General features: G+C 31.9%; 6 protein-coding genes and 1 pseudogene across 10 annotated transcripts in view; 3 read left to right on the plus strand and 4 right to left on the minus strand.

Moving 5' to 3' along the window:
* The first annotated feature begins 549 nt into the window (after window positions 1–549).
* LOC123198799 (UPF0481 protein At3g47200-like) lies at window positions 550–12,736 on the plus strand. Of its 4 annotated transcripts, none has more exons than XM_044613586.1 (3): window positions 550–753; window positions 2,716–2,788; window positions 2,866–4,357. In XM_044613586.1, exon 3 carries the CDS (start codon window positions 2,894–2,896, stop codon window positions 4,181–4,183), a length of 1,290 nt encoding a protein of 429 aa, XP_044469521.1. In that variant the 5' UTR covers window positions 550–753; window positions 2,716–2,788; window positions 2,866–2,893; the 3' UTR covers window positions 4,184–4,357. The 4 variants fall into 4 exon arrangements, 2 of the variants coding, with proteins under 2 accessions (XP_044469521.1, XP_044469514.1); XM_044613579.1 differs by having other exon boundaries at window positions 2,890–4,357; XR_006498157.1 differs by lacking the exons at window positions 2,716–2,788; window positions 2,866–4,357 and adding exons at window positions 11,728–11,800; window positions 12,602–12,736.
* Window positions 12,737–27,996: 15,260 nt separating this feature from the next.
* LOC123209261 lies at window positions 27,997–30,587 on the plus strand (annotated as a pseudogene).
* LOC123209260 (pumilio homolog 12-like) lies at window positions 30,097–36,284 on the minus strand. Of its 2 annotated transcripts, XR_006501007.1 has the most exons (7): window positions 35,975–36,284; window positions 33,501–35,182; window positions 33,182–33,344; window positions 32,587–32,750; window positions 30,899–31,157; window positions 30,510–30,727; window positions 30,097–30,321 (listed from the first exon to the last, which is right to left on the minus strand). XR_006501007.1 is itself a non-coding variant. In XM_044627164.1 (6 exons), the coding sequence occupies exons 2-6, from the start codon at window positions 35,105–35,107 to the stop codon at window positions 30,620–30,622; spliced, it is 2,301 nt and encodes a 766-aa protein (XP_044483099.1). In that variant the 5' UTR covers window positions 35,108–35,182; window positions 35,975–36,283; the 3' UTR covers window positions 30,097–30,619. The 2 variants fall into 2 exon arrangements, 1 of the variants encoding a protein (XP_044483099.1); XM_044627164.1 differs by having other exon boundaries at window positions 30,097–30,727; window positions 35,975–36,283.
* Window positions 36,285–38,502: 2,218 nt separating this feature from the next.
* LOC123209386 (chaperonin 60 subunit beta 3, chloroplastic) lies at window positions 38,503–42,988 on the minus strand. The gene is made up of 15 exons (XM_044627422.1): window positions 42,832–42,988; window positions 42,056–42,305; window positions 41,832–41,957; window positions 41,408–41,545; window positions 41,208–41,303; window positions 40,864–41,106; window positions 40,546–40,780; window positions 40,154–40,323; window positions 39,951–40,028; window positions 39,790–39,861; window positions 39,567–39,671; window positions 39,286–39,378; window positions 39,099–39,191; window positions 38,868–38,994; window positions 38,503–38,749 (listed from the first exon to the last, which is right to left on the minus strand). The coding sequence occupies exons 2-15, from the start codon at window positions 42,290–42,292 to the stop codon at window positions 38,736–38,738; spliced, it is 1,827 nt and encodes a 608-aa protein (XP_044483357.1). The 5' UTR covers window positions 42,293–42,305; window positions 42,832–42,988; the 3' UTR covers window positions 38,503–38,735.
* A 1,707-nt stretch (window positions 42,989–44,695) lies between these two features.
* On the minus strand, window positions 44,696–46,503 carry LOC123209559 (probable WRKY transcription factor 26). Its single transcript, XM_044627658.1, has 4 exons — window positions 46,265–46,503; window positions 46,058–46,105; window positions 45,361–45,480; window positions 44,696–45,098 (listed from the first exon to the last, which is right to left on the minus strand). The coding sequence occupies exons 2-4, from the start codon at window positions 46,090–46,092 to the stop codon at window positions 44,852–44,854; spliced, it is 402 nt and encodes a 133-aa protein (XP_044483593.1). The 5' UTR covers window positions 46,093–46,105; window positions 46,265–46,503; the 3' UTR covers window positions 44,696–44,851.
* A 6,553-nt stretch (window positions 46,504–53,056) lies between these two features.
* On the minus strand, window positions 53,057–55,545 carry LOC123204036 (probable serine/threonine-protein kinase PBL16). Its single transcript, XM_044620575.1, has 6 exons — window positions 55,246–55,545; window positions 54,395–54,684; window positions 54,177–54,312; window positions 53,949–54,085; window positions 53,728–53,851; window positions 53,057–53,652 (listed from the first exon to the last, which is right to left on the minus strand). The coding sequence occupies exons 1-6, from the start codon at window positions 55,307–55,309 to the stop codon at window positions 53,261–53,263; spliced, it is 1,143 nt and encodes a 380-aa protein (XP_044476510.1). The 5' UTR covers window positions 55,310–55,545; the 3' UTR covers window positions 53,057–53,260.
* An 11,545-nt stretch (window positions 55,546–67,090) lies between these two features.
* Window positions 67,091–72,089, plus strand: part of LOC123209759 (subtilisin-like protease SBT3.18) — a 5,089-nt gene continuing 90 nt past the window's right edge. Inside the window, exons 1-10 of the mRNA XM_044627892.1 lie at window positions 67,091–67,174; window positions 67,289–67,380; window positions 67,465–67,562; window positions 67,651–67,815; window positions 67,894–68,564; window positions 68,883–68,950; window positions 69,034–69,279; window positions 69,359–69,473; window positions 70,218–70,431; window positions 71,395–72,089. The exon at window positions 71,395–72,089 is cut by the window's right edge and continues 90 nt beyond it. Coding sequence (XP_044483827.1) covers window positions 67,091–67,174; window positions 67,289–67,380; window positions 67,465–67,562; window positions 67,651–67,815; window positions 67,894–68,564; window positions 68,883–68,950; window positions 69,034–69,279; window positions 69,359–69,473; window positions 70,218–70,431; window positions 71,395–72,005 — 2,364 coding nt within the window. The 3' untranslated portion in view covers window positions 72,006–72,089. The remainder of the gene's footprint in view (window positions 67,175–67,288; window positions 67,381–67,464; window positions 67,563–67,650; window positions 67,816–67,893; window positions 68,565–68,882; window positions 68,951–69,033; window positions 69,280–69,358; window positions 69,474–70,217; window positions 70,432–71,394) is intronic.

Here is a 72,089-nt window from a genome sequence, read left to right on the forward strand (position 1 = left end):
CACCAGAGGAAGAGACAACACCAAAAGGGAGAGAGATTGGCCATCATTCACTAAAAATTCACCAGCAAAATTCAAAAACTCTAGATAGGAGGGAAATATTACTTTTCAAAATATAATTTTGAGAAAAAATTATTAATTTTTTAAATTAAAGGGGTAAAATGATATCAATTTTTATTTTTTAAATATTATTATTAAATAACGATTTTACCTTTAACTTTAAAAAATTTAGTAGATTTTACTTAATTGGTTCATCGATGAGTGTTTGAGTTTTTAAAAGTTGAAAAATAAGAATTTGAGATTTCACTACACCGTGGGTGGGAATAAGTCTTCAAGTTTTTAATTTTGTAATCCACTCTCTTCATCGGAACAGAGTCTTCTAATAGCGTGGAATTTTTCAACTTGACGACGATGAGTAGAAAAATAGATTTTCCTGTTTTTAAGGGCAAGAAGTCATTGCATCGAAGTTTGGGTGGTACATGGTTATTCAGACCCGTTGACCCTAACCAGGAGTAGCAATAGCCCCAAGAAATGAGCGATTCTTACCATTTTGTAATCAAAGTACATACTGGTTCTCGGAGGAAATATGTTGGTTTAGCAGAAACAACTGAAGGGTTTCAGTTGATCCTCTCCAGAGAATTAGATGGTCTTTTAGAACAGTTATTTGGTAGGTTACATTGGTGAAGCTACTAGGAAGCCTACAAACTCAAGAATGGAGAAGAATTTGAAGAAATGACCTTCAATCTCTGACCCCAGGTTAGGCAACTTCAACTTCATTAACTGTTTATGCTATGTGTTCATATTTTTTTTGTTTTGGTTGAAGTTAAAATTTGAGAATCGTAATAATATATGTATCTTTTGAAAGTTGAAACCTTTATGTTGATGAATGAGAGAAAAACTTTCTTTTATTTACCGCATTATATGTATTTTTTGTGAACAAAAAAGATGCTAATTTATATAAGCAGCATAAAATTTTTCTTTGAATATGTAATGCACGACATTTTGTCTATGTAAACTCCTTAAGCACACTGTTTATAGATTTGTGATTTTAGGAAATCTATCTAAACTTCTTCACATGATTGGCAGTTTAAAAGGTCTGAGATTTCTTTGTTAAAACCATAAATGGGCAAATATTGCCTAACAAAGTCTATTTTCAAGGGCTCATTTTGCCTACATGAACTCTAGGATATATATGGATTAATCAGAAATAGCCTTCAATATCACTACTAAAGTGCTTATTCTTGTATTGGTTAATTTGGTATATTTTAATTGATGCTAATGATCTTCATGTATCAGCTGGTAATAGGTAACCATTTGGCTGGAAGTAAGGCTGGACTCGAATCGAGTCCGTTTAAGCTCGAGCTCAGTTTGAACTAGCCCGAAACGAGCCAGCCCGAAATGAGCTCGGTCGAGTTCAAGCTCGAGCTCGAGCTGCTTGCTAAATTTTTCAATTAAAAATTTTGATATAAAACGACGTCGTTTTGACTAAAAGATATTAAAACAACGTTGTTTTAATAATGAAAAACAAGTCGAGCTTAATTTGAACCAAGTTCGAGCTTGGCTTTCATGAGCTCAAACTCGAACTCGAACTCGAACTCAGCTATATATAAACCGAGCCGAACTTAAGCTCGAGCTCGGCTCGACTCTAATCTAGCCCTTGGAAGGTTATTACAGTGCTTATAATTAAGGCCAAAGGACTATTTCCCACCTAAGGTATACTAAAATATCAAGTTTCCACTATTTATCTTTGATAATACTAAACACCCACCCATGAGCAGTTAAAATTAATGGTGGTGAGGGTAAAATCGTTATTTTCTTTTTAATATTAAAAATAAACTAAAATATAATCTAATTTTGTCTCCCTAAACTTTAAAAACTAAAATTTTTTCCTAACCTAAGTTTTCAAAAATGGCAGTTTCACCCTAGGGTTTCATTTTGAAATCTCCGACGACATCTCCGGCTCCATTGCCGACGGCCTCTCCCTCCCGAAATATCCTCTCCTTCCGACGATCTCTTTCCTCCTATTTGGAGACCTGATCGGTGTTGGAGACGCCTTGGGAGACGAAAAATTTCGTCGGGGCTTCATCTTCCCAGATAAAGACAACAACTTTGTCTTCGTCTAGGAAGACAATTGTCTTCCTAGAAGAAGACCTTTGAGAAGAAGACAGTTTCGTCTTCGTTTGGGAAGACGAAGAACTTCGTCGACGAAGTTCTTCGTCTCCTAAGGAGTTTCCAACGTCGATCGGGTTTCCAAATGAGAGGAAAGAGATCGTCGGAAGGAGAGGACGTCGGCAATGAAACCGGAGATGTTGTCGGAGATTTCAAAACGAAACCCTAGGGTGAAATTGCTATTTTTCAAAACCTAGACTGAAGAAAACTTTTAGTTTTTTAAGTTTAGGGGGGTCAAAAAAAGATAAAATTTCAAAGAGTTAGGGTTCCGTTAATTTTAATTGCTCATGGGTGGGTGTTTGATATTATCAAAGATAAATGGTGGACACTTAACATTTCAGCATACCTTGGGTGGGACATAGTCGATTGACCTATAATTAATGAAAAAATGACAGTTGTTTACTACAAAATGTGTCGGTGGATATCAGCTGGCTATATATAATCTCCTTCTTGCAAAGTTGTGTAAATGCTAGTGATGTTCACTAATTTTCCCTGTTTAAAGTAAAAACAATCAACCAAATTTATTATAGTGGGTATATTTTAATGTAGAAAGTAAAAAAGAAGCAGAGGAAGGATACACAGTTTGAGCTAGCTGTGGCATTCGGGTGCGGGAGGAACTCAGGTCAGGACTCTGATAATTAGTCTATACTGTTGTTTTATTTATTTCGACGTATGTATGAAAAATGGTTATCTGTCTAGTGTTGATCTTAACTAATTGATTAGGACAATGAGTTTGGAGATGATAAGTGGTTTGATTAAAGATGAGGATGAGAGACAGTTGCTAATTAACATAAAGCATAAATTAGAGCCTGCTCCTAGCTGTTCCATTTACCGGGTGCCCAGAAGCCTTCGGATATTGAATGCAAAAGCTTACACTCCCCAGATAATTTCAATTGGCCCTCTTCATTATGGGAAAGAAGAGTTAGTTGACATGGAGAAACAAAAGAACCGATACATGGAAAGTTTTTTAAATCGGATAACTATTGAGCAATGGGACCAAATATTAACCTTTGTTAAAGACAATGAACAACATATTCGCAATTGCTATGAAGAGACCTTTAATCTGGGGAGTACTGAATTTGTAGGAATGATTCTATATGATGCTGTCTTCATTATGGAGCTTTTCTGGAGATATTACAGGCGTGATCTTTATTTTGAAAGTGATTTTTTGCTTAATAGAATGGCATCATATTGTAGTTTAGGCATGGATTTGCTACTGCTCGAAAATCAACTTCCATACTTCGTTCTTGAGAAATTATATAACTTAGCTTTTGTAAACCCTCATTATCCCACCTTCATGGATCTTTCTTCCATTTATTTCAGCAAGTTAATGTTTGATGTCCACACGCCTCAAGAGGTGGTAGTTATACATTTCACTGATTTGATAAGAACTTCTCTATTAAATAACTACCCGAAGGTGGAGTATGCAAGGGGCATTGTGGGTTTACCTTGTGCAGTGAAGTTGCAAGAGTCAGGAATAAAGTTTAAGGGGATTGAAAGAGAATGCTTACTTGACATAAGATTGGAAAAGCGAAAGCAGAGAAATATTCCATTCTTCCAAGTACATGAGTTGCAAATACCAATGTTGATAGTAAATGAACATACAGAGACTTTTTTTAGGAATATAATGGCTTTGGAGCAGTGCCACTACTCAAGGGATACTCGGATATGCAATTACATTCATCTAATGGATACTTTTATTGATACTGAGAAAGATGTGGATTTGCTTGTTGGAAAGAGAATTATTAACAATTGTTTTGGCGACAGTGCTTCAGTAACAAATATGTTTAACAAACTTGGTTTACAAATTAGTATGCCTGGCACTTGTTACTATGAGCTTGGTGAGGAGCTAAAAGCACATTTTAATAATCCTTTGAACCATGCCAAGGCCACCTTGAAAAGGGTGTATTTCAGTAATCCTTGGAAAGGCACAGCAACTGTTGCAGCAGTTACACTCCTCTTGCTCACCGTGATACAAACCATATGTTCTATGAGGCAAGCCAATTGGATAGTGTAATTTTGAACTTCAAAGTTTTCCATTATATCTGATAATGTGTACTAATCATGGATGGGGAATTGGGATAATTTGTTTTGTTTGAAGTTATAATTTGTGAATATCATAGTATTCCATCTCTTGAATTCTTTATGTTGGTGAATAATGTACCAAGACTGTGGGTAGTTCGGTGACCGAGTTGGGTTTTCATGATTTTGTTTATATGATCTCTTTGCATACATAGTCATTCTCTTATGCAGACATCTTGATTGTTTCTGCACTTGAAAATGTTCATTTACATGCGTATACGCTTCATATTCAACCCCATCTATTGCTGCTCTAGGACTGTGTCTATTGTTGCTCTAGGACCCTGTCAAATTTCCATAAACATGTGCTAGCATGAAGCAATTTTTTACCATTCTCCAGTAATTATTAATCCATACATTCTTAAATATCAGTCATTTTGGCTGTGACAAAGTTTAGACTTTTCACGGTCATTAAAAAAAAAAAAAGGTTTAGACTTCTCATAGCAACAGATTATTTAAGAATAATCTCTCTAAGAACTTTTCCCACACCGATAATATTGAAGTATCAAAGATCCTATATAACCCGTGCTTACCTTTGCTGAAGGTCTCCAGGGTTGAGCAAAGGAACCGAGTAAAACCAGAATTGTTGGGTACTCGACGTTTTGGTTCCTGCATGAAATTGGCTTTAGCAGGTTGATTCCAATATCAAATTTTATGGATCTGGCACGATATATGGAAGGTTCTAATTTCAACCTTTTTAAGGAATCAGAACTGCCTGATAATTGGATTCAAAATCAAATTTCGGGCATCCAATGGGTTATTATTATTTTACTTCTATAAAAAAAAGACTTGTTTTGTTGAAGAACAGAGTGAGGTGGTTTTGTTAATAAACGAGAAAAATAAAAACCCTAACATTCACGCTAAATTGGATTCCTTAGCTTTACTGAATCAAATACTACTTTCCAATCATACACTCGATTTCTCCCCCTAAACCGTCGTTTTTGGCAATCAGTGAGTGAAAATTAAACCAACGCCTAAATTTAGTAGCACTGTTTCAATTTTCAATGAGGTTATTGGTATAGTTATCAATATTTTATGATACGTATTTTATAATATGATATAAGTAAAAAATAATAGATATTATAAGGTATATCAAATTAATATGATACAATAAATATATTATACAGTGCAACATAATTTTTACAATATAATATATAATACTAATACAAATTGATATATTTTAAAAGAAAATAATAATATAATAAAGGAAAATTATATTAAATATCTATTTTACCCCTTTATTAAGCAAAAATCCTTATTTCTCCTATTCTTAAGCAAAAATGCCCTAATTTTTTTTAAAATACCAAAATTACCCTTCATCACATTTATATAAACCCTCTTACTCTCACTCATTATATACACTTCTTATATCACTTAAACACTCACTCTCACTCTCATTTTTACTTAATATCATTACTACGGGTTCGTTCGAAAGGAAGAAATTCGTATTTCTGAATTCGAATAAAAAAATCAATTCGTGAAAATTACATTGAAAATAACATGTTAAGAATGAATAGATATATTAAAATACCCTAGAATGTCAATAATAAAAAAATCACTAGAAAATCTAAAAAAACAGATCTAAATTTCGAAAATTACACGTTCAAATAGCTTATAAACGAGAAAACCAAAAAATCGATCTAAAATTTCGTAATAACATCATAAAACATGTCTAAAAAAGCATCATAATTATAAATATCAAATTTAAAAACTATATATAAAAAAGTCTAGCTTAGTTACAAACAAGCTCAAAATCATAAAAACCAAAAATCATAAATTTGATAAAACAAAAAAACTACTTAATAGACACTAAAATAGTTTCATTTTGGCCTCCAAATTTGGCACAACTAGCAAAACTGGTTGTCGTTATAGAGCTCAAAATGAGCTTCGCGTTGATATATTACAGGCCCCGTAACTCCTCCTGGATCAAAAGTTATGGTCATTCAAAATTGTCCTCATATAGGCCCTATAGTTTTAAAAAAGTTAATTTCCACCCAATGGTTTAGTGTAAAATTTCCCACGGACCCCCATGAATCTCCCCTTTTCCCCCCTCCCCCTAAAATTTTGCAAAAGTTAATTTTCCCCTACCCCATGGGCCCCCGTGAGGGGTTACTGCAGCATCGACAGATCTAACCCATTTTTTAACCAAAAATTGTCATTTCAGCCTCTAATTTCAATACAAATTAAATCTACACATCCAATAACACAAAACCCCTCAAGAAATTCAAGCAAAACAACCAAGAATCAAAACATTTATGTATTATTCAAAATTGAAATCCTAAACATTCAAACCTCAAAATCTCCCTCAAATCTTAATAATCCTAACAATAAATTGATTCAAACAAGAAGTGGGATGATGTACTATCTTTATTTGTCATTTTCGGTTGTCGAAAAACATGAAAAGTCATCAAAAAAGATGAAAATCCGTTGCGCCCGTGGAAGACCCATGGGAGATTTGAATTTTCTTTGATTTTAAACAGTAAATCCATGGGAAATGTGAGGTTTATATATAAAGGCAGTTTGGTTATTTCCCAAATTGAGGACATTTTTGCTTAAATCTTAGAGTTTTAGGTAATTTCACTTAACACCCTCTAATTTTGGATATTTATTATAATTTCCCCATAATAAAAGTATATATGAAACTCTTAAATTTTTAAGATGTTTGTGATATTTTCTAAAATGATAATATATCAATTATATATATTTTTTTTAAAAAGTTGTATCATATAATATAATATAATATATTTTGAAACATAATATAAAAATTAAAATTTTAATACATAATATAATACACAATTCGATTACTTGTCTGTCAGCGGTTCCTGCGTGAACTTTGGTGGCTTCGTGATTTTTTATTGTATATTTATGGTATGCACGTCAGCAATGTACACAATTACCTTTAAGGAGCCCAAATTTTAAAGATTTGAATATTTTATATGTGAGTTTGCAAATACCAAAAATCTCATATAAGAAGAAAAAAAAAAGGCCAAACGACTATTGCCCACCCAAACTATGTTGAAATATCAAAGTTCCCCCCCATTAACTATGGAAATACCATTTACCCACCCATGAGCAATTAAAATTAATGGTTGTAAGGGTAAAATCATAATTTTATATTTAATATTAAAAATAAACTTAAATATGATTTCATATCCTCTCGTAAATTTAAAAAACTAACTTTTATTCCCTAAACCAAGTTTGAAAAGATCACATTTCCCCCCTAGGATTTATTTCCAAACCCATTCACTTTCTTCGGTGCCATCATTGGTCGTCGCTCCCTCTCGACAGTTTCTCTTCCACCGACGGCCCATCTCAACCCTGTCCCAACCCATCCGACATTGAGAAACGTCGTTTGGGAAGAAAAATTGTCTTCCCAAACGATAAAGATGAGATAATCTCGTTTTTGTGGTCTAGGAAGATGATCGTCTTCTCAGACAAAGACGAGATGACTCGTCATCCTCTGGGAAGATGATCGTCTTCTCAGACATTATATGGAAAATCCTAATTTCAACCTTTTTAAGGAATCAAAACTGCATGAGAATTGGATTCAAAATGAAATTTTGGGCATCCAATGGATTATTATATTATTATTATTATTTTTCTTCTATAAAAAATAAACTTGTTTTGTTGAAGAACAGAGTGCGGTGGATTTGTTAATAAACGAGAAAAATAAAAACCCTAACATTCACCCTAAATTGGATTTCTTAGCTTTACTGAATCAAATACTATTTTCCAATCATACACTCGATTTCTCCCCCTAAACCGTCGTTTTTCGCAATCAGTGAGTGAAAATCAAACCAGCCCCTAAATTTAGTAGCATTGTTTCAATTTTCAATGTTGTTGACATAGTTAACAATATCTTATTATATGTTTTTTATAATACGATATAAATAAAAAATATATATAATATTTTTACTTATATGATATAATATAATTTTTATAATATGATATATAATATCGATATAAATTGATACACTTTTAAAGAAAATAATAATATAATAAAAGTATATATAAAAAATCATAAATTTTTTAAAATATTTCTGATATTTTTTAAAATAATTTTATATTAATTATATTTTATTGTTTTAAAAACTGTATCATATAATATAATAAAACATTTGATATATAATATAAAAATTAAATTTTTAATACATAATATAACACACAATTTGATTACTGTCAACAATTCCTGCGTGAACTTTGGTGGCTTCGTGATTTTATATTGTATATTTGTACACAATTGCCTTTAAAGAACCCAAATTTTGAAGATTGAATTTTTTATAAGTGAGTTTGTAAATACCAAAAATCTCATATAGGAAGAAAAAAAAAAAAAGTCGAATGAAGGCTAGACAAATATTAGATTCTGGCTCAAATACAATATTTAAACAAAGCTAATGAAATTTTCTACAAAACACACAAAATCTTAAGTTGCAAAGTTAGAAAGTTTATCTCCTGCTCCGTTATAGCCTTTCAAAAAAAATTCAGAAGAAGTCGGAAACTTCCAGGTGGGTTTGATTGGAAGTATAAAAGAATTTTTTTTTATTAACTTATGTTTAATTATTTATATTATTTTATTTGATTAATAAATTGTAAAACATTCTAATTAAATCAAGTTTGAATATAAGTTAACTCAAATTCGATTTAAATAATTTTAAAGATAATTTAAATTCAATTTAAATTCGTTAAAATATTCAGAGTGATGGTTCATAATATAAATTTATTATTCAAATTCATAACTTGAATTTCACCGCTCAATTTTTTAGCCTGAATTTGTCAGAAACATATATTTATAATCTATCGATCATAGCCACACTAAAGTTCAAAGAAAAAAAGATAAAGTGGTGGGAGAGATATGAAGAGAAAATGATTCTCTCATACTCTCTGTCGACTGGATTCTTTTCTCAGAAGCTCTCTTTCTCTTTTGTTCGTAAACAAAAGTTTAGTGAAATATTTTTTATTTCTGTTGTCCCTTGTTTGTGTAAAAGAAAGAGGCAAAAAGTATGAGAGAAAGTGAGGTTAAAGAATGAAGAAAATGGTGAAGAGAGAAAGTGATAAAGAGGAAGGGACAAAAACGGTGGAGGAGAGAGTGAGAAATTTTATTTGGGTAGAGAGAGATTCTGTTTTAAAGTTGAGTGAGGGTGTAGGAAGAAGAAAAATTAGACATTAAGATATTAATTCAAAATAACTTTTTTTTTTGGTCTTTTATACATATATATTTTTTTATTACACAAATATAATATCTTTTAATTTAATTTTATCTTTAAAAAATTTAAAATTTAAGATTAAACGGATAGATTTATCAGATGAATTGGTGGATCGATCATGATCGACCAACTAAACACCTAACCAACTAATTTTTAAAAATAAGTTGATTGGTTAAGTGTTTGGTCGGTTAGCCAATCACCTGATCAATTAATTTTTTAAAAATAATTTGGTTAGTTAGATGTCTGAGCGTTGGGCAATCTTTCCACCGTCAAAGTTGTCAAAAAATTTTATATTTTTATCTCATATTTCAACTTTGGCTTGGTGATTTTACACTTGGTTGAGTAAGTCTCAGATTGAATAAATATAAAATCTAAGAGTATTTTAAATATTTTATATTTTTAATTTTATATATATATATATATATATATATATATATATATATATATATATATATATATATATATATATAAACTAACTAAGCTATAACTGAATCGGCTCATATGTGCAATAAATATACAGCATCCCAAAAATCAAAAGACTAATAAATGTCCTGCAACTACAATTATACAAAACCAAACCGATTCAGTTAATATTCAGGCCTATTGATAAGTAATAATCTGATAATTGTTATAAACAGTTTGAACGATATTGTTCGCTTTAGGTTTTAGGCCTGTATGACTTTAAAATACGTCATATAAGTTACGGGTTTCTGACCCTTGCTTATATATACGTTCGATGAATTACACAGGAGTGATGTAGAACTTCAGATCACAACAATAATTTTATTATTACTTATATATTATATGTTAAAAAGTTATCAATTTGGTTATCGTTAACTAAAATTTTTTTTACAAAATTCAAAATCTTTAACTTTTTAAAATTTAATTTTGAAAAAAAAAATTAATTTTTTAAATTAAAAAGATAAAATAATATCAATTTTTATTTTTTAAATATTATTATTAAGTAATGATTTTACTCTAAATTATACAAAATTTAACAAATTTTAGTTTATCTAAAGTTATTTAGATTTTTTAAAATTAGAAAAATGAGGATTTTAGATTCCACTATCCCTTAGTGGGAACAAGCCTTCCAGTTTTTAATTTTGTAATCCACTCTCTTCGTCGGAGCAGAGTCTTCTAATAGCGTGGAATTTTTCAACTTGACGACGATGAGTAGAAAAATAGATTTTCGTGTTTTTAAGGGCAAGAATTAGTGCATCGAAGTTTGGGTGGCATGGTAATTCAGCCCCGTTGACGTTGACCGTAACCAGGACTAGCAATAGCCCCAAGAATTGAGCGATTCTTACCTTTTTGTAATCAAAGTACATACTGGTTCTCGGAGGAAATATGTTGGTTTAGCAGAAACAACTGAAGGGTTTCAATTGATCCTCTCCAGAGAATTAGATGGTCTTTTAGAACAGTTATTTGGAAGGTTACATTGGTGAAGGTACTAGGAAGCCTACAAACTTAAGAAGGGAGAAGAATTTGAAGAAATGACCTTCAATCTCTGACCCCAGGTTAGGCAACTTCAACTTCATTAACTGTTTATGCTATGTGTTCATATTTTTTTTGTTTTGGTTGAAGTTAAAATTTGAGAATCGTAATAATATATGTATCTTTTGAAAGTTGAAACCTTTATGTTGATGAATGATAGAAAAACTTTCTTTTATTTACCGCATTATATGTATTTTTTGTGAACAAAAAAGATGCTAATTTATATAAGCAGCATAAAATTTTTCTTTGAATATGTAATGCACGACATTTTGTCTATGCAAACTCCTTAAGCACACTGTTTATAGTTTGTGATTTTAGGAAATCTATCTAAACTTCTCCACAAGATTGGCAGTTTAAAAGGTCTGAGATTTCTTTGTTAAAACCACAAATGGGCAAATACTGCCTAACGAAGTCTACTTTCAAGGGCTCATTTTGCCTACATGAACTCTAGGATATATATGGATTAATCAGAAAAATAGCCTTCAATAACACTATTAAAGTGCTTATTCTTGTATTGGTTAATTTGGTATATTTTAATTGATGCTAATGATCTTCATGTGTCAGATGGTAATAGGCAACCGTTTGGCTTGATGGTTATTACAGTGCTTATAATTAATGAAAAAATGACAGTTGTTTACTACAAAATGAGTAGGTGGATATCAGCTGGCTATATATAATCTCCTTCTTGGAAGGTTGTGTAAATGCTAGTGATGTTCACTAATTTTCCCTGTTTAAAGTAAAAACAATCAACCAAATTTATTATAGTGGGTATATTTTAATGTAGAAAGTAAAAAAGAAGCAGAGGAAGGATACACGGTTTGAGCTAGCTGTGGCATTCGGGTGCACGAGGAACTCAGGTCAGGACTCTGATAATTAGTCTATACTGTTGTTTTATTTATTTCGACATATGTATGAAAAATGGTTATCTGTCTAGTGTTGATCTTAACTAATTGATTAGGACAATGAGTTTGGAGATGATAAATGGTTTGATTAAAGATGAGGATGAGAGACAGTTGCTAATTAACATAAAGCATAAATTAGAGCCTGCTCCTAGCTGTTCCATTTACCGGGTGCCCAGAAGCCTTCGGATATTGAATGCAAAAGCTTACACTCCCGAGATAATTTCAATTGGCCCTCTTCATTATGGGAAAGAAGAGTTAGTTGACATGGAGAAACAAAAAAAACGATACATGGATAGATTTCTAAATCGGATAACCATTGAGCAATGGGACCAAATATTAACCTTTATTAAAGACAATGAACAGCATATTCGCAATTGCTATGAAGAGACCTTTAATTTGGGGAGTATTGAATTTGTAGTGATGATTCTATATGATGTTGTCTTCATTATGGAGCTTTTCTGGAGATGTTACATTCGTGATCATTATTTTAAAAGTGATTTTTTGCTTAATAGAATGGCATCATATTTTAGTTTACGCAAGGATTTGCTACTGCTCGAAAATCAACTTCCATATTTCGTACTTGAGAAATTATATAACTTAGCTTTTGTAAACCCTCATTATCCCACCTTCATGGATCTTTCTTCCATTTATTTCAGCAAGTTAATGTCTGGTGTCCACATGCCTCAAGAGGTGGTAGTTATACATTTCACTGATTTGATAAGAACTGCTCTATTAAATAACTACCCGATGGTGCAGGATGCAAGGGGCGTTGTGGGTTTACCTTGTGCAGTGAAGTTGCAAGAGTCAGGAATAAAGTTTAAGGGGATTAAAAGAGAATGCTTACTTGACATAAGACTTGAAAAGCGAAGGCAGAGAAATATTCCATTCTTCCAAGTACATGAGTTGCAAATACCAGTGTTGATTGTAAATGAACATACAGAAACATTTTTTAGGAATATAATGGCTTTGGAGCAGTGTCACTACTCACGGGATCCTCGGATATGCAGTTACGTTCTTCTAATGGATGCTTTAATTGATACAAATAAAGATGTGGATTTGCTCATTGGAAAGGGAATTATTAGGAATTGTTTTGGCGACAGTGCTTCGATAACAAATATGTTTAACAAACTTGGTTTACAAATTATTATGCCTGGCACTTGTTACTATGGGCTTGGTGAGGAGCTAAAAGCACAGTTTAATAATCCTTTGAACCATGCCAAGGCCACCTTGAAAAGGGTGTATTTCAGTAATCCTTGGAAAGGCACAGCAACTGTTGCTGCAATTACACTCCTCTTGCTCACTGTGATACAAACCATATGTTCTATGAGGCAAGCCAATTGGATAGTGTAATTTTGAAGTTTTCCATTATATCTGATAATGTGTACTAATCATGGATGGGGAATTGGGATCTTTTGTTTTGTTTGAAGTAATAATTTTTGAATATTATAGTATTCTATCTCTTGAATTCTTTATGTTGGTGAATAATGTACCAAGACTGTGGGTAGTTCGGTGACCGAGTTGGGTTGTTACGATTGTGTTTATATGATCTCTTTGCATACATAGTCATTCTCTTATGCAGACATCTTGATTGTTTCTGCACTTGAAAATGTTCATTTACATGCATATACGCTGCATTATGTTTTATGAACAAGTGATGCTCAATAAAAATATCATTAAACCTCCATAAGTTTAAAGCTTCATGATGCATCCCCATCTATTGCTGCTCCGGGACTGTGTCTATTGTTGCTCTAGGAGCCTGTCAAATTTCCATAAACATGTGCTAGCATGAAGCAATTTTTTACCATTCTCCAGTAATTATTAATCCATGCATTCTTAAATATCAGTCATTTTGGCTGTGACAAAGTTTAGACTTTTCACGGTCATTAAAAAAAAAAAATGGGTTTAGACTTCTCATAGCAACAGATTATTTAAGAATAATCTCTCTAAGAACTTTTCCCACACTGATAATATTGAAGTATCAACGATCCTATATAACCCGTGCTTACCTTTGCTGAAAGTCTCTAGGGTTGAGCAAAGGAACCGAGTAGAACCAGAATTGTTGGGTACTCGACGTTTTGGTTCCTGCATGAAATTGGCTTTAGCAGGTTGATTCCAATTTCAAATTTTATGGATCTGGCATACTTTATGGAAAGTTCTAATTTCAACCTTTTTAAGGAATCAGAACTGCCTGAGAATTGGATTCAAAATCAAATTTTGGGCATCCAATGGGTTATTATTATTTTACTTCTATAAAAAATAGACTTGTTCTGTTGAAGAACAGAGTGAGGTGGTTTTGTTAATAAACGAGAAAAATAAAAACCCTAACATTCACCCTAAATTGGATTTCTTAGCTTCACTGAATCAAATACTACTTTCCAATCATACACTCGATTTCTCCGCCTAAACCGACGTTTTTTGCAATCAGCGAGTGAAAATCAAACCAACCCCTAAATTTAGTAGCACTGTTTCAATCTTCAATAAGGGTATTAATATAGTTATTAATACTTTATGATATGTGTTTTATAATATGATATAAGTAAAAAATAATATATATTATAAGGTATATCGAATTAATATGATACAATTAATATATTATATGATACAACATGATTTTTATAATATAATATATAATATTAATACAAATTGATACATTTTAAAAGAAAATAATAATATAATAAAGAAAAATTATATTAAATATCTATTTTATCCTTTTATTAAGGAAAAATGCCCATTTTTTCTATTTCGAACAAAAATGCCCTAATTTTTTTAAAATACCAAAAATACCCTTCATCACATCTATATAAACCCTCTCACTCTTACTCTCACTCTTACTCTCACTCTTATTACATATACTTCTTATATCATTTAAACACTCACTATCGCTCTCATTTTTACTTAATATCATTATTACGGGTTCGTTCAGAATGAAGAAATTTGTAATGCTGAATTCAAATTAAAAAAATCAATTCATAAAAACTATATTGAAAATAACATGTTAAGAATGAATAGATATATTGAAATACCCTAGAATGTCAATAATAAAAAAATTACTCGAAAATCTAAAAAAACATATTTAAATTTCGAAAACTACACGTTCAAATAGCTTATGAACGAGAAAACCGAAAAATCAATCTAAAATTTGATAATTACATTGTAAAACATGTCTAAAAAAGCACATTGTAATTATAAATGTCAAATTTGAAAACTACATATAAAAAAAGTCTAGCCCGGTCACAAATAAGCTTAAAATCATAAAAACCGAAAATCTTAAATTTGATAAAATAAAAAAATTGCATAATACACACTAAAACAGTTCCATTTTGGCCTCCGAATTTGGTGCAACCAACAAAGCTTTTGTCGTTATAGAGCTTGAAATGAGTTTCGCGTTGATATATTACAAGCCCCGTAACTCTTTCTAGATCAAAAGTTATGGTCGTTCAAAATTTTTCTCATATAGACCCTATAGTTTTAAAAAAGTTAATTTCCACCCAACCCACGGTTTTCTTGGACTGCCCAACAGTTTACTATAAAATTTCCCATGGACCCCCATGGATCTCCCCCTCTTCCCTCTCCCCCTAAAATTTTTAAAAAGCTAAATTTCCCCCTACCCCACGGGCCCCCGTGGGAGGTTACTGCAACGCCAGTAGATTTAACCCATTTTTCGACCAAAAATTGTCATTTCAGCCTCTAATTTCAATACAAATCAAATCTACAAATTCAATAATACAAAACTTCTCAAGAAATTCAAGCAAAACAACCAAGAATCAAAACATTTTATGCATTGTTCAAAATTGAAACCCTAAACATTCAAACCTCAAAATCTCCCTCAAATTTTAATAATCGTAACAACAAATTGATTCAAATAAGAAGTGAGATGATGTACTATCCTTATTTATCATTTTCGGTTACCGAAAAACACAAAAAGTTGACAAAAAAGACGAAAATTTGTTACACCCGTGGGAGACCCATGAGAGATTTGAATTTTCTCTGATTTTAAACAGTAAATCTATGGGAAATGTAGGGTTTATATATAACAGCAATTTGGTTATTTCTCAAATTGAGGACATTTTTGCTTAAAACTTAGAGTTTTAGACAATTTTCTTAACATCTTCTAGTTTTGGACATTTATTATAATTTCCTTATAATAAAAGTATATATGAAAACTCTTAAATTTTTAAGATGTTTGTGATTTTTTCTAAAATAATATTATATCAATTATATTTTATTTTTTTAAAATTGTATCATATAATATAATATAATATTATTTGAAACTTAATATAAAAATTAAAATTTTAATACATAATATAATACATGATTCGATTACTTGTCTGTCAAATGTTCCTGCATGAACTTTGGTGGCTTCATGATTTTATATGGTATATTTTATGTATCCACGTTAGCAATGTACATAATTGCCTTTAAGGAGCCCAAATTTTAAAGATTAAATTTTTTTTAAGTGAGTTTGTAAATACCAAAAATCTCATATAGGAAGATTTAAATATTGTATGTGAGCTAGAATCTAATACTTGCCTAGCCTTCATTTGACCTTTTTTTTTTTTGGGAAATTAAAATAATTGCCTCAAAGATTAGGGGGCAAAGCAAAATTACCCCTAAATCTTAAACATTAAATGAAAATGCCCCAAAATTTTGAAGAGACGAAAATGCCCCTCTACTCAAAATCTTCCACAACCACGCGCACCACTGTCGAACACACAAAAATAGAAATTTTGAATACACGTTTTGCATACTCGACAACTCCGATTTCATTCGGCGATTTTTCTGACATTTTAGACAACGATGATAGACAAAAAGGTTAGTAAAACAACCCTTGTCATCTCTTTATGCATTTCGTTTCATGATTTAAGCGATTTGATGTAAAATTTGGGTGTTTAGCATTAGGGTTTAGATTTGAAATTTTGGAAGAAAATGCTTGATTGTTTGCTGAATTATGTTAGAGCTTTTATGTTAGATTAGATGTAGAGTTGATTGTTGTTGAAATGGAGTTTGAAAAACGAAGTTTGGAAGGTGAAATGTGGCCACACGAATTCGGTAGTCACCATGTGAATGGCACAGTGACCACACAAATTCGTGTGGTGAGAATTGTCGAAGACGGGGTGGCGTTTTGCACTTTTCAAAGTTCGTGGACTACACGGTATCGTGTGGTTGGGGGTGAAAATGCGTTTTTTCATCGTATGGTGTGGTAGAGTATAAATTGGAAAAACTCGTTGACACGTGAAATTGTAGTCAACCCACCGAATTCGTGCGGTTGACGCACGAATTCGCATGGTGGGTGCAAAACGTGATTTTCCAAGGTTATCTGCCATTCGATCAGTGTGGTTGGAATCAGGGGGCAAAATGCGACTATATTAAATTTTAGGGCTTTTTTGATATTTTTCATATGGGATCAAATTGAAATTTATCCATCTTAAAGTTTTTTAATGCGTAGAATTCGAATTTGATATCTGTTTTTTCGAATAAGGCCTCTATGTATAGAAATGAATAATTTATTCCCTACAATTTATATAAATTTAATATAGTTGTAATTTAATTTTCATACAGGGAGTTGTACAAAAGAGAAAAAGGGACAAAAGCAGAGATGAACTGCGATTTCCTCTCGAAAAACACTTCAAAACTCAAGTTACTACACGTGGATATAGAGATGTGGGAGTCGTGATCAAAAAATTATTGACAGAGAGGTAATTACAAATGTTTCGACGTACCTGTTTTGGACACTTCCTAGACTTGAAGGATAGTCGATTTAGTGGGGTTCTAATGCATTCCTTCATCCTTCGAGCGATAAATAAGGTGACCTCAGGAGAGGAGTTATGGTTTCGGGTTAATGATGTGGATGTCAATTCAATGCGTATGAGTTTACTATTATGACAGGCCTTCGATTCAGTCATCTGATAGATATCGACCTCTATATTCCATTGAAGGCCACTGATCGGATCCTCTAGACATATTTTCACAGATGTAAATCAATTACATATGTTGATCTGAGTCGTGTTTTCCAGCAGAGACCGTGAGGGGAGGATAACACTGATGTAGTGAAGTTAACACGGTTGTTTTATCTTTATATGGGGTTGTTAGAGAGTGATTTGAGGAAAACAATTTCCCAGAAGATATTACAATTAGCTGATCATCTTAATGGGTTTAATGCATACTCGTGGGGAGTACGAGTGTGACAGATGACATATTACTCTATATGCGATAATATCTCCCGAATTTCTATAGATTTTGACTCGAAAAAGAAAAAAGAAAACCAGCTTAAGTAGTACGAGATCATGAGATTTTCACTAGCATTTCAGGTAATTATGATATTTATTAATTCAAAATAATTTAATTTGTTTTTAAAATTAAATTAGTTTAAGATGATTATAAATATATACAATAACCGATTTATGTTGATATTATAGTTTTGGATATATGAGACGTTGGACTCGTTATATCGATGGGTAGATATGTCACCGATTGTAGAAGTCGCCTGGATGTTGAGATGACACACGAAAGACATTCCGGGATAGAATTCTATCTCAACTATCTTCAATGGAGATACAATAAGTATTAATTTATTAAACATTAACATATACTTTGGATATAACAATAATGAATACTGAAATAAATATTTTGTAGGATGATGTTAATTTTCCATTAGATTTATCTTCGATTGAGAGATATACGGAGTGGTATGAGGATATCGTCCGATATACAGGGGTGTCGGATAGTCGATCTTCTTCGGCGTCAGGAGATGCATTATCGAGTCCTCGTGACATTAGTTCTCTTATCGTTGCTTCTCTTACTATTGATGCTCATATTCAGCCCCCTCCCACATGCCCAATTAGGGACCCTGTCGAGAAGCTTATATCATCGGATCCCGTGCCTAGGCCTTCTACCACTGAGCACATATCACCGGATCCCGTGACTATGCCCCCTACCACTGAGCAGATATCAGATGATCCTTCTGTCACTGTACCAGATTTCTCCATTCATCACTTCGATGCTACATTAGCTCGATGGGAAAATCTTATCTTAGCTCGACTTATTGGGTTAGAAGCTAAGATGGAGGATAGGTTTAGTCACATTGAGGGTAGGATGACTCTTATGAAGGATAAACTGAGTTATATTATGGATACGACGACTCGTACGGAGGCCAGACGATCTCATAACCATACAGATATTGTCGGACAGGTAAAAAGTTAATATTTTACAAGATATTTATTCTGTTTATATACGAAATCATATAAACCTTATAATAATTGTACATGCTATTACAGTCTTCTCGGGACAATGGTGACAGACTATCGATAGGGGCTCTGACATTCCCGTCTCCACCTATTGTCGATGTGAGTGCTAACTGTTTCGAGTATTTTAAGAATGTTACTTTTGAAATAACTTTTAATTTGTTAAAATTATTACAACGTCAGTTATTTGATGAGAGACCATTCCAAGAAGATCAGATATTGACTCTTGATATCGACGATTATATATCATTGCATGAGGTCTTTTCGATGACACCTTCTACGAGGGTTCAGGTAATTGTAACGACCTTTTGAAATAAATGTTATATCCGAATTCTTTGATTGTACATCTATTAATCCCGATAAATATAACTCTTCGATTAATTAATAATATTTGCTATTACTAATACAGGATGTCAGTGATGATGGATCACTTCACATGACTTCTCTGTCGACACCTTCTGTGATTATTCCAGTTAGTATAACATGGATATACAATATTATATCTCATTTACACATTTGATTTTTGGTTTTCTCTAAACCTGTTATTATAGATATTGTGACAGCGGCCTGATGTTTCTGTGGCTGCACCGATTGCCAATCCCATTATGACTTATATTTCGATATTAGAGGTACGTACATTGTATAATGAATACTTTGTTGTTTTTTTGTTAAATAATTTGATTTACTATTATGAAATGTTAATGTTGTCATAGGATATTGCTGATGTTGATTGATCACCACATGCGGATGCTCCAGTATCGCTTTGGGATGAGGTTGAGGTGAAATGTCAGAAATTTCATCTATTAATTGTTACATTTGTTAATTTCAACAGTTGTTTAACCTTTTTATCCTGTTACAATAAGATCTTCGTTTGGTCTATCTCAACACTCCAAGCAAAGGAAAACAGGTGATCGATATTGTTTCTCAGGATGATGAGGTCACTGATGATGTTGTTGAGATCCCTACACACGAGGACTAGGAGCAGATAATTGAATTTTTAAGAAATTTAATAACTACAATTGAAATAATTTATCGTCCCATTTAGTCAATTCGTGCATTTGAATGCAGCCGGTCCCGAAAGAAAATGTATTCAATATAGCTTCACTTGCGAATTCTTCAGCTATTACTCCAACGTTACAGAAGGTATTAAAAAGTTTAGATTTTTAAAAAATTTATTAAGTTCGGATGGAATAATTTATTATTCATTTTACCTAACATATTATCTGTTTTAGTGTAGTATTTTCGTACCATTTGTGGTAGGATTGTCAAGAAGGGACTCCTTATTCGTAGTCTATACACGAATCCTCTTAAACCACGGAGCCAACGGACGAGACTGTCTATACAGTTATCGAGCACTGAGCGTGAGGAAATATTTAAGAAATGGTTTGCAAAGCCGAACCTGTTTGAGAAACGTCATGTGTATGACATAGGTGAGAGGACCAACATTGCATTTAGAGTTTACTAGGAAATAATGTACCAACTTTTGGAGAATCAGTATTGGTCGATGCTTTAGAGTTTCTAGATGTAGATGGTTGATCAGGAAAAGATGGTAGCCAATGAAATGCATCAGTACGAACATTCCCACCAGTAGGATTTGTTTTTGGAAAATAACTTGTACCTCCAATATTGTTATTAACATAGGTCTTCTCTTCAACCTTTGGTTCTTCAATTGGAATATCATGTACAACCTTTCCATTAAATTCACTCCACTCTGGAAAAGTTGTTTCGTCCCCATTAAAAAATTCTTCTGCGCGATACAATGCATAAACATTAACTTAATTTATATATGCAAAATCTTCCTCTAAGAATTCTTGTTTCAGATTGATCTCGATATTTTGAATCTCTTCTACACCAATAGTTTGATTTTTTGGATAACTGCTTGACTCACCACCTTGAAAATCTTCATCTGCTTGTTGATCCTCATAACTATCATCAGTAACTGTAGTTATAACAAAAACTAGAACACATTCTTTGAAGAGGTTAGATAGACCGTTAAGAACCTCAACATCTTCATCATTCGAAATTTCTACCGGAACACTATCGTTAAGATGCCTCGGTTTCATGCTTAACTGAATGTTAAATATCCGTTGATCTATATTATATTTGTCGCTCACTATTTCGATTAATTCTTCGAATGATGTGTGTTCCAAAATTTTAATCAATTTCTTATTACCTCTAACATATTTTATAACATTGTCATCTTTTTCTATCCAATTTCCCCCATATCTAATTGAAACATATCCAACCATTTAGATTAATCCTACAATAAAATATATAATCAACATAAATAATACGACTGAAAATACTATTTACATATATCAATTGCACAATTATACCTATTCTATAATTCAATTATATATTGTGACTACTTAAATATATCATGTTTTGATATTACCCTTTAAAAAATAATAATTTAATTTAAAAGGGTAGTTTTGGTATTTAAGGGGATATTTGGGGTATTTTTGTTTAAACACTTTAATATAAGGGTATTTTTGGTTAAATCCCAAAATTTGGGGGTAAATTTGTATATTGTCCAAATAAAATATATAATCAACATAAATAATACGACTGAAAATACTATTTATAGATGTCTATTACACAATTATACCTATTCCATAATTCAATTTGACAGAATAATATTATTAAACATAGTATACTAATTTTTATTATTTTACTTATTACACACAATTATAATTTATTATATAAAATATCATATATAATTACATTATTAATAAAATAATAACGATTGAAATAATATTATATTATCCTATACTACTATAATATTTAAAATATACCCTATCTAATTTTTATTATTTTACATATTACACACAACTATAATTTATTATATAAAATATATCATATAATTGCATTATTAATAAAATAATAACGATTAAAGTAATATCATGTTATCCTATACTACTATAATATTTAAAACATAACCTATCTAATTTTTATTATTTTACATATTACACACAACTATAATTTATTATATAAAATATCACATATAATTGTATTATTAATAAAATAATAACGATTAAAGTAATGACAGGGATAAATACCTCGAAATGATGAACTTTTCTCTTTACGCCCGAAATCTTGAACACGAACTTATTTTCTTTCTTTAGAAATCTCTTTCAGATATGTTAAAAATGAAGGAAGATATGTGGTTTATATAGAAATAGAGGAAATGTAGTTTTTGTATTATTTTGGGGTATTTTTGTTTAAATGCTTTAGATTAGGGGTATTTTTATTTAAACCCCAATATTAGGGGTAAATTTTTTATTACCCTTAAATAAAATAGTAATTTAAATTACAAGGGTAGTTTTGGTATTTAAGGAGATATTTAGGGTATTTTTGTTTAAATACTTTAATTCAAGGGTATTTTTACTTTAACCCCAAAATTTAGGGTAAATTTTTTATTACCCCAATAAAAAAGACATTTATTTTAATTTCCCTTTAAACAAAGCTAATGAAATTTTCTACAAAACACACAAAATCTTAAGTAGCAAAGAAAATTCAGAAGAAGTCGAAACCTTTCTGATGGGTTGGATTGGAAGTATAAAAGAAATTTTGTAAATTAATCTATATTTTATTATTTATATTATTTTATTTAATTAATAAATTATAAAACATTAAAATTAAATCAAGTTTAAATATAAATTAATTCAAATTCGATTTGAATGATTTTAAAAATAGTTTGAATTCGATTCAAATTCGTTAAACTAATCAGAGTGAAGGTTTATAATATAAATTTATTATTCAAATTCACCTTGAATTTGATATTCGAATTTATAGCACAATTTTTTAGTGTGAATTTGTCAGAAATATATATTTACAATCCATCTATCATAGCCACACTAAAGTTCGAAGAAAAAAAGATAAAGTGGTGGGAGAGATATGGAGATGAAATGATTCTCTCGTACTCTCTGTCGACTGGATTCTTTTCGTTGAAGCTCTCTTTCTCTTTTGTTAGTAAACAAAAGTTTAGTGAACTATTTTTTTTTTCTGTTGTCTCTTGTTTGTGTAAAAGAAAGAGGCAAAAAGTATGAGAGAAAGTGAGAATGAAGAATGAAGAAAATGGTGAAGAGAGAAAGTGATAAAGAGGAAGGGACAAAAACGGTGGAGGAGAGAGTGAGAAATTTTATTTGGGTAGAGAGAGATTCTGTCTTAAAGTTGAGTGAGGGTGTAGAAAGTAGAAAAATAAGAAATTAAGATATTAATTAAAATTAATATTTTTCTTTTGTCTTTTATACATATATATTCATATTTTTTTTACTATACAAATATAATATTTTTTAATTTAATTTTATCTTAAAAAAAAATTTAAGATTTAGGGTTGAATGGATATATTGATAAGATAAGTTGGTGGGTCAACCATGGGTGGCAAGCAAAACACTTGACCAATTAATTTTTAAAAATAAGTTGATTGGTTAGGCATTTGGTCGATTAACTAATCACTCGATCAACCAATTTTTTTAAAATAAACTGGTTGGTTGAATGTTTGGGCATTGGGTCAACCTTTCCACTGTTAAAGTTGTCAAAAAATTTTATATTCTCATCTCATATCTCAACCTTGACTTGGTGACTTTATGCTTGGTTGAGTGAGTCTTAATTGAATAAATATAAAATCTAAGAGTATTTTAAATATTTTATATTTTAGCCTATATATGTAAATAAAAATAATAATTTTATATATATATATATATATATATATATATATATATATATATATATATATATATATATATATATATATATATATATATATACTAACTAAGCTATAACTGCATCTGCTCAGATGTGTAATAACTATGCAACATCCCAAAAATCAAAGGACTAACAAATGTCTTGCAACTACAATTCTATTGAACCAAGCCGATTCAGCTCATATTCAGATTTATTGATAAATAATAAAAGATTTCGATAATATTCTATTATTAATAATAATGTGATAATTTTATTATTATCTACATATTATATATTAAAAAATTATTAAGATAATTTTAATTATATTATAAATATATTTTTAGTTATTAATTTTTTTAAAAGATAATTATATTTTTGTTTAATATAATAAAAAATATAAAAAATATTTTAAAATGATTATACATTAAAACAATAATAATTATTCTTTTATTAGAAATGTTGATATTTATCCATTAAAACAATAATAATTAATAACACAATGAATGTGATATTAGACCCTACTAAAACTTTTGCATGTGACATCAAATTCCATCAAATCTTTAAATTTTAATTGATTCTAAATCTATCGACCCTTAAATCTATGTTTCCTTCTACAAGAAGGCATTGAATAATTAGTTGTGTGGTGATATTTGTCTCTGCTGTCACGACAAAACCAAATGGCTTTTACCAGAGAAACTAGTTTTTTCAATGCCAAGGATGTGTTCATTACGATGATCCTCATCTCTCTTATTGTGATTTGCTGCTAATAATCCTGGGGTTGTTGAAGCTGCTGCGAGGCCTATGCCAATGGATGGCAATGGAATCAAGCATTCATCTCCTACATATTTCCCTCAAGGTCATGACAGGTCGCCGCCATATTCTCCGAACCCCTGCAGCTATATCCCAACCCCACCTGGCGGCCCGGGTAACTGCAAGCTTCGTCACTAAAACTTTCATATTTCTCTGGTATCTTTATCTATTTTAGTAGATAAGATAAATAAATGCTCATGTGTATGTGTTCAAAAAAACAAAATCTGTATTGATCAATGATTAGCCTGATCTTAATGAAGATATTGCTTGTTTATTAGAGGGATGGATGAATGTATACTTTTTTTCATTTGAGTGGAAGAAGAAAATCGATTTTAAGGAATTGAATGAAATAATTTTTGTACACTCTAATAAACATATTAGAGTATTGGATAAAAAGTAACTCTCCTAATCGCTCCAAGTTTATTACATATTCACTGAAGGTAAACTAAAATGAGATTCAACCCAAAAATATAAAGAAATATTACATTTTTGATAAAGTTCTAACACTAACAAATCTTTCTAAAATTAGAAAGTTAAATAAAATTTTTGTCCTTTATCATGTTTTCAAGTCAGAGAACTCAGTCAAAAATTTTATAAATAAATAATGATATATCATAATGTGATTAGATATTATTTTATTTTTAATTTTTAATTATTCAATCATATAATGATACATTATTATTTATATACAATTTTTTTTTTCTTCTTTAATAACCGTTTCCATTCTAATTAATTATCAACATACTTTTTTATTAGCTTTTAGTCATATTAGACGTCAATATCTTAAACAAAAATGAATCGTGTTAATCTAATAAATAAAAGGCAATGTCATTTTCATTTTTTCAAACCGGATGAGGGCGAAAGATTAACGTTAAAAAAGAGACAATTGGACGAAGACGATGCCGGTTTATCTGTGCTTATCATAAATTTGGATCAAATTCAAAACATTAAAATCTATATTTTATTCCATCTCGTATAGATCTCTCTGGTGTGAAAGTTTGACTTTGGTGGTAAGATTAATTAATTCACTATGACTTACGTTGCTATTTAATAATGGGACCATTAATCATTAACCATTAATTTAGTTATGGAAAGGCAAGCATAAATATACTTTCTTTTTAATTTCCTCTCTTAACCTATGCTTTACGTCCTCCAACTTAATCCCGCCATTATTTCTTTTCCCTTTCTTTTTTATATGCCTTCATGCAAACAGATTCCACACAATCAAAGCCTGCAGCTTCTATTGAATTCTAAATCTCTTTCTTTCCTTTACATTTTCATGTGAAGTCACTCGACATTTCCTAAATCTCTTTTACCTTTGATTCATGCATTTTGTTGCTTCTGTACGAAGGCATTGAATAGTCTCAAATACAAACAAACTCATAATTATTTAATTAATTTTCCCAAATAAAGACAACTTTGTACGTGTACATGCTAGCAGGGGACTGTAAATTCAATAAAGCTACAGGAAATTTCTCAAGGCCGTTACTTGCATAGGAATTTTCTACTGAAAATTGCATGCATTTTCCTCTTCAACATACGCGTTTAATAAGCGCCATCTATAAATGTATATAAACAGCATTGAGGGTCTACAAATTCCATATCTTATCATTTTTCTCTTCTCTCATCACATAAAAAATGTCTCTTACCTCAAAAACTAGTTTTTTCAATGTGATTCAAGTCTTTATTATGACCCTCCTTATCTCTTCTATCGTGATGACTGTGGTGGTTCAAGCTGCTGCAAGGCCTATGCCTATGGACGGCAACGGAATCAAGCACTCATCTCCTGTATATTTCCCTCGAGGTCATGACAGGTCCCCGCCATATTCTCCGAATCCCTGCACCCATATCCCAACCCCACCCTCCGGCCACTGCAACCCTCCTCACTGAAACTTTCATTTCTCTGGAATCTTTATCTGTGCCACGAGACATCAAAATTTTTTTATGTATGTACAGAAGATGATATAGTTTTTATCATATTGAATTCACCTGCAATCATATAGAATTCCTCATCCTGACTCGGTTCCTTATGGAGTTTTAGATGTACGACTGGAAGAAGACCCCCGCCATATTGTCCGAATCCCTGCACCTATGTCCCAACCCCACCCTCTGGCCACTGCAACCCTCCTCACTGAAACTTTCATTACTCTGGAATCTTTATCTGTGCCACGAGACATCAAAAAATTTTCATGTATGTACAGAAGATGATATAGTTTTTATCTCGTTGCAGCTTTTGTCTGATTTTTGATGTTTTGGTTGTCCCTCCCATGGAGAGGGTGATCTTAGATTGTTACCAGATCTCCTTTTGAAGGTCTCGTCGTTTCTTGTTAATATTCATACTTAACCCCCAAAAAAAAAAAAAATTTAATGTATAAATGCTTATGTGTATATATTCAAAACAAAATCCATATTGATCAATGATTAGCCTGATCTTAATGAAGATATAACTTCCTAGTTCAAAGGTTTGATCAATTTTTCTACTAAGATCTCGATTGACCGTTTGATATATAATGCTACCTCTTTCTCGCATAAATAAAATAGAGCATAATAAATTACAGTTTAATAACTTTGTGATCAAAGAAATAATTAATCAAGTGAAGTAATAACTTATTAATATAAATTAATAATATTTATTTATTTATCTTTTCTAATTTTCTTATTTATTCAAATTAGCTCTCTCTCTCTCTCTCTCTCTCTCTCTCTATATATATATATATATATATATATATGCTTATTTAAACAATTAATATTCATTGTAGTTACTTAACATAGTAAAATCATGAATGTACTTTCTGTCAACATAGATCAAACGTATGTTCTTCTAATTAATTTCTTATTACATTTTATCACATAAAACCCTTCACTAATTAAGATTTATTATATTTAGTCAACATCAAGTAAACCATTCGTTTTTATTTGAGAGATAAATATGATGGATTATCTTTAGTTTTAACAAAAACAATCAGTGAAGAGATCAAAAGAGAGAAATAAGTCAATAAAAAAAGAGAATGCTATTAATTAAAAAGAAGATGTTCGTTAGAGAGGAGGAAAAAAATTCTAAAAAAATAATCACTTTTTAAACTTAAAAAAAAATTATTAGATTTTTAAATTAAGAAATAAAATATGATAAATTTTAATTTTTTAATAATTTTAATTAAATAATATTTTTATTTATAATTTTAATAATAAATTTTAATAAAATGGTAGATATTTAAACCTTTAAAAGTTTACGTACGAGAATTTATAATTTCACTAAACAGGGGGTGAATATAGTTTTTGGCTGTTGATTTAATATTTAATATATGTATTAAATTTTGTATTATAATAATATTTCCAACCACTCACGAAATTCCACGTGGCATCACATAATATAATCAGGGACAAATAAACCAACGGTTCAGAGCCACTAGTGTGAAGTATCTCTACTGTAATCTGAACCTCTTCGTCTTTCCCTCCCAAAATCTGAACCTCAAATGCCTGCCACACTTCATCTCTGATCTGAAACTCTCACTCAACAAGCTAAAAGAAGCCACTCTTGTATCTATCAGCCATGTCTTTAGCTTCAAGCAGCTATGCTTCTCTTTACTCTTCACCACCTTTGCCAAGAGCCTCCATTCAAGCTTCCAAACAAGACTCTTTACAATTCTCCCAAACCAGGCATTGCTTACCCAAGAAAAACTTTAAGTTGGGCTTCTCAAGCTGTTCCTGCAATACCCTCTGGGCGAAATCCTCTCTTTTGGTGGTTAAAGCTTCAGAAACTGAGGCACAGACATCAAAGACTGAGAGTGGAAATAAGAGTATGAGGTGGAGATAGACCAGCCTTATGGACTCAAGTTCGCCAAGGGAAGAGATGGTGGCACTTACATTGATGCTATTGCTCCTCGTGGCTCAGCTGAAAAGACTGGCAAATTCACTGTTGGAGATAAAGTCCTGGCCACCAGCGCATTGGGCCCTTGCTCATGAAAATGCAAAAGAGATATGGTTGGTTCTTCATCTACTCTTACTTTCACTCTAATAACCTTCAGTTCAAGATCAACTGGAAATAGAACAATGATGAAAAGTTCTTTAGAAATTCAATTTCTTCTCATAATATGAAGCTATGAGTACAATTATATGTTTTGCCGGGAAGTTGGATGAAACAGGTGAATTGACAGAAAAGGAGATCATAAGAGCTGAGAGGAACTCTGGTGTAATCAGTAACAGAGTGAGAGAAATCCAAGTGAGTATCATTTCTTAAGAATGATGGTTACAATGAACCTGAAATTGCATACTATAGTTCTTCATCTCCTTTGCTTTTCATGTAAGAAATTTTTCGAGTTTTTTGTAAGAAAACACCAGTTTGGTCACCACAATTTGACGCTGATTTCAGATGCAAAAGTACTTGACAAAAAAGGAACAGAAAGAACAAAGAGAAAGAGACCTTCGCGAAGGGCTGCAACTTTACAAGTAAGTCCCCGTCAATTGATCCTTTTCTAGTCCTGTTCGATTTGCATTCACATTCTAAGGATAGCCAGTGAGCATCAGTTTCATTTTCATTCACTATTTTGTTACTAGATGTAACATTTTCATGCTTTCTCAGTTTTTCTACTGGCTAATCCTTTTTCACCATGTTCTGTTTGGTTTGGTAAGAGCTGGGAAATCTGAGGAAGCATTGGAGAAATTTGAGTCTGTATTGGGGTCAAAACCAAGTGCAACTGAAGCTGCAGTAGCATGCTACAATGTGGCATGTTGTTATTCTAAGCTTAGTCAGGTATCGTTTGTTTGCAATAACAAAAGACTATTGCATGTATCGTTTGGATTATGACTTGATGCAGATGATGTACTCAAACGTCTTCTATTTGCCTGACCGTGTTAATGAACTTTAATGGTATCATTGAACATTACCAGGTAAAAGCGGGGCTCGCGGCACGTGAAGATGCATTGGAAGCAGGATATGAAGACTTTAAGGTGATCTATCATTTAAAATAAGTACTATGGTTTACTTTCAAATGTCAATTTGTGAGCCTATGAGGCATCTGAAATTGCCATCTTTGTTATCAGAGAATCCGGACAGATCCTGACCTTGCCAATCTCAGGACTTCTGAGGAATTTGATGCTCTTTTGAAAAAGTATGATGAATCATTTATCAATGAGAATGCCATCAATGCCATCAAGTCATTATTTGGTTTCGGAATGAAGCAAAGCCAAGAATTTTTCTGATTGTCGACTGTTCATTGGCATCAGAAACGAGAAAGGTTCGCTTGTTTGATTTTTTTCATAGCATTACTTCAAGATGATAAAAAAAAAGTGCTTATAATGATTTTCAAACTGCGGTTTTTGTTTCCTTTGCATTCCTAACAAGAATATTGCAGAGAATTTTTGCAGGACTATAGCCTATAAAGCAAGATCATTTCACAAAATCTTCTAACTTGCTGATGATGGTTTAACAGCTCATACAGAATTCTGGAGATTACAACACAATGATGGCAAATTAAATTTTTGAACCTGGAGTAATAGAAGCCAAAAACATGTAAGTTAACGTAATTACTGCTGCAATCGTAGCATTTTATAGACATGAAGTGTACACTCAAAAATAGTCTGGAATATATAGACAACGAAGCTTAAAAGGATTTTCTATCTCCAAACAATTTCCAGGCTTTGAGCTTCACTGAAAAAAACTCCTAATACAATTCCCAGAAGCTCAATGAACTTTACATTTTCTTCTCACTGATTTATTGCTATGAAAAAAAATTTGCCGACCTACATACACGTGGATTCCACATTATGCAAAATTTCTTGCAAGTCTAAAATGAAATTTGAATTGGAAAACAAGAAGCTAAAACAGCTTTTTCATCCCAGATGAGCTGTTAAAGCCTCCCTTGACCCACTTTTTCAGGTCTATGCTTTAAAGTCAAGAAAATAGAGCTGAAACTCAGAGCTTTTCTCACCTGCTTATTACAGAAGTCACAGGATCATCTTGAACACTATCCCTAAGGTTTGCACTGCTGAGGAGAATATACAGCATAAAAGAAAATTTTTCTTTGAGAGCACTTGTAGATTATTTCTTCAAGCTATTGCTAGAGAGAACTTTCTTCCCATATGGGCTAGTTCGGAGCACAGGGACGTGAGGTCTTATGGCATCCACCAGCGCAGCATGAAGGGCTCCCTGTTCATGAAAATATAGAAACTTAAAAGGAAAAAAAAAAAAAGAAGGAAAGTCCAAAACCATCTACTAGTTGCCAAGCATTTTCTCAATGCAAATATTGTTTTTGTTAAGAACACCCATGCAGGATTTTGTCATGATAAGAATGGTTTTGCGAAGAATGAATTTGCTCACCTTTGATTGATTCAATGCTGCTTGAATTACATAATTTCCATAAGGATCTAGCATTATTTGATCCAGGTTAGGATTACCTATCAGCTCCTGAATTATACGAGCGCGACGTTCCTCACTTGAATTCTTAAGGCATTTCTCAACCACATTACTACTGTACTTCTGCATAGACAAATCCCCATAGTTACCCTCCAACTGATCAAAAATATCTTTTGTTGCCCATGGAAGTCGAAGCTCAAATACAAATTGCACAACATAGTTCCTGCACAAGTAAGAGTAAAGAGTTTGAATATTAAAATTTAAGTTTTAAATTGCATGAGTAAAGGCTACCTTAGCAAATTTTGGAGAGTTAACCTACCCATGAAAATCCTGAAAATTACCCAAAAAGGGAAAGTATTTTTTTCTCAATAATTTGTTTGTTCCCATCCTCCTTCTCAATGGAATAAACAAACATGAGAAGGAAATAAAAAGCTTGAACAAATGCAACTTTCTAATGCTTAATACAGTATCCAATAACTATCAAGTTCTGATTATGTAAAATCTCAACCATATGTCAAAGTTGGTAGTGGCACCAGGGGTGAGCAAATTATCCAAATGGAACCGAAACTGCTGGGTACCCGACTGTTAGTTCCGGTTCCTACCTGAAACCAGCAAACATCAGGTATGTTTCGGTCCTAAATTAGGGGGAACCAGCAGGTTTCAGGTAAGGTTCCATTTCCTCCCTGTTAGGAACCAGAACCAACCCAAATCTAATATTTGGGCTACCAGGTTGGTTATCATTATACTACAGGATGATACAGAATTCAAGTTTTGACAATAACTTCTTGGACAATTGAGAAACAGATCTGATATTGTTCTTGGCATATTGGTGTAATCAGCTAATGGTGCAGTTCCATCTGCAGAACACTTGATCTTTCAAGGCTTCAACTGCTACAACACTAGCTGTCACAATCCAAGCTTTGCTTGTGGAACCATCTTTAATGCATTTTTCAGATACTCTTGTCTTGTAAACACTATGACGTTTTGATGGCCTGAATGGGACAAGTGTTCTTGTTTACATAGGTAAGGACGCTAGAATAGTATAAAATTAAGTAAAGCCAAATGTTTTGGAAATAAAACCAGTGGCTGTAGCTTTTACCAGAAATTTTAGCAATCACAAAGCCAATGGATTTTTGGGTGAGTGGATGGGAAAGTTCTGCAATATGACTTTAATATCTTTTAGAACCTCTTGGTCAATCTTATTCAACAAGAACATAATGGATGACAAAGATATTTTGGATCAAAGAGTTATCATTATACCACAGAATGATCTTTAAGGCCGGAGAAAGCACCAAGCCAGTGAGATTGCAAACAGAACAATGCGATTCCGGGTCGGAATTGGACCCTGCCCAGAATCAAGGTGATAGTCTCAGGTAGGAACCAACCATATCTGATTCCAATGCGGGTTCCCCATTTTTCAACAGATTACCTGAACCTGCTCACCCTTAAGAGACAGTGCATATCATTCTTTTGTCGCTCACATGTTAATTATTTATAGTTAAAAAATGTACCACCATTTCAACACAATTTTGTTGATAGAAGATGAATCCAAACATCATCAATAAAGAGAAAAGAACAAAAACAATTTTGCAATTACAGACTGTGAAAAATAGGTAAATATACGATCCAGAAAGAGAATATATATACAATACCCAAATGCATCTTGTGAAAGGACTAGAGCATTTGAAGTGATCTCACAGACCAAACGATGTCTTTGCTCATCCTCAGAATGAATAAGGCATTTTTGAAGCACGCAACAGCCATGGCGATCAGTTGCAAGCTCAACACAATTATTAGTTGCAGCTTCAAAGAGGAACTGCAGAAGAAAATGCAATCCCATCAATTGAATCACTTTTCTAGAAATACGAGACATAATTATAATTTCTATATGACTGTACGATTCATAACAAACTGAAGCATCATCAGATGCATCCATGTGTGAAGATATAATTTAACTGAGTGATGTTATGGAAATTCTGCAACTGAAATCATTTTGCTTTACTTTTCATAGCACTTAAGGACATAAACATAGAAGAATTATCATAATACATAAATGAAAATGTACAAAAGGAAAGATATAAGCACACGCAAACTTAAATTCATCATTCCACACATTATATACCAACATTTCAGTTCATGATGAAAATCTTTCTACATGTTACTTATTTAATATTAAACTTGGGAATGTGAATGTCAGTTATTTTGAGGTACATAAGATTTAAGAGGATACAGCGAGCAGGGTGTTACCTTGCTGTGCTCTGGTTGTAAATACAATAAGCAGTGCTGTGCAACATGATTTCCATTCATATTTTTTATAAGTGTCACTATACCAGGTTTCAATGTGGAAACAACCAAGGAAAACTCCTCTGGAGTCTTAAGGGTTTCAATAACCTTCTGAACGGCCCGAGTCCTGTCATAAGACAACAAAATAACTCAATCATAAGCAAAATAAGAAAAATTACCACTTACTACCATAGAACAGACAAACAAATATATACACATACACACACAACCACAATACATGCCTAACAATGCATAAATAGAGAAAAAGGAGAGAGGAATCAACCCATGCATGTCACATGAAATTCTGACAAGATCTCCAGCTTTTCTGGTGATGGCATGAAGTATTTGCATTCTGTGATCCTCATTGCACACCTCAAGCAGCTTCTGGACCAGGTAATTTCCAAAGGGATCTGTCATGAGCTCAACAATGTGATCAATGATCTCAACAAATATCTTTTCAATATCTTCTGAGGTGCCCTCTGATATTTTTCTTTGTAAGAAGCGGCAACCATGTTGGTCCTTCGCCATGAGATATATTCTACCAGTAACTTCATCCACAGAATTATATTTTTGTGGTTGAGGCCTCAAATTAGTACTTCTGAGATCAGCAGGGTCACGGGATAAAGACCACAAGTTTAGACTATCAAGCTCAAAGCATCCAACATTTCGATTAGTTAAGCCAAGACAGACATGACCATTTGACAGAACTTTTCCATTCTGGTTGACATGAGATAGAGATTCATTTCCTGCAAGAGCTCCAAATTTGACAGCTTTAAGAATGTTCAATCCCTGTGATCTTGTTAGGATCTTCTCAGGAAATGTCTGCTTTCCCACTTTTCCCAGAACATGCATAGCATTGTACTCAGGTGAGGAAAAAGCAGGAGTTGGTTGGTTTATACCTCTTGGGACTGCATAAGTATTCCAAAATGGCTCCTGATTAGATTTTTCAGGTCGGTTTGGTATCTCAAAACATGGTTGTTTCAGGTTACGACCAATTAGCTTAGTTGGAATATTTCCATTCAGTTGAATAGGAAGCTGGGTTTCAGTTCGCTGATTCCGAAGCTGCTGCTGCAGATACAAGTACTGCTGATGCATTGTATGATATTGTTCCTGTTCAATATTTCTCCAACTGATGTGAGGCTGGTTTAAATGTTGTGAATGTAGGTAAGGGAATGAGGATTGTGCTTCGGCAAAGTACTGCTGCTGATCAGACATTATCGGAAACTCCACACCAGGAACAGCCAAATTAGATAGGAACTGAAAGCCATGCACCCCATGAGCAAGCGGCAAGGCTGCAGAGAAATTTTCAACCGGCTGACAATAGCTAACCTGCTTCTTCTTCAGTTCTTGAGCGTCAGGATTTACAACATTTGAGCTTTCTTGTCTAACTTTTGAGACACCAAATGCATCAAACCCACAGGGCTTATCATTTGTTGATTGGAACATCATTTGCGGATCAACATTAGAAACAGGTTCCTTTAAGCTGCTTGTATATTGGGAATCCAACAAAACAGTATGATCCGATGAGGATTTTGCCCAAGTACTCCCTGGTTCCTTCAGCATTCCCCCATTAAATCTGAGATCAGCAAATGCAGATGTCAAGGACTGGTCATCAGGAAGATTTGCTTCCTCTTGTCCAATCCCCTTGATTGGGGACTGATGAGGTTTATCCACTGCTATTTTTCCCTTATCTAAACCTCCATTGGTTTTGAGTTTTTCAGTCAAAGGCCCTTTACAGGAATTGACACTGATCGGCAACAAACCATAAATTGAAGAGACCCTCTTGGGTCCAGATTCCACAGAATGTGTATTCCTGGACGTAGCCTTAGGTATCTCCCCAAGGAGCTTTTCAAATTCATCAACCCCTAGTTCAGTTCTTCCATCCTCCATTTTGTGAATAATTTAAGACTCGTTTCTGCCAAACAGATTTTAAACCACTAGGGGATGTAGATGCACAGAAAGACCCTTCAATGCAGCAGCAACTCCATGTTAAAGAGACATCCACAATGTAAACTATCATATTGAAAGAAAAAACGATTTGCACTAATCCAGAAACTCAAAGTGCATAAACCTTATCTCTAATTATCATTTATATATGAAGCACAACCACATTGAGAAAACTACAAAATCGCGGTATCTCCCAGACAAACCGCAATCAAAATTAACACATTAATCAAAACACAGACACTACCACAGGGACAGCTACTTTGGCATCTATTGATTTCATTACCAAAAGAAAAGAAAAGAAAAGAAAAAACCCTGTATCATTCAACAAATGTAGTTACAACCACAATCTCACAGCCCAAAATATAATCAGAAACCGAAAAGAAAATAAACACTTCTATGAAACTAAAAGAGTCATCAAAGAATCAAGAGATTAGTTGAAAATCAAAGATCATAGAGTGGTTTAGAACAAATTATATCATTATCAATTCATCATCAGAGTCGTTAAGCCAATTGAAAGACCAATTTTATTGTTTTAAGCGTACCACTCTGAGAATCAAAAGGAACAGATTTGTATAAACAAATCAAATGCAAACAGAACCCAAAAATCCAATCATGTCATGAGAAGAGCACAAACCCAGAAGAGGCTGATCATCAAAGCCACCATATCAAAATCAAAATTCAATCTTGATAACATAAACAAATCAAAAACCAAAAAACAAACAACCCCAATTCAGCTTGACAAAGACACAGAACAACAATGCAGAAAAGAAGAAAAAGAAACGATTTTGATACGATCAAGGAATCACTCACCAGCCGGAGAAGAGAGCTGGCATTAGAGAGACAATGATGAAACCGCCATGACTAAACAAATTAAAGCACAATAAAAAATAAATAAATAAATAAACACTGATCCTTTGAGAGAGAATTGAGGGGTTTATGATGGTTTAGAGGGAATGAAAAGAGAGAGAAGAGTGAAGAGAAAAGGGTAAAGAGAGAGCGAGGCGGCGTGAAGAAGAAGAAGAAATTTTCAAAGTATGTGTATGTGTAGAAATGAGAGAAGAGTCAGTTACTGAAGATGACCAAACACAGCAACAACACTCACCAACTACATTATGAGATTTGGCAATTACTTCTCTCATTACCTCAACAGCATAACCATGCATGACATTGCCATGTCTCCTCCCACTTTTTGCCTTTTTCTTTCTTTTAGCTCCTTATAATATGCACTTAATATTATATAACAATATATACTTTACAAATATACGTATATGTATACATATATATTATATAGTTTTCTTCTCTATCTTAGGAAATTCACTTCACTTTCTCCTCATGATCTTCACTTTTTCATGAAAGCGCATTAAACATGTATGATATGGTAATGGATACAGATATATACCATACAAAAAACACATGAACTGTATAATTCTGAATGGCATGGCATGCATAAATAGGGGGCTATTTGGATGGTTAGATGAAGAGAGAATTTATTGTTATTCATTGATTGCAGATGACATGAAGATGTTTGAATTTTAAACAAATATATTATGAAAGGAAAGACCAGAAATTTGGAGTGATTTTAATTATATTTACTGAGGGATGAGAATTTTAGAAGAATATTTCAAAGTATAAATAAGAATCCATCTTGTTTTAAACTAAAAGGTTTCATCCTTATCTTAGAATTTACATTTGTTGGTAACCCCAATGACATCATTATTATTATTATTTTTATTTTTGTTTTGTAATATTATAAAAAAAAAATTAGAGGGCAGATCAGCAATGTGTTTTGGATGTTTACCAAGTATTAAAATGTAATTAATTATAAATAACATATCATTATATTGTTAATTAATGTTTGTCTTTTGGGAAAAGACTTTTTCAGATAAAACCAATCTTTCTTTCTTTATTTTTACTAATTATTTATGGGGATTTTTTTTATTAACTTGACATATATGTAATTTAATAGTTTATTTTAAAAAATAAACATTATTATAAATATTAAAAATCATCTTTGGTCAGAAAAATGTAAAAATAAAAAGTCATATTTTACAAGAGTTTCACATTTGCAATTGTACACTAAACTAATAAATGGGAAGTCGTATAACTCCTAACAGAAAAAGCTAAAAATTATTTGAATAATAATGAGACTTATTTAGAACATGACAATTTTTATAATGTTTAAAATGAGAATAATGCAAAAATTGAGTAATAATATGTATATATATTTTGAGTATATAAATAAGTACATACTTATATGTATCATTATATGTTTAAATGTTATTTTATTTTTAATTCAAAATTACTAAATTATATGATAACACATATAAATGTGTATCTATTTATATACTTAAAATAAATACACCTATTCTACAACACAATTAAATTATGTAATTGATTGTACATCTGGTCCTATGTAATGCTAGGAGCCACCTCTCATTAGGATTAGGGTTGCTGATGGCACTGCTACAATTATAAACCTAATTAATCCTATAATTTTATGCATAATTATAATATTAATTTTCTAGTTAACATTTGAAAACTTTCATTTGTAACCCAATGGCTCCCTCATTCATGCACTCATGGATGCCTAACGGCAATGATGATCCAAGTGGTATATGGGATTTTCAACATTTTGAAACTTGGAAATTAATAACCTAATGGTATAGCATGCCCTCCCACCTATCATGACTATAATGAATACAATCCAAATTCAACTTGTGATCATTCATGAGTCTGAAAAGCTTCCGTTTACCCTTTTTTTGTGGTTAGACATATGAGAAAACAATAAAAAATTATTCGGATATATTTTTTATACACAATTTAAATATATTAAATAATATATTATTAAATAATTAAACGATTTTAAATTAAATATTAAATAATACTAAATAATATAATAATATATTATCTATATATATCCAAATTATGTATTAAATATATATATACATAATAATACTCCTAAGAAAAGGAAATCCATAACTCGGGGCCCTAGAACATGATCAACAACCTTGACTAAGATCAACACCTACATCCATACTTGGGATAACATTACCCTCTTGACTAATATCGACACCTGCATCCATACTTGGGGTAACATTACCCTCTTCAGTGGGTAATGGTGGCCTTCGTGGAATAACATGATTCGTATAGACAATAAACACAAATTTATATACAAATGATAACATATTATTATATTTATAAGATGTTTAATTTTTAATTCAAAATCATTTAATCAAATAATGACATATTTGTGTCCAAGTTTATACTCACAATTTTTTTCAGTGAAAAACTGCCTTCAACGCCACAATAATCAATACAATAACAGGAATGAGATCAAATTTGACGAGGAAGGTTAATTTTCTTTCACTCAACAAAGTTTAGTAACATTGCAAGTGTACAATGAATTGCAAGCCGATTCCCTAGCAAGCTATCCTCAAAATCCACGAATTCTAGTGATACCGACTATTAAAATTTAGAAAACAAAAAGGACCTCACAGGCAGTGGCACTTGTTGCTACCATGGAGTATGGAACTTATTTGCTCTCTTCTTTGTATCTCTTGCTTAATTGAACTTAGTAGCCGTATCCTGGAACAACAAAGGATAAACAGAATTTAGTAACCAAATTCATGGGTTCCAGGCAAGTGTGCTTGGAAGAATAAAGCAGAAATGTGTTTGGTAAAGTTCATCTTCACCGACTACAGACCTGAATTGTCCATTGGGTTCCCGGCAGGCACAGCAGTTTCAGGCTCCTTGATCTCCACCACCACACAGTCAGACATCAGGAAGGTTTTTGCAACTGAAGAAGCATGCTCCAGGCAGCACCTAACCACCTGAATCAAGTTAAACATTCTTAGTACTGATGACAATCTTTATGGTGAGATAACACAGGAAATGTGTGTAAGTTCTACAACTTCAATCGCATATAGCCAGAGACCTTCGTTGGATCAATAATTCCTGCAGCCATCAAATCTTCATAATTACCAGTTGCAGCATTGTATCCATATTTGTGGTTGTCACTAGAAAGCACCTGTGAATTGAAACACAAAATTCTCATTAGAAACACAATCAGAAAGAAAGTCAAAACAATAGTAAACCGCATGAGTGGCTGAGAATTTTCATGCCTTCTCGCTGACTACACTCCCATTGACACCAGCATTTTTGGCAATTAATTTCAGAGGGTAACTCAGAGCTCTCTTAACAATATCTGCCCCAACCTGCAATTTATACAATAACATTAATTCAAATCTTTTCAACAAAACCTCAACATATTTGGAACTTTTAAAAACCGCCAAGATGCTTTCAGGAACTTAAGATCAATTCCACCACTAAATCTAAACACAAACTTTAAGTCTAAGTCTTTGTGAAGCTGAAAGTGTTCAAAGATGAAACCAAAAATAGCTACCTTTTCTTCATCATTATCCAGGCTTTCCTTAATAGCATCCACTTTTGATGATAGTCTCAACAGTGTACATCCACCACCAACTACAATACCTTCCTCAACAGCTGCCTGAAAATCATTAGATATTCTATATTTTAACACCCCTCACTTGTAAACACACAACAATCACCAAGGGAATACGTGGTATACAACCAAATTTTGATACAATGTCATAGACATATATTACCTTTGTTGCATTAAGTGCATCTTCAACCCTCAGTTTCTTCTCTTTGAGCTCAGTTTCAGTTTGTGCACCAACCTTAAGAGATCAAGAAGACATCAATACATGATATATACTGAAGATGAATATCATCTCTCAGACTTTTCTTCTAATAGTTGAAATTTTACCTGAATAACAGCAACACCTCCGGATAGTTTTGCAATTCTTTCATTGAGTTTCTCCCTTTCATAGTCTTGCTCAGCATTCTGCATGAAACTTCAATTAGCATTTAAAGTTGACAACATAACATAAAATACTACAAACATAAACCACATAAATAAACACTAAGCCTGTGTGTGGACATCTCCATGGGAAAGACAGAAAATCTCACCTCAATAAGATTTTTAATTTGTGCAACTCGTTTGTTTACTGCTTCCTGGGTGCTTCCATCACCCACAATGGTGGTACTGTCCTTGGTGAGCACAACTTTAGAAGCATTACCCAGGACTTCCTTGCCTACTTTGTCCAAGGCAAGTCCCACCTCATCCCTGATTACAGTTCCTGCAGATCAGTAAGGAAAGCCTCTTAACAACATCAATTAGATAAAGCCGGAGGAATGCTTTTGACTGCATCTATATGCGTGTGTTGTGCGTAAAGTAATTCTCATTTAAAGTCAACAAAGTTCAATACTAGCATAGTATGAATCAGAAACAATAGACAAAAGGGTGAGCTAAAATGATAGTAATAATGATACACAAATGAATAAAAAAAATCCACACTTACCACCGGTCAGAATAGCAATATCATCAAGGTATTGGCTCTTACGCTCACCAAATCCAGGAGCTTTGAGAGCAGCAATCTTCAATGTCCCTCTAAGCTTGTTCACAACAAGTGTTGCTAAAGCTTCCTGTTCAATGTCTTCTGCAAATATCACAATTGGGTATCCACTCCTAATAGCATCTTCCAAAATGTTGATAAGATCTCTTGCATTTGTTATTTTCTTATCAACAAGAAGCAACTGCAATTAAACAATGTAAATGTTAACTTCAGCAGAAAAATAAAATAAAGGATACATCTATAAAGTTGCAGTATGATCTATACCTTGCAGTTCTCATATTCAACTGCCATTTTCTCACTATCAGTAACAAAATAAGGAGAGATATAACCACGATCAAATTGCATTCCCTCAACAACATAGAGAGTGTTCTCAGCACTTTTTCCCTCTTCAAGAGTTACAACACCCTTTCGACCCACTTTACTAAGGGCTTCAGCTATCATATTCCCTACTTCATAGTTGTTACCAGCACTAACTGCTGCTACATCGGCAAGTTCACTGTCTTCAACCTGAAACCCACACAAATAACCTTGAACCTCCATGCTTAAACTTGGTAAAATAATATTTTATACTAATATTTAAAAAAAATGGCAAATTCAGTTGTGATTACCTCTTTTGACATTGACTTGAGCTCCGAAACCAAAGCCTTAGCCGTCTTCTCAATGCCCCTCGTGATTAAAACAGGGTTAGCTCCAGCTGCCACCACCTGCATAATTTAAAGTATTTTAGACAGATATCACAATAATGGCTAAGATTTTAATGCTGCTTATCTGTCCAGCAAAACATTCATAATTATTATGCTATACAAACCTTGACCCCTTCGGCAATAAGACCTTGTGCAAGGACAACAGATGTTGTGGTTCCATCTCCAGCCAAGTCATTGGTCTTGGCAGCCGCTTGTCTCACCAACTTAGCACCAATGTTCTCAACAGGGTCCTCCAACTCAACCTGGGAAGTAATGGAAGAACAACAAAATAATGATTTCAGCCAGGATTAGTTCGTGAACAAGAAGTAGAGAAATAAAGACAGGCATACAATATAATTCAAAAGGATAAACGTTTTGGCAAAACTTAAGAGAATTGACACAAAAAACACCAGTATGAAAAAAGTACCAAAGGAAATAAAACAGTATCATCAGATTTAGAATCAGTAGTAAATTATAGAAACCATTATCAGCTTCTAGATTTATAGTCTCGAAAGATGTATGTTAAAAAGCAGAAGAGCAAAAATAAACCTCTTTGGCCACAGTCACACCGTCATTTACAATTTTTGGTGCACCATACTTGCTCTCTAGAACAACGTTCCTGCCTTTGGGACCAAGGGTAACCCCAACAAGATCTGCAAGCTTGTTCACACCAGTCTGCAATAAAGGAATAAAAATAGTAAGAAAACAAATATCAAAGAAAGCTGCAATGCAACATACTCACTGACTAATCAAGTCTTCACACGTTCACTTACTTGTAGTTTCTTAATGGCCACTCCGTCCTTGTTAAAATGTAAATCCTTCGCGGCATAAATCTTAGGAAAGCAAGTCCTGCGTAGAGCACCACTCTGCCTTCTACCAAAAGAGCTTGAAGAAATGGAAGCAAATGATGACAGCTTATTAGAAGAAAATGCAAGTTTCTTATCAGTCATGCGGCCATTAGGAGCAACCATAGAGCCAATTGGAGACATGGCAGTGAAAGTCGACGCCATTATAAAATTCAAGCTGGCACCATTGAGAATAAGCTCAGTTCAACCAAATCCAAAGATAACCCACCCTCATATTACAAGAAAAAACGTTACTATTCCAGAAACAAAAAGCAAGGAGTGGTTCTATTCGACAAACAATGTCACAAATAAAAATGCATCCACGACTCATTTTTTCAATAAATTGAAAACCCCAAACACGGTTAGAGACCCCATTTTTGAAACTGAAAACACAACAGAACATCCAGTATTTGCTTTCCAAGAAGTTAACAATCTTATTTTATCAGTCAAATAAAATTAAACCAATCAAAATATATATTCATTTCTACCAACACAAGACAAAACATAGATAATTTCTCTTCAAGCACTCAAATTGATCAATGCCACTTCAGTTAAACAAACCAATATCTCAATCATCCACAAAACAAAAGCAATCCATTTGCAAGAAACACTAAACAAACATTAGAAAAGCTTAAACAAAATATATTTCCTAATTAAAACATGTAAGGAAACGAAAATGGATTCGAAGGTTTGGATGAACATACAGTTGTATGAAGAGAGCTTTAGGGCTTAGAGGATAAGGAGTAGTACTGCAGGCTAGTGTTAAGTGAGGCAGGCGAGTCCAAGGAGATTTCAGGTTTTTAAAGGTGATATCAGTATGATGAAGCAAACGGGCCTTCCCTAAACTGCTACGTTAATATTGACCGTTGGATTTGGGTTATTTGTCTCATTTTGGAACACTCTGGAAGATTTCTGCAATTTGTTTTGTCCACCCAACCCGACCACTTTGCTCAACATTGTTGATATTTTTTTTTAAATTAAATTAAATAATTTTAACTTAACTTTTAATTAATTATATTAATATAGGCTACCCCAAGTTAATTTCATCATTGATTTAGTTTTAAAAATACCTATATATTATTTATATATGATTTAAATATATAAATTATATATTATTTTATTTTTAATTTAAATATTTTTAATCACATAATAATATATTATTTATGTATTTAAATTATATTTTAAAAATATATATATATAATTTTATTGATTATATAAAAGTATTAAACTCATTCATCAAGTTCATTTTTCCAGTTCTTCTAAATCATTACACAAAATTCCATATAAAACGATCAATCCAACCATAATTTTTACACTCCTTGTTTCTCTTCAAAAATTTGTTCAACATGGGTTGGGCTGCATATGAGTTCCCTTCCCTTGGGTGATTTGAGTGACAACCCAAAAGGCTTAAATGCGTTTGGATCATCAAAGGGGCTAACCAATTGTGTTCAAAGCAATTATCAATATTTCGATCACTAAACGTAATGTTTAACTTGTTTAGTATAATTGATTCTGTCCTAAAAAATGATTCAACTTAAATAAAGTTTTTCGTAAATAAAAAGAAGCATCTATTAATATGAGAATTTAACACGGACTAAAAGCTTACATTTTGGATAAATGAGTCATAATTTTGGCATTGATATATAGACTATAACTTGACCAATGTGCTATATAAGATAACCTATACCACTTCCCAAAAATGGGATTTGCTAAATATTGAAATTTCTCTTCTCAAAGAAAAATTGTAGCTCTCATACCTTATTATATATTTTTTAACTTGTCTATATCATGCGCTATATCCTATATGTGAGTGGAAATTCTCTCTATGTTTAAATTTAAAGCACCTTATAATCACGTTATTATTTGTGTAGAATCATGGGACTCACTGTCTGTCCAGTTAGTTGCTCTAAGATTTTCCTTTGATATTGAAAATACATATTTCATATTCCTTTAAGATTTTCTAATAGTCATTTTATGTGATTCGAAATGAAATAACCAACCAAAAAAAAAAAAAACATATAATAGTATAAAAATATTTTACATACAAAGATTATTCTTGTTCATTTTAAGTTTGATATATATACTCGTAGAGTAATCACATAAATATTGAAATCCGTGGCATGATCTACCCACAACTTCATTATTTATTAAATGTAAACTCAAAGAAACAAAGAAAATCCTTTATTGGCATGCACTTACATTTCAAGTTTTATTCATACATACATACATACCTACATATATTCTCTCATAAGTATATGAATTAAAAAAAAAAAAATAAAGAAATTTGCAAATTTTTCATATATATTAGGCAACTAATTCAACAAGAAAAACATAAATAATAAAATTATCTATATTCAGTTTGATTAATTACATAATGACGCGTTATGCATATACTCATTTGTATATTCAAACATGGGTATGTATACATTGCCTAGACAGAAAAGAAAAACTTCTTAGGCTTTGAAAGTTAAGGTAAGCATGGATAGCTTACATTTAATTTATGCACATATATATATATACATAGATAATACGCAAAGCTAAGAGGAGAGAAAGAAATTTACTAGTCGGTCAGTGAAATGGCTGCTCTGGGAAAAAGAATTAGTAACAGTTGAAAATTATTGGAACTTCAAATGATCATCCCATAAAAGCCTCATAAAGAAGGAGAAAATAAGAGATCAGGTGAGGTGGGATTTTGAGTTCATTGATAGAACAAACTAAATCTGATCATGATCCAAAGCTAGACCTTGAAGAAGCTGCAAAAGATTGATCTCCCAAAACTTGAGTTAACAAGTTATATTGATTAGCATTATTTGAAGATTGTGAAGAGGCAGCAGCAGCAGCAGTGGTGGACTCATTTGAGCCATGAGAGTGGGAATTCTCATACACAATTCTAACATTACCTGGCTCAGAAGGGCACCATTCAGCTCTCTTCTTGGCCATACAACTAGCTTTCTGGCACTTGAAATAGCTCCTCCATAAAAATAATAATTGATTAAACAAGCCAAGTTGGGAACTGATCAGTCATTTTGTCAAATTTATATTTGATTGAGAAATGTATGGAAACAACAATTAAATTCCTATCAATTCAAGGGGCCATGTGTATTATTTTAACAGGAAAATAAACTTTATATTATGATCATGACACATGCAAATTGACACAAAACAAACCCATGTTGATGAGATTACTTAATGAACATGAAATGCTAATTGAAAGGATATATATATATATATACCTAAATTTTCCAATGCCTCTAATGAACTTTTGGCCATATTTTTTCCATTCATACCCATCTCCAGGTAAATTGAATCTAATATTGCCTCTTTGCTCCATTTCTTGCCTCTCATTTTGATCCCTACCACAACATATACATTTATTATAAGTACGAATAATTAAACTGAGTTGTTAGCATCATAATTTGATTTATTATTTTTTGTACATAAATGCATGAAATGGCTTGATATGTTTGCTTATTTATGGGATGTGATCGAATAGAGAGATTTTCTCCATTAATTTAGGGTGATTGTGTTATAAAGAATAAAGCAAACTCAGAAGGTTTACAAATGCAAATCTCATGAATATGGTTAGAAATGGGGGAGTTAATTGAAGTAAAAATATTTCTTCTGATTTTTTTCCTTTGATTTGAGTGATCATCAACCCCCTTATATATATAAAACCCAAAATCTTCCAACTCTCTCCCATGACCTAATTTATGAAATCTCAAAACCCTTTAATTACAATTTACAGATCCAGATCTATGCAGTGAAAAACAAACAAAATCTTGCATGAATAGATAATATATTACCCACCGACAAAATCTACACGATCAAATGTTCAACAAAAGATCAGATCTATTTGATATATACAGAACTAAGTTATAGAGACCATAGAATAAAGTAGAAGGAAGGAAATAAGTATAAAATAAAGCATACTCTCTGGTGGGGGAATTAGCTTCACTGTTACTCATGGCTAGCTGCAGCCTGCACGCTTCTATGACCAAATTAATAATATGTATTAATTTGAACCCGAAAAAGACAAAAACTTTCAACCCCTTTTTGTGGAAAAGCTAGACGCCTACAAAGGAAGAAAGAAAGAGGGAAAAGTGTTATTATTTTCTAAAACTACCCAGGAAAAAATACCATGAATGAGGTGAAGGAAAGTAGAAGGGTGGTACGTGGCTAGAAGATGTGGTGGAATTAAGGAGAAGAAGGCAACAAGTGGTGGAAGATGATTGGAGAAGCCATAGCAAAAGAAAGTCTCTCTCAGAAATGAGGCGAAACCTAAGGATATGAAATGAAGAAAAGAATCAAATACAAAATGGATGATGGAAAAATGGGTAAATGTGAGAAAGAAAAAATTATCCAAAGCTGGACAAGGATAAAGGGTTCTGTAATTTAGATGGAAGTGAAAGTGATAAAGACTAGATCTTGACTCCAGTAGACAGCTGGTGTTCTGACGTATTCTTCATGACATCACTTCTCTTCTCTTTACTTAATTTGCCTTATCTAGGGTTCTGCTTCTTTATTTCTTATATGAAAATTTCAAACGTTAGATCTCCATGGTGTGATGGAGAATATATTTTTCTTTTCTTATTAAATTGGGAAATTCCAACAAGTAAACAAAACTTATACAACTTAATCTTTGGTTACATATATACACTGTATTAATTAATTTTGTGAACCACTTTCATGTGTTTATCAAGAAACATATGCTGGGAGGAACATAGGGCGGCTGGCAACGACTTCAAAAAATTTTAGTTTAATATATAAAAAACATCAATCCATACTGTCAAATATTATTTTATATTCAAACAATAATATATTATTATATAATTAAATATTATTTTATTTTTAATTTAAAATTAGTAAATCATATAATAATATAGTATTATTTATACATATAATACTATTTAATATCAATATTTTTAAAATTTTGATTAATCCCTTTAAATGTTATTATTTCTTTTTTTGACCTTCTTATATTTTTTTAATTCGACTTTAATCTCTAAGTTTTATTTCTAGTTCTATCATTGGATATTTGCAATTAACAAAATTTTTGTTAAAGAAGTAATCCACAAACCTCCCCCATATTTATACCAAGTTCATTCTAATTTAATTTGTAATGGAAAATCTGTTGTTACTTTATTTATTTATGCAGTTGAATTATCATGAAATTAATGTAATTTGGTGGCTAAAAAATATGGCGCCAATTTGAGAGTTAGAAAGAGATGCTATAATATTTGTTCTTTAGTGATCAATATACACTTTTACGCATTATATATATATATATATATATATCCACAAAAATTTTGAATAAAGATTGTCTTTATGAAAAAGTACATAATTATTAGTGGTTACGAGTTCACTAGCATAAAGTATGTAAGATTAGTTATCTGACTTTATGTGAGTAATCAAGAACCAGATGAATAATGACAGTTTTTAAAATGGTTCAACTTGTTATTTGGAAGCATATACAATTTGTCATCCTATTACTTGTATAATCTTATACTGATAAGACAAAAGGAAATGATAATACTGTAATTAGATGGTGGGATAAATGTAAATTCCAATACATTGAATCTAAGCATATGAATAAACGTGTTTTGTTGTTTATCCTATTAAAATGGAGATAATTTTGCAATCTTGTCAAAGTAGATGATAGGGTTGGAATGTGATATTGTGATATTAGAGGATGAAAATAGCATATTAAGGAGATTATGAAAACAATTAAAACTATCAAGAGTCATTCTCTCTATTGATTCTAAATTAGAAGACTTCTAACCACACTTTGAGTTGACTTACATGTAGATGATGTGTTTAATTATGATATATCAATCATATCATTGACTAATTTTTTGGTGTAACACTCATACATTTGACTAAGACAAAGTCTAGCCATACAACAATAATTATAAGAAGAATCGAGATTTGGAGAGAGAATTGATAGAAAATTAAGTGAAAATTGGTTTTCGTATTTCAATATATCAAAAGTTACAATTACTAGAGAATGTTAGTCTCTTTATATATTTGAGAGAGACTTAACATTATAGTTAACAACTAATGTAATTGTGAAATATAGAAACAAAGTATATTTGAGAAGAGAAATTATGCGAGGAGAATATGCTAGGAACAATGATGTGACGAAAGATTATTTGTACATTAGGAGTTCTTCTTTATCTTAACTTAACATCCTCTATTAATTAATATAAGCCTCAAGCAAAGAATTATGTGTGAGGTGTTCTTTTTCCTCTTATCTTGACATCCTCCCTTAAGCTAAGCCTTGAGGAGAGACTTATGGGAGGAGGTGTTTTTCTTTATCTCATCTCAACATCCTCTCTTAAACTAAGCCTCGAGAAAAGACATATGCAAGGAGATGTTCTTTTTCATCTTATCTCAACATCCTCCTTTAAGCTAAGCCTCCTATATTTATCATCTCATCACTTTATCACAAATGTGTTCTTCAACATGTGTAACATCTTTCCTTAGTATCTTATTAGCAAAGTTAGTAGCTAGTAATTTCTGAGTTTGAGAATAATGAACTAGAGTTGCATTGCTATGTTTGTTGCAAGTATTAATCAAGAGATAGAAGATAAAACTTTTCTCTCAATAATTCAAATCTAGTCATGGCTAAAACTTTTGTCAAAATATCAGTCTTTCGAAACTTTAAGGGAACTTATTGAATGGCCAATTATTAGCTTGAGACTTGATCTCTGATGTAATGAATGTCAACCTATACATATTTAGTGCTAGCATGAAAAACAAGAATTGAAGTTAGAGAGTTAGCATATTTATTGTCACACAAAGCAATAAAACATGAATATAACTGTAGGCCAAGTTCAAAAATAGGCTTTTGAGCCTAGCAATATCTGTGGTTGTTCGTGTCAATGCTAGATATTCTATTTTTGTAGAGGGTAAAACTACTACTTTTCAAGTCTTGAAGCACCATTGAATCAAGCTTGATCTAAGAAATAAATAGTAACCTATATTGGAACTCTGTCTTGTAAGCAATAGGCCTAATCTATATCAACATAATAATTTAGCTACAATATTGAATTTAGTTGAAAGAATAAACCCATGTTTGAGTTGGTCTTTGCTGAAATTGACTTAATTTGTTAATAGTGAAGGCTATGTGAGCTCTAGTCAATGTGAGATATTGTAAAACTCTCACAATACTTCTATAAATTTAAGGTTGTTCAAATCTATCATTGTCATCTTTAAAAAGTTTTGGGTGTGTTACAAAAAGAGTTGTAACAAATTTTACATCAAACATATTAGCTTTTGCAAAGAGATCTTTTTCATACTAAGACAGATAAAATTGTGACACTAACTTTAATTCTAGTGACTTCAAAGCCTAGAAATTAATAAATTGATAAAAAATTTTCTAAAGAAGATTTATTATTAAATTTTTGAACCATTTTATCAATCAAGAGATAATCATTGGTAGTTATCAAATATTATATGCATATACTAAAATATAGATGATTTTTAGTTTGCTTTGTAAATGAACAAATTACTATATGCTATAGAGTTGCCAAAACCTCAAGAAATCAAAGTTGTTAACTTTTCAAACCAAGTTCTAGGTTCTTTTTGAGACAATACAAAGCTTCATTAAGCTTGTACACTTGTTTGTCATTGTTGTTTCATGTAGTTTCAAATCCTTTAGGCTAAACCATAAACATTTGTTCCTCTAAATCACTATAAAAAAAATGAAATATTGTTCATATCAATTTGTTAAATCTCCTACTCATTGTGAACTGCTAGACTTAGAATTACTTTAATTATCATTGATTTGACTACAGGACAAAAAATGTTAAAATAATCCATCGCTGGAGTTTGTTGAAATCTCATAACCACTAGTATGACTTTATATCTTCAGATACCTTTATTTGTATTATACTTTATTTAGAATATCCAATTGTAATCCACTAGGTGCATATAAGTGGAGAAAAGTGGTAAGGATAAGTATTGTTGGATATGAGAGCATCAAACTTAATTTTCATATGACTTTCCACTACTAGTTACTTGTTAATTATTAAAATTAACAAAATCTATTAGTTTGAAGGGTATAATTGTCTTTTAACATTTAATATAAAAAATAAAATTTCGTCTAGTTTCCTTTCTTAAATTTTAAAAACTAATAATTTCTCTTAGGTCTAAGTTTTAAAAACTTCACTTTTCACCCCTAGAGTTTAGTTTTTTTCTTCCTTCTCCGGCGACCTTTTCTGTCACCGACCAACTTCAACTTCACATCCATCTTCTTCTCCGGTGCTTTCTCCCCCTCTCAATGATCTCTTTGAAGAAGAATCGATGAATAATCATGGAATCGAAGCATGGAGAAGAAGATGCAAGGATTCGATGATTTGATTGATTCCCAATATATGTGATAGATCACATAAATTTATGCAACGTTGTCTAGTCATTTCGGTTAGACAATGAGTGGTTTTCACACCAAGAGACCATAGGGGAGAGAGAGAGGTTACTAGTGATGGGGTTGACGACTCGTCAAAGTAAATTGTTAGAAAAAATGATCGTTAAAAAAAGAGAATGTATTTTTTGAGAGTGTAAATGTAATGTTTTGAATTTTGAAGAGCCCATATAACCCTCAAATATGGAAACCCTCAATGGTGGGGTGAAACAATAATTTTTAAAATTAAGTATTTAGAAAAATTATTAATTTTTAAAACTAAAATGAGAAAAAGAGATATATTTTTTCTTTAAATAAAATCAATAAATAATATTTTTATCTTTAATATTAACAACAAAATTTAATAGACAAATGAATATTTGAGTTTTTAAAATTTAGTTGATGTAAATTTAAGAATACACTAAACCTTAAGTGTGAACAAGTCTATGGCATAAAAAATATCAATTAACCCTAAGCACAAAATGTCCACATCCCTTTTGTAAAATGCACACCAATATAACCCATTGCACGAGTGTACGGTATCAATAAATACCCCGAGCACTAGTAATAGTAAAACAACAAAAACCTAACACTACGATTTGTTTAAAGGTTGGGGGGTAGAGGTAATTTTGTATTTGAGTGAATAATTTCACATATACTCCTTTAATATGACTATTTTAATTAATTTCCTTTATATTCATTTGATAAGACACAATTTTGGGTATCTTAAGATGGATTTTCAAATTTTTAAGTAAAAAATGGTGACTGGGGGCGATACATGAGGTCCCTGATAAATGTGGGAGGTAAAAAATATTTAATATTTTAGGGAGTTTTCTGATACTAACCCTTCTCTTTAAATAATATTCCTTATCTCCTATATTAGTAGGGCATAAATATAGACAAACATCCGTTGATTCAAAAGGACTAAAAGTATGGAAGCTCCATTTTCATAAATGGTTCAAAAGACTTAATCCCATCAATCATTTTCAATAGGCCAAAAGACTTATTCCAATCTAAGATTTGGTTTATTTGCAAACTCTTTTTTTTTTTTTTTTTAAAAATTCAAATATCTATCATTTATCTACTTTTTATTAATTATATAAATAAAACTGTTATTTTTTAATAATATTTAAAAATTAATAATTTTATTTTAATCTTAATTTTTTTAATTTTAAAAAATAATTTTTCTCTGATAGCTGAGGTTTTTTTTTTTCACTTTTAACCCCATCTCTAGTGATTTTCTTTGTTTTTTTTCTGTGCTGTCGACGAGACTATGTAACCCACCTTTCATTTGGGTTTTGGCCAGGCTTTTTTTTTTTATTATTATTATTACTAGATAATACTAATTAATTATGTAGATTAATTCTAGAGACACGCAAAAGAGTGGTTGAAAGCTGAAAGTGCTTTGAGAAAAGCATTTTAGTAGCAGCCTTTGGTTGTCATATGTACAGTGTTTAATTACAAGGAATCACGTCATCCATTAATATATTATCTTTCTTGATTCCTCCAATGGTTTCCATGCAATCCAAGATTGACATAACCTCCATTAATGGATTCCACCAACAACATATATATATATATATATATATATATATATATATATATATATTTTATGAATCCTGGATAAGCATAAGATATATTGTCTTCAAAATTAGGCAAGTAGGGCAAAATTGCAGAAATATCAAGTCAAAAAGTGATTTTCAGATAGAAAGCTAGTTACCTCTTTGAACAAACAAAGTTTTTCTTTTTCATTTTCAGTTGTTGCTCTTTGAATATTCTTTGATAATTTCCGCATTTCAGTCAAGTCAATTCTAACTTGTAAAGCTTGGTACCATTTGCTGGCAAGGCAACAAGGTAGGTAGAGATTAAATAATTTAATCTTTATCTTTTGGTTTCATCATTGTCCTAGTAAGAAAAACTTCTTTCCATCCTGTCCAATCCCCAATATAGGGATGATGGGAAATCTTTGTACTATTTCCAAAGAAAAAATTTCTCTTCCTTTCTCCTCTTTATTCTCGTGGAAAAAATTCTCTATATTTTCTCTTATACATCTTTATTAGAAAAATAATAAAATATTTAGTAAATATTAAATATATTTATAATAATTCAATATTTTTAAAGATAATTTTCAAAATTTAAGGGTTTAAATAATATATAAGAAATAAGACAAACTAGAACAAGGCAAATGGGAGAAAAGATTGGTCAGAGATAAATTTATCCTTACCTTATAATATTTATTTTTGTTCTCGATTGTAAGAATTTTAACCATAACCATCTTTATCTTTATAAAAGAATTCTCTCTCTCTCCTTATGAAAGAGTGGGTCAAAGACTTGATTTCATAGATCGAATTATTATCTCTATTTGCTTATAATATTGAACTCAGAGCATTTCATAACATGCCTTTGCATCCATCCTCAAACAATCATTCTCCAGTAGCTGATGCTACGTCCCTGATAATAACGTCTCCAGTAATGTACAGAGATGCTCAGTGCCAGCCGTTCGTTCTTGGGGCATGCTTAAATTATTCGGGGCTAAGAAAGCAAACAGTATATTACAAAACAGATGAAAATACATTGATATTTCTGTATTTACTATAGTTTAACAATAATCAATTTGATGCAAAAAATTCTCCTTCTAATCTCTGGAGAAGAAGCACATTTATATAATCCAAATAAAAAAGACTTGACCCCCCGTATGTTAATTGATAATTAACAATTAAATACATTGTGGATTAAAGATCTTCTTTTGTTTTGAACTCAGGATTTGGTTCCTCACTAATCACTGTTACAATAGTTGTTTTTTGAGTGGGAACTTCTTCAGGAATTTGCAGAGGCTCCAAGGAATCTACAACATCTCTCATTAGAGGCCTTGCTTTTGGATTGCGGTTGAGGCAATGATAAGCTAGCATTGCTGCTTTGTGAACTCCTTTTATGGGATAATCTCCTTCTAATCTTGGATCTACTATGTTGTGCAGTTTCTTCTTTTCTTTCAGCAATGGCAGTGCCCAATCTGCTAAGCTTTGCTCTCTTGCTGGCCTCGACTTGTCCAGAGACTTTCTTCCTGTCAGAAGCTCAAGAAGAACTACGCCAAAACTGTATACATCACTTTTCGGAGTTAAATGACCTGCACACAAGAATTTGTACATTATTGCAAAAGTTTGAATACTTGACTCGAGATGTGACAGGTTATGAATGTAACCTGTCATTATATACTCAGGTGCTGCATATCCGTATGTTCCCATTATGCGAGTGGTGACATGAGATTTGTCTCCCTCTGGTCCATCTTTTGCAAGGCCAAAATCAGAAAGCTTTGCATTGTAATCCTGCATTGCATAAACAAGATGAACTTTTGGAATAAATAAACAATAATTGAGCATTTGATTTCATTTCTACGAAACCATTGAAGGTAGAAATACTAACTGTGTCTAACAGAATGTTCGATGTCTTGAAGTCACGATAGATGACAGGTTTAGCCGCTCCATGGAGAAAGGCGAGGCCTTTTGCAGCCCCGAACGCAATCTTCATTCTGATAGACCAGGGAAGAGGAAGCAATACTTCTGCAAAAATGAATGATGCATATAAATTACACTGATGAAACAGTTATAGGCTAGGCTGCCAGGAATCAATCCAGATTAGAATGTTACATACTGGAAAATAGGTTGTTCTCAACACTACCACGAGCCATGTACTCGTATATTAGTACCCGGTGTTCATTTTCGCAACAATAACCAATCAATTTAACCAAATTCGGATGAGAAAGCTGCCCCAGGAATATGACTTCTGCCTACAAACGCACAACACAGTTCCTTAAATCAAAGGAAAATAAACTTCATGAACATTGAAACAGAATCTTGAAGATTAATTACCAGCCATTCTCTATGGCCTTGAAAACTGTTGTCACCACCATGAACCTTAACAGCAACCGGAATGGACTGCAGCCCTTCCCTTAAGTCCTCAGAGATGAACCCCTTATAAACGCTTCCAAAGCCTCCTCCACCTAGTACACTGTCTTTCCTGAAGTTCCCTGTGATTATTTTCAACTCATCATATGTGAAGGCAATCAATGGATTTGCTGCAGAATCGCGGCGCAAGTATTCTACTTCTTCGGGGTTTGATGGCATCTTACTATTTTCCTTCCTTAGTTTCGAACTCTTGTCTTTTGTAGATTTGAATGAAAAATAAAAACCCAAAATAGCTTAGCAAATTTATTAACAGTGTTGTAGGCTAAAACTGAAACATAAATTGACAATTTCTTGCATTCTGAAATAGCAAAAACTAAACATGAAATGGGAATATTCATTTACTTTTCTATTTTGACGGCAATGTGAAAAGACAGCAGATTCAAACGGCTTATAAAGTAAATTAGTATAAGGATTCATGTGACACAACAGAAGATAAAGAATAAAAAAGGCAAAAGACAAAGTAACAAGGGATCAAAAGTTAAATTCCTAAGATGAAAAAAAATCAAGGAATATGCTGAGTTAGAATAATAGAAATCAAGAGAAAAATATAAAAAAATTAGACAAATATTAAGTATATGGAAACTCAAAAACAGAGGAAAGCAGAGTGAATGCTTACTTGAAATAAATTTTACCAACAAATTAAATTGAATTCAGCAATTAAAAGGCACAACAACAAGAACCCTATTTAATAATTTACATGAAAATAAAATTATAATCAAAAAATTAATCAAATTAGAGAAAGAAGGAAAACAAACCTGATTTTGCACCGGATGAAACTATGAGAACAGAATGCTCCCATCTACAGCAACAATTTCCCATACCAAAAACCAAATATAAAACCCACCAAACCAAATCACTTTCTCTCAACAAAATCTCATCACCAAAACCCAAAACTTTCTTAATTTAGAAACAAAGAAAACACTTTTACAAGGCAGAAACCACTCTGGTTTACTCTGTTTCAAGAAACTGGTTTTTGTTAGAAAGAAAGAAAGAACTGATTTGTGGAAAGAATAGAGAAAGAGAAAGAGAAAGAGAAAGAGGGAAAGAGAGAGACAGAGAGAAAGAAAATGGTTTCCTTGTTGAAAAAAAATGGATGAGCGTTGAGGTGGGAGCTAATGCTTGGCTATGGTAGCAATGGGTCCACAAAGAGGCAGAGGATTTGTTTAAATTGTTTTTGATTCCAAAAACTTAAAAAGAGACTGTTTGTGGAGTTTGCTTTCATATTTTTTTAGTGCGCATGTTAATGCCCTCCTATCTTTTTCTTTCACCATCTTTCCTTTAGCCTGCAGCCTTTTCTTTATTCACAACCCAACACATTACATTTCTTTACTCTCTGTATTCTATTTCATTCACTTCTACTCAGCCCAATTGCAGGAACCTTGCAACCACCTTACCTAAATTTTCATTTCTTATTTTCTTGATCAATTTACTTTGTATTTAAAATGTTCTCACCCAATTTCATTCAACTTTGGCACATCTAACTTTACATAGAATAATGCAGCAACCTTCCTTTCTGACAAAAAAAAAAGGAAAAAAAACAACCCACATCCATACATGAACGTCCTTATTGGCTCTTTGAATGTACATTCGTTTCAGGTTAACTGCTTTTAAGTTTTAACCATTTCCATACGAAATTACCTGGATAAGTTAAATCATAAACACTCTATTTTAACTTTCTATGGAAGAAGAAATCTTATTCTCAACAGATGGACATCAGTGTACCTGGCATGTACAGACACACCCTCATTCACTAGTTGAATAAATATTTATTGTAAAATTTATTTTGGAAAAACTAAATTAAATTAGGTAATCTTAATTCCATAAGATTTACGCATAGAGTATACAATAATGAAATAAAATTTTAGGATGATAAGACTACTTGGAATGTCACATGTAATCTGAATCCTTTGAGTTCCTGAAATTAGTTCGGAGTAATTGATCTTTTATTTCTGAAACCTCACAACTTTCGATATGTAAAACTATACTACTATACGAGTTTCAAAAAGAAGACCTAATCAGTATATTGTAAGATATACAATAAGACCCAAACAAAAGAGGAAATTTTTTTAAACCAAAATCAGTAAATATTTTACATCTATTACAAAAAGTATTCTTTTTGTATACAAAAAGAGGAGTCAAAAAGTGCTTTAAGTATTCCAATTAAAAATTGCCTTGATGAGTTGAATCTTAAAACACTCTCTTTTAGATTTGGCTGTGCAATTATGGTTGGGCAACATGAGTTAGCAAAGAGGGTAAAACAAAAGAAGCAAAAGTTTGGCAGTATATAGAAATTAACATTTGTGTTTGTGGGCAAGAGAGAATGATTGACAAAGAACATGTCAACTTGAGGAAGTGGCAACGGCGGTGGTGCGACCTAGCTTATGCAATTTCAATGGATAAATTCCAAGTTTGTCAAGACTGAACAAGATTTATGGCGTAGACTCCTTTTGCCCTCATCCATGATTATCCCTTTGAATATATGTATACCTATAGCCTTTTTCCTGTGCGGATGGTGGCATTTCTTTCTTTCAACTTGTTTAAACTTGTATATCAATTTTCAAAGGTACTCCATCCATACCCAACAATTATCAAAATTTCAATATTTCTTTCTTTCACTTTATTTCTTTGTTTTGCATGTGCTGGTGTCAATATTTCTTTGTTTTCTTTCACTTTATTTCTCAAAGTTCAAAGTTTGATTTGGTTGAAATTAATTGACTAAAATAGATCAAGCCTGGCGAATTATATCAACTCTGTTAAAATCAAAGTTGACGGTTGATGATATAGCCTTGATTAATACAATTATTTCTCTTGTATATATATTTTTTTGTGCATATGCCAACATTTCTTTCTTTGCTTCTTTCTTTCTTTTTTTTTTTCAATTTTTCTTATTTCATGTCATAATTTCAACGTCGCATCCCCTTATTCTAATTAAAAGGCATAAAAGATAAAATATTTCTTATTCTTTAATTTTTTTTCATTCAAAATCTCGATTTTCAAAGGGATTATTTTGATTATTGTGAAGATGATAGTTGAATTACGTATTATATTGTGTATTAATAATCTATTTTTTTATATCGTGTATCATATATTATATCATATTTTATGACACATCTTTTAAAATGTAAAATAATAAAATATTAATAAAATAATAAAAAATTTTATTTAACATGTAAATATTTTAAAAAATATCATAAATACTCTTGAAAATTTAAAATTTCTGATATACATCAATAATATATCATCATTTTCTCTAAAAAAATGTATCGATCTATATTGATAAATATGTATCATATTATAAGATACATATTGTATAATATATTTATTATTTGTATTAATTTGATATACTTTATAATATATATCATTTTTTATCTGTATTATATCATATTATAAAATATATATCGTATATTGTAGGATAATGATAATTATGACAGTGAATGGATGAAAAGAAAAAAATTATAGGCTGTTATCGGGTTGTTAAAGAGACAAGATTGAAGTGAATGTAGGTGTAAACACGAGAATATTTTATAAAGAGTCGAGTCATACATAATATTTAATTAATATATATATATAGCTAGGAGGAAAATTGTAGGGAGCACAAAGAGTTTGAATTCATTTTCCAGCTTAATGCGCTGACTTATAATGGTTCGTGTGTGAATTAGAAGACAAAAAAGAAAAGGAAAAATCAATACACGTGCATGCAAATAATTATCTTAAGAAGAACATTTATATGGTGGGGAAGAAAATAAAGTTTTAGCTGGCTTCTTCTTCAATGTTGTTGGCTCAAATGGGAAGTTGAATCAAATATAAATATTTTATATATAAAGCTACCATGCTTGAACATTGCCAATCATCTCTACACTTGATCATGGAAATGAATTTTAAGTTTTACCCATTAAATATAAACCCTAGCTAAGCTACTTAAAATCATTTAATATTGGTTATGTATATGATATTCTTTTTGCAAGTAGGTCTGGATATGATCCGAGCCAGCTCAGTCTTGAAAATCAACTCAACTCGATTTAGTTTGGTTCAAATTCGTTTGCTTTAAATTTGACCCGAACTTAAATTAAAAGATTTGACTCATTTTAAAAATCGAATCGAACTCTAACTAAGGGATGTTCGGCTCGGTTTGGTTTGAATCTAACCGAATTCATGGCTTGAATCGGTAGTTTAAATTTATGGTTCAAATTAACTTGAATTTAATAGTTCGAATTCGTATGTCTCATTTAGTGATTTTTAGTTAAAATTGCTCTTACAATTATTGGAAAATATTAAATGCCTCTTTACTCAACAGGGTCCTTTGATGAATACATTTTGTTTTGATAACCATTGGGGCATATATAACTTATGTTTATTGACAGTCTAGCATGGTAATATTCGGATTTTAAAAAAAAAAATGTGTGGACTTCCACATATGAAAGAAAAACTTTATATTAAATATTTGAGTTATTGTGTGCTGTAAAATGCATTTGAACAGATATTTTCAAAGAAAGTGCATAAGTTTGACCCAACAAGAGGCCACAGGTTAATTAAAAGCTAGATGTTTGAAGCAAACCCTACCTTGAAAATGAATCAAAACAAACCAAAGATGATGCAAAAAGTGCAAGATTGGTCACAGAGATAGTAATGAATCTTATTTAACAGGCGAAAGATCGACATCTATCTATCTGTCTTTCTCTTTAATTTCTTTCTTTCTTTGTCAAGTGGGATTAAAGTTACAGACTTTACAAGATAGTTGAATTGCTGGGAAAGTTCTGATGATTAATTGTCCCACCTTATGACCATATTAAATTAAGGTTAATTTAGATTAATTTGTGAGCTTGATTTTTTTTATATTATCCTCATTTTCCTTGGAACAACTTTAAGCAAAATGAAAGGGATGTTAATTAGTGAAAAGTAGGTCTGTATTTCTCATATATAATCTTCCTTTTTTGTTTTCTTCCTCATTTTAGGTAGAAGATTAAAACTTCCCATTGATATGATAAGAATATAAATAATAACTTATAATTAAAAATGGAACTGCTAAAGATAGTCAAATATTGTCACCTATTCAAGCTCGGCTATCAAATTTTAATTAAGTTAGAATTTGACAAGTTTTGCAAGGTATGAGTTTGAGTTCAACATGATGGGTAAAGCTCTCAAGCTCAACTTAGTTGGGTTTGATATTATAGATACAAACTCTAGTTTACTCAAACATGCCAATGCAAATTTAATTCAAGTATCCTTGACAATTTTATAAGAATGCAGCAAGTTTCCGTTGTACAAAACAGTTTCTTCTCTAGGGCTCTACCAAATTATACACTTTTTTTAAGAAATAACAATGGAAGGTGAATCACATTTTAGGGTTTATGGTAACTACATTCTACAATGAATTTTTTCAATATCAAGTTCCAAATAAATTTAACACAACCTAAGATTCAAGTAAAGATTGAATACCACTTCTTGGTAGCCTTTACTAGATTTCTCTTCGGCATTTGAAGTGTTGGTCTGCAGCTGGTTACTCAAATTGCACATAAATTCCGGGAAAATCAGTTTCGTAGTATGTTTTCTGAGAAAGAAAAAAAGCACAAACAAATAGTTGCATAACCATCACAAAAATTACAAGAAATTAAGATGCACGGTGACCAAGTGATTGGAGATAATAATCCCAGCAGCACCTACCTGCATAACCTTTATTGCTGCAAATGATGCTTTATTAAGTATCAAAAGCATGAATCAAAGCAATAAGGTCTTAATGAATTTACTGAAGGGCTAAAAACATATTATAACTAAGAGTATCTTCAATTATAAAGAAGCATCCATGGTCTTACTGCCAAAAACTAATGCATACATTTGAACCATGATCCTGGAAAATTAAAAATCCTTTTAATTAGTGTAATGATTTTAGTCCATGGCTATTAATGGGTAGAAGGTTTTGTTTATTAGATGAGAACATATGTTGAAAACAGTAATAATTGATAGAGAAAAGACCTTCCAAGTTCTTCAGGGTTGGTACAAATCATTCTACACAATTTCTAAGATGAGATTCAGCATGTATATTTCACTATGCCAAAATTTAAGGATATAGAACTAACATTTTTGAGTTATATATCATATTTAAAGAAAGTAGGAATAGGGTATACCCACAACAGAAAATAAGAAGGATAATCCTAAAAACCAAAATGAAGTGAAAACAAGACTACATCATACATGTCACTTACACCAAAATCTACGTATCCCAAAACCAAAATTCCGTACCCAAAAACGACAATAAGCAACAATAGAATCAAATGATCATCCCAATAAGAAAACCAAAACTACATATTGGCCATTTATATTGTTCCTTCCACCACTTGGGAAGAAGGACCATTTCTAAAATGAATTAGCACAAAAATTATAACTTCAAGAAGAAATGATGACTATATCGAGAACTAATGACTCTTTGGTGTAGTATTTGCACAATTAATCCTGAGACCAAATTCATCATTCTGTAAAAGCAACATAATTACGTTGAGCATAGAGAATTCTACTCTTAAAAAAATGAGCAAAATATCAGTAAACAATTCGCTGAAAAATCAAAGAAGACAACTATTCAAGAAAATAAAACACAAGATAACTCTGTAATCGTAAACAATCACTTGCTCCTTCATTTGCAAGAGCAATTGCCATAATTCCTGTCAAATATACACCGTAAACATAATCACTACAAACTTGGCAATACTAAAAAAACCCTTTTGTAATTCTTTCTATCTTTCCAAGTTTCTAATTCTATTTTTCTCTTTTCTTACTTCACTACAGATTGTCTTTCATGCAAAGTGACTAAAGTTTAAAGAAACACTTTATTGATTACTATAATGGCTTATGTGTAAAGGATGGCCTAAGAGAGGGGTGACTGCTTCATTTCAAGGGCAATGTAACCTCAATTTCACAACCAATCATCATGAAAATATATGATAAAAATAAATAAATTAGATTTTCATCCAATGAAATGAATAATGAATAGAAGGAATGAACATTTGAGAAAGCAACTGACACCATTTTGGGTTTTTTCTTGATACATGACCTTCACATAATCACCTCTTCATATAAGCATATTTACAGTTTATGGAACTAGAGATATCTTATAAAAGTCAATTACTCTAGAACCAACATTGAATACACTCTTGGAGACCACAAAAGAGACAAAATTGCCAAGAATTCAACTGCCAAATGCAAAAACACTTTGTACTTCTTTTTATTGTTCTGCCGCCATGAAAGTGCAATAAAATTTGATGTGTTTGAACCCTTGGCAGTCTCTACTCAACTTTCTTCTATGTTCATTTCCAACTTCGACTTAACAGTTGGTTATGACTTCCTCTTGTGCTCCTTTAAGAACTATCAATCTTCATTTGCAATTGATTTACCTTGGGAAGTCTGAGAGCTGGATGTTTTGCCTACTAAGTTGCAATGCAAATCAATACATAACATTTCAAATAACAACCCGTTTAATGAAGTTTTTAAACAAATAGTCAATGGAATACTGTACCTGACCCAATAGACTCTGTCTGTGACTATGCAGTGCTTGGATTTTTCAAGGAAATGATGTCCACATATTCGTTGCATAATGTTTCTACTGTATTCTAGACTTTATGTATCTCTTTTTTGGTTTTATATTCACCGCATAAAAGGGGAAAAACCAACGATAAAGAACAAGTTAAAAATAAGTAAATTAGCAATCAGCCTTATGAGAACAAAATTTGTAAAAAAAAGTCACAACCAATTTCAAGATATTTACCTTGGATCTATCGTTCTAGCAATAGCCATTAGCTCATAAACCATCAATATAGTTATCAAACTTAGTTGTCATCCTAACAACCATGCTCGCTACATCCAGATCAACATCGAATTCCCTTTTTGTAAAGATCTTTTTAATCCTAAATAGCTTAATAAAGTATAAATTGGACGTGAGATACTCTAATGCTAACACTATGTTGGTTATGTTATTGAAAATCTCCAAAACTCACAAAAAATTATTCTATCCCATTCTTCCTTCGTAGGGCAGTAAATTATATAAATTTGGTCGAGGAAATGGTACCAAGGAAACACCTCTCTAAACCTCAATGTCGCATTAAACATATTGTACGTCTTGTTTCACCTAATAATGGGGAAATTCAAGATGAGTTCCATTTCTTTTATGTCACACTACTATTGTCATACCTATAGGTATATTTTGAGAATATTTTAATCATTTTTTCATATTTTGTGTAATTTACTTAAAGATTTCAAGTGTTAAATGACCATGTATGATAGGAGTGTACACACATACATGGATTTCAAGAGTAAGATTGTAACTAGTCATAGTGTACAACTATGTATAAAGAAGTGCATGATCGTGCATATGATCAATTATAAGATCATCATGTCTCTGGAGGTCAAGAGATATAATAAGAATAGTTAAAACCTTTTGAATGACTATGCATAAGATATACACGGTTTATCAACGTTGGATTAGAGAAGTCGAAAAAGAAAGAAGAAGTCATTATAATTTATCTAGCCACTTAAAGATTTAACTTTCGTCAGATATCAAGTAGGGTTTTTATATTATAGGGTTTGAAATTTGAGCATTATGTGATTAATCTGATATACAAATATGAATATAGATAGATTTAACTCAATAACGTTCTAATATTACATGATGATACTGACATGGAAAATGATGTATGTTGTGTATGGACTATATTAATGGTCCATATACAACATAACTTTCTTGGAATTTTAGTGCGGAATCTCTCGTCTAAGTTAAGTAAAAGTATAAAAATTTCATTTAACCCCCTTATCTTATAATATTTTCACCACATACATTCACAATTTATAATTTCATAACAAATTACTCAGGACACCCTAGCTTTTGTTTGTATTACAACATTTTCATATCAAAGGTTAGTGCATAAGCTAGTTAAACTTCATTTTGCTAGCCAAAATCAATTTAATTTGGTCAAATCTTGTTCAATGCAACATAACCTATTCAAATCACCCTTCCGGTGCGATTAATCACAAACAAATTCAAAGCTTAATCAACTAAACAACTACAAAAATCATAAATTTCATTAAGAAACTCTAAACATAAATTTCCTAAAATAAACTGAAAAAAAAATAAGGATTAGCATAATATTTTAGGATTAATATACATGTAAAATGATTACAATAGAAGGTGAAACTTTATCCTTTTCCCCTATTTTTAATTAAAATATAATTAGAAACTGTGAAAACACACTCAACAATGATAGTGAAGGGTAATATTCACGATGAACTTAAACAAGGGTTGAATATGAAGAAAATAAATCGAAAACTCATATTATAAGATTTGAAACACTAAAAAATATTGTTATTATAGTTAATAACCCATTTGACACTCATCAGGATTTTATCCCTTGATTCACTTATTCAAATTTTTAATAGTAAAAATTCATATGAAACAAATAAAGGAAGCCAAAATGCAAAGAATACAATGAATTCATACAAACTAGATGGAAATATGAATAGATAGATAGGAGGATGACGACCACTTTTCAATCCATTTTCTCTCTCCCACGCACAAATGTGAAGTCAAATTAATTGTGATGTGTGTACACAATAATGGCTCTTGTATAATGACAATTTATTATTGTGCAGTGTAGATCGAGGGCATATAATTAACCATAATTATAATGTATACAAATATCTCCCTCTAATTAATCTTAATTATCGTTTATCAACAGTGCCAACAGTACAATAAAGCTTATAAACATACATAGATTACAGATAATTATAATGACAAATTAATTATATATAATTAAAGAGTAATGTAGAAGAATTAATCAACCTTAATCATAATCTACTATACTCATAACATCTGTTAATTTTTTTCCCTTAATCATAAACTAATACATTTTACCAAAATCATATATAATTAAGTAGTCACTGATACAAATGGATCCGTAAACAATGTTAATAATACACTTAATATTACACATAATTAATTGCAATTACATTAATTGGCAAATCATAAGATGAATTAATTGTCACATTCATGAGCATACGCATATACAAGTATATAATTCTAATCATATATTATAAGTACCTATTTTATTCGTAACAATCTTAATCTTAATCTTATCTTAGAATTATTAATTTCAGCACTAGCTATAATATACATATAATTGTACATAAATATTATAGATTGCAATTATAAAGTGCTTTTAGGCCAATTAGATACAACTAATGGCTAGTATAGAAAAGATAATTATTTAACAATGTTGATTCTATAAATGGTAATCGCTCAAGTACAGTGATAAGTGAATTATACTTATACACTGGCCAGTTTTGCTACTGATACACTAATTAATACATTTACTAATTAATTTTCCACCTTTAGAAGATCAATAATTATGTCTTGAATTTAGAACATTAATCGAATTGATCAAATGCTCCAATAAGATTTTGGATTCAGGGCCTACTCTCACAAAGAAGACAAAATACACTAATATAAGTTTCATATATCATCATCGAATTGGAGATAGATGGGGCCTCGTCAAATTAGAAGCCATGCAACTAAGAGAGAGGTCATCCTTTTATCACATTAATTAACATTAATTTACAAAGAAATGAGCCTTATTCATTGCCCTTTTTTTGTGATACTTCATGACCTCAACATATGCGTAGATTTTTACACCAAACTAGTGGCTTCAAAGGGCACTGCTGGGTAGTCTTTTTGCATGTTAATTTATCAACAAAACATAGTTATTGAGTAAATTCAAGATCATAAAAAAGATACTGCTTCTGTTGAATTAATCTTCAGAAGTCTATCCATTCATATACATGCATGCACATGCTTCTTCTCTTGATTGAGTTCATCATATTGGAAAGGCAAAGTGCTCCGTCAACCCTAGCTAGCTAGCTGGATATGCATGCATTATAAACACACACACACATATCTCATCCAACTTCTTTAGAATCCAGAGGTTTCACTGCTTCTATAGATAGAATCATACAATCACCTTAACATCTATACAACAAGAAGAAAATTGATCAATTGTGTAACAAAATATAGATAATAGTTTTATAAACTCAACATATAAATATATGTGTTATATGTAACTAATTCTTTTACACCTTTAAATGTAAAATTCATGAATAAGTAACATGATATATGTATTTGAAACCATACTTGTTAATTAATTGATGAGTTCCTTTTCTCTTTCTTCCCCCCCCCCCCCCCCCCCCTTTTTTAGATGGTTATATGTTCAATTTATCCACATATGTATGACCATTACAATACCTCATTAAAGATAAATTTTATGTACTTAAAATTACTGCCTATCAAAGCAAACAAGATGCTTTACTTCATTCAAATTATGACAAATGCATTAAGATGCAATTATGGATTGGTATGAAAAAGATCATTTGCCTATCAACAAAGTAAACACTATTCTTAGTGTTCATATGGAATAAGTAGGTTCAATGATTTGAAGTATATATATAAATTGGAAGGTAAAACGCGTTTCGTATAATCTAAGTCCTTTGATTATGAACTTGTGGTTACGCGAAGTAATCGATCAATTCAAGCAATGCTTTAGACAAAAATAAGCTAGTAATGATGATTTGATTGCAAGGGCAAACACATATCCATCCTTCAATAGTCTTTTTCATTGTAGGATCAGTATTAGCTTATTTGAAGTAGCTACTTCTACTAGCTGCTAATTGAGTCTTGTAAATATTATGGCTAAGGTAGGTGTTTCATTCCTTGATCTCTAAATTAAAGTTGTTTTTTGTGAATAACATGGTGTTATACACATATATTTATGGTTGAGAATTAGTTTATATAGTAGGGTGATCAGCTTAATTATAATTAATGCCACAATAATGATTCCAATTAAGGCAGCTTGGAGTAATTAACAGGTAGCCGGCCTAGAACTCATAGCTAGAATGTTGATGATCACCTTAGAGTTAGCTAATTTCATTGTTATAGGGACCAAAACTTGCATGTGTTCGTTCAGCAATTGGGAAGAAAAAATTTTACAGTATATGGTTCTATATATATGACTAAATTACCTTATGTGCATCATTATGATAATTAAATACACATTAGCTGCTTCAAATCGAGCTTAAACATATTAGTTTTGAGAAGTTGTCATGACAATTACTGAATTTCTTAGATGAAGTATCAAGAAGATGTTATAAGAGTGCTTCTGATTCTTCCTTGCTTTCTCTCTAAAGTGCTCTTGAAACATATGCTAATGATGATGAAGTTCACATGGATTTCTCTTGATTGAATTCATGGTATATGATTGAGCTTTATGAAGGTAGACTTAGGCTATACTTCTACGTATAGATGCAAACTATACAAGAGAGAAACAATACCCAAAAAATAAGGAGTGTATATAGGAGGTTTTCCTAAATTTTCACCCTACGAACTAGCTTGGAAGGGAATTATCATGATGTAAATGAGAAGATCTCTAAGTGTTGTTGCAGCCGTAGAGCCTTCAAATGCACGCACTACAACATCGTTAATCATAAGAATTGCCTTAACCTACAGTATTTAAACTCCCCCACATCCATTTGGTTCTTCCAGGGAGACACACAAATTCAATAATATTTTACAATATGTCTTCTCATCTTCATCATTTTTGGGGCCTATTCCTCTCATCGCTCCCTCTTCATTTTGTTCACTCCACATTTGCATCCCATGTATGTGTAACTTTACTTCCCAAATGTGCAAATAATAATGCTCTCATTTTCTCTTTTCTCATTTCAATCTTCATATTTGTTTTTTATTTATATTGCATTATTATATTTGTGCAGGTTTACATTGTATATTTAGGGCTCACCCAATATAATGATCCCTATCTCACTTCAATCTCTCATATTCAACTCCTCTCTAGCGTCTTTTCAAGGTTTTGTTTAATTTTCACTTAATTTTCCTTTACATATACACTAGAATGCAACACTGATCAATTCTTCTAATGCATTTTGTTTAGTGAAGAAGATGCTAAACGCTCCATGCTTTATAGCTACAAGCATGCTTTCTCTGGATTTTCAGCAAAGCTCAGTTCAACCCAAGCTGCCTCCTTAGCCAGTATTGAATTAACCGAACCCTTTCTTCCTCAATGCAGTAGAATTATCATATGTACATTGATTTAAAAGTTCCCAATGAATGCTTGCAGAGATGGAAGGGGTGATTTCGGTACTCGAGAGCCAGACACTCGAGTTGCACACTACAAGAAGCTGGGATTTTTTAGGCCTCACTTTAGAAAACATCAAAAAAAATGAGGTGGCTCCATTGCAGCTTGCCTTTGGCAGTGACATAATCGTCGCGGTGTTTGATACAGGTCATTAATTGATATCTATTCATAAATTGTTCCGCTGTCATTGTAACTGTATTTAACATACTTTGTCTATGGTGAAAGGTGTATGGCCTGAATCTGAAAGCTTCAAGGAAGAGCCATTCATGGGGCCTATTCCACCATGCTGGAAAGGAAAATGTGTTAAGGGAGAAAATTTTGATCCAGCAACAGCATGCAACCGGAAATTGATCGGAGCAAGATACTACCTTAAGGGTTTTGAAGAAGCATACGGACCATTGAACATGAGTAGCAAAAAAGAGTATCGTTCTCCGCGCGATTTCCTAGGCCATGGCACACACACAGCATCGACAGCCGTTGGATCCAGGGTCAGAAATGCAAATTTTTTTGGTCTAGGGCAAGGCACAGCAAGAGGAGGAGCACCTAGGGCTAGATTAGCTGTGTATAAAATTTGTTGGAGCAAGGATCTTGATGGGAAATGCACTGAGGCTGATATTCTAGCAGCGTTCGACGATGCCTTGCACGATGGAGTTCATGTAATCTCAGCCTCCTTCGGTGAATCCCCGCCTTTGCGTCCATTCTTTGCATCAAATGCGGGCATTGGATCTTTTCATGCAATGCAACTTGGTGTCACTGTGGTGTTTTCAGCTGGCAACGATGGACCTTTGCCCTCGTTAGTTGGAAATGTTGCTCCATGGAGTATTTCCGTGGCCGCTTCCTCCATTGATAGAGCTTTTCCTACTGAAATAATAGTCAATGGTGACTTCTCTATCACGGTAATTTTAAACACTTCGGTTTCGCTTTCTTTCTTAAATTATAATGATACACGAGAGAAAAATATCATCTAAATTTATAGTTGTGCTTTTTTTTTACCTTTCAATTCTTTAAAGATTGTAGTTATTTTCCTAATTAGCTATAAAGGGCAATGAAGATCTAGTGTTTTTTTCTATTTAAAGATGGTGAACTGACTATCTCTTTAGACTTAGTGATCTTAATTATGAGCCCTGATACAAAGGGCCACTACTATAATCATTTTGTTCAAATATGTATGCGAAATTCCTTGAAGCTAATTCTTCACTGATCTCTTTCTACAGGGAGAAGGCCTAATCAGCACAGAGATTAATGCAAAATTGGCAGATGCACTCAATTACTTCAAAAACGGGTCTATCTTATTTCTTCCTCACTCTTAAATGCATTAGAGAAAGCCAAAGTATTGTTCTATATACATTTCCATTACATGTGCAGGGTTTGCAGTAGGGAGAATTGGAATAAAACAGTAGCCAAACGGCCGAGGGTGGTGTTATGCTTCTCCACCGTAGGTTCGGTGGACATTGGAGAAGCAGAACTAGCTGTAAAGAAGGCCAATGCATCTGGGTTGATCTTTGCTGAGCCTGTGGCAAGCCAAATGGCTGATGTTGATATCATCCCAACTGTTCGTTTAGACATAGATCAAGCCACTAAACTCAAGGACTACTTCGCTCAGTTCGAAAAGTAAGTGAAAAACAAATAACTTTTGCTTGTGAGGTTCTTTAATTTCTAACATCAAACTAATTATGTTGTGGCAATGAAGCCTTCCTCCGGTGCAGATAAAAGCAAGCGAAACAAGCATAGGAAAAGTATCAGCACCAATAGTTGCATATTTCTCTTCTAGAGGACCAAGTTCTATTTCACCTGACATACTAAAGGTAATTCTGTTTTTTGGTAGCAAACAACAATGAAGACACTCAGGGTTTAACATTTAATTGGGTAATCTTAAAATTAAAAAAAATAATTACCCTTTTGACGCATTCTAACACCAAAAACATTAAAATTTATATAAATAAAAGATTTTTATTATAAGACACCATATGAACCATTCAATTAATTGTGTAAACCTAGTACGTAGCAACCGAATTATGTTGGGTCTTTTTCTCTTTTCCTAGTAAGTTTAATTGGGTTAATGCTTTAATGATTGCAGTTGCATTCTATCAATAGGCAAAAAACCAAGAGAAAAGAGCATTTCTTCGGGACCAAAGGACTTATTCCCACCCAAGGTTCCTTTTTTTTTTTTTTTTTTCCAAATTCTCATTTGTTTGCTTTTAAAAACTTAAATATTTATTAATTTATGTTTTAAAATTTTTAAATAATAATTTTACCCTTTATAATAACAGTAAAATTTAACGATTAATAGATAATTAAATTTTTAAAAGGTTGGTTAAAATTTTGAGAAAAAAAGAAACCCTGGGTGGGAATAATTCCTTGGGCTTTTCTTCAATGATGAAAACTAAAATGATCAAAACTAAACCTCAATTATCATTTGCCCCATAATGCTCAAATTTTCGTTTGTGCTTTAAATGATTTGAGGTGTATTTTTATCAGGATGAAAAACTCAATGGAAATATACAAAAATGAAAACTCGTTAATTCTAGCTTTTCATGTACAATTAACAGCCAGATATTACTGCTCCCGGAATTGGTATATTAGCAGCATGGCCTCCTTTAACTCCTCCAACTCTGCTACCGGTAGATCGCCGCTCCGTGAAGTGGAATTTTCAATCAGGAACATCAATGGCATGCCCTCATGTATCTGGAGTAGTTGCCCTACTCAAATCTGCGCACCCCAATTGGTCGCCTGCAGCCATTAGATCCGCTCTCATGACCACAGGTAGTAATTCAACAAACACAGTTATCAGATTACACGTTAAAATTATAAATATCAAGTAAGATTTATTTTAAGTGAAAACATAAAATCATGCGTTGCTAAATCCTCCTGATATTAAATACTAAATTAAAATTTTAGATTATAGGAATACTTAGAATATCACCGTACAATTTAATCTGTAAAGCTCTTTCGCTTATAAAATCTCTCTAAATGACAATTTTCGATAAGTAAAACTATACTACATTAATTCTGGAGTGTTATCTAACCAATATATAGTAGATTAATAGATTTCATTAAAGGTCTTATATACCTTAAACTTATATTAATATTACCCATTCAAATCATAACTTTTAAAAAATGTTTGGTTAGATTATTCTATATTTTATTACTTTTTGTTAGTAAAGTAATAAAATATTTAGTAATTTTTTATTACCAACGACAATGAGATAAGTAATACAGGGAAAATCTTATTATCACATTCACTTTAGATATTAAAAAATTATTAAGAAAATTTTAATTATATTGTTATTTTTTCCTTATTAAAATTTTAGAACAAAAATGTCTCTATTTTCAATTAATATAATAAGTAATATAAAAAATATTTTTATATCTATTAATTTTCGTATAATAAATAAAATTATATATTATTATTCTTTTATTACTTTTAATTAAATATTATAATTATTTATATATACCAATTTTACTAAACATAGTAATAAATTTATATGCGGTAATTTTTTAGGTAATTTTATAATAATTTTTCATTTTCAATAATTAAAAATTATATAAACCAAACGCACATTTGTGTATTGAATTTATCTTTATTGATCATGTAAATTTATCCATAAACTATTATTAGACTATTCAATTATCTAATTTTATTAAATCAAAATCATAATTAATATTAGCGTATATCAGTGAATTTTCTAACATATTATTCTTTTATAATTGGTGATATATATTCAGCTTCTAGTAGGGACTCAACACTTGACACAATCCTGGACGGGGGATCAATGAAAGATTCAAATCCCTTTGACATAGGAGCCGGCCATTTGAACCCGATAGGAGCCATGGATCCGGGGCTAGTTTACGACATAAAACCAAACGATTACATAATCTTTCTATGCAACACTGGCTACGACGAACAAAAAATCAAGAAAATAGTTCTTCCCATTCCTGGAAAGGACAGAGCCTGCAGCTCAAAGCCACACAAAACCAAGATTGCAGACATAAACTATCCATCGATCACAGTTTTGAATCTCCGAGGGACGACGACAGTCAAGAGGACTGCAAGAAACGTGGGTTCAAACAGGAATGCGATATACTTTCCTAGCATTGTGAAGCCTGATGGAGTGGAGGTAATGGTGTGGCCAAGAATATTGATATTCACAGTTTTGAGGGAAGAAGTGTCATACTATGTGACAATGAAAGCAGTGAAGAAATCTGAAGGGAGATATGATTTTGGAGAGATACTTTGGTCAGATGGGTGCCATTATGTGAGGAGTCCACTGGTTGTGCATGTCAACAACACTGGGGATTGCAATGAAGAACTCATCAGCTCTCACATAAGTATTTAATAATTAGCAGCTTCAAAGCATGTTATTGAGAATAAACTGAGTGTGTTTATGCAGTGATTCTCATTTTATCTAGAACAAAATGAA

This window comes from Mangifera indica, chromosome 2 (genome assembly GCF_011075055.1).
Source record: "Mangifera indica cultivar Alphonso chromosome 2, CATAS_Mindica_2.1, whole genome shotgun sequence".
In the NCBI taxonomy this organism is placed as follows: Eukaryota; Viridiplantae; Streptophyta; class Magnoliopsida; order Sapindales; family Anacardiaceae; genus Mangifera; species Mangifera indica.

Bases quoted from the DNA above. Each gene is read 5' to 3' on its own strand.
- LOC123209260 (XM_044627164.1), bottom strand. From the start codon at position 35,107: ATGGAGGATGGAAGAACTGAACTAGGGGTTGATGAATTTGAAAAGCTC. The intron at 32,751-33,181 runs GTAACACCCTGC...TTTCTTCTGCAG, and splicing joins TACAACCAGAGCACAGCAAG to TTCCTCTTTGAAGCTGCAAC. The intron at 30,728-30,898 runs GTGAGCAAATTC...TTTCATGAACAG, and splicing joins CAGCATTGAATCAATCAAAG to GGAGCCCTTCATGCTGCGCT.
- LOC123209559 (XM_044627658.1), bottom strand. From the start codon at position 46,092: ATGAGTAACAGTGAAGCTAATTCCCCCACCAGAGA. The intron at 45,481-46,057 runs GTATGCTTTATT...ATGTTGTGGTAG, and splicing joins GCTAATTCCCCCACCAGAGA to GGATCAAAATGAGAGGCAAG. The intron at 45,099-45,360 runs GTATATATATAT...ATTTTTATGGAG, and splicing joins AGAGGCATTGGAAAATTTAG to GAGCTATTTCAAGTGCCAGA.
- LOC123198799 (XM_044613586.1), top strand. From the start codon at position 2,894: ATGAGTTTGGAGATGATAAGTGGTTTGATTAAAGATGAGGATGAGAGA.
- LOC123204036 (XM_044620575.1), bottom strand. From the start codon at position 55,309: ATGGGAAATTGTTGCTGTAGATGGGAGCATTCTGTTCTCATAGTTTCA. The intron at 54,086-54,176 runs GTATGTAACATT...TCATTTTTGCAG, and splicing joins TGAGAACAACCTATTTTCCA to AAGTATTGCTTCCTCTTCCC. The intron at 53,852-53,948 runs GTTAGTATTTCT...TATGCAATGCAG, and splicing joins CGAACATTCTGTTAGACACA to GATTACAATGCAAAGCTTTC.
- LOC123209386 (XM_044627422.1), bottom strand. From the start codon at position 42,292: ATGGCGTCGACTTTCACTGCCATGTCTCCAATTGGCTCTATGGTTGCT. The intron at 41,304-41,407 runs GTTTGTATAGCA...TAAATTATGCAG, and splicing joins TTATTGCCGAAGGGGTCAAG to GTGGTGGCAGCTGGAGCTAA. The intron at 40,029-40,153 runs GTGAGATTTTCT...AGTTTCATGCAG, and splicing joins AAATTAAAAATCTTATTGAG to AATGCTGAGCAAGACTATGA.